Source organism: Durio zibethinus, chromosome 8 (assembly GCF_047325235.1).
Source record: "Durio zibethinus cultivar Kanyao isolate XHJ-2024 chromosome 8, ASM4732523v1, whole genome shotgun sequence".
Taxonomy (NCBI): Eukaryota; Viridiplantae; Streptophyta; class Magnoliopsida; order Malvales; family Malvaceae; genus Durio; species Durio zibethinus.
In genome coordinates this window covers 27,521,835-27,593,923 of record NC_143169.1, presented here as the reverse complement: position 1 = coordinate 27,593,923, position 72,089 = coordinate 27,521,835, and the positions used below count along the sequence as shown (strand labels likewise).

At 37.4% G+C, this 72,089-nt stretch overlaps 1 non-coding gene and 9 pseudogenes across 1 annotated transcript; 2 read left to right on the top strand and 8 right to left on the bottom strand.

The window, feature by feature from the left end:
• Positions 1-22,422: 22,422 nt before the first annotated feature.
• LOC149517795 (25S ribosomal RNA) lies at positions 22,423-25,703 on the bottom strand (annotated as a pseudogene).
• LOC149517793 (uncharacterized) lies at positions 24,857-26,153 on the top strand (annotated as a pseudogene).
• Positions 25,935-26,090, bottom strand: LOC149517794 (5.8S ribosomal RNA; annotated as a pseudogene).
• Positions 26,154-26,380: 227 nt separating the features above from the next.
• On the bottom strand, positions 26,381-27,679 carry LOC149517792 (18S ribosomal RNA; annotated as a pseudogene).
• LOC149517790 (uncharacterized) lies at positions 26,467-30,080 on the top strand (annotated as a pseudogene).
• On the bottom strand, positions 28,028-29,809 carry LOC149517791 (18S ribosomal RNA; annotated as a pseudogene).
• Positions 30,081-47,999: 17,919 nt separating the features above from the next.
• On the bottom strand, positions 48,000-51,347 carry LOC149517789 (25S ribosomal RNA; annotated as a pseudogene).
• A 232-nt stretch (positions 51,348-51,579) lies between these two features.
• Positions 51,580-51,735, bottom strand: LOC149517788 (5.8S ribosomal RNA). Its single transcript, XR_016344679.1, has one exon. It is a non-coding gene; the product is annotated as a 5.8S ribosomal RNA (ribosomal RNA).
• Positions 51,736-55,756: 4,021 nt separating this feature from the next.
• On the bottom strand, positions 55,757-56,843 carry LOC149517787 (18S ribosomal RNA; annotated as a pseudogene).
• A 15,126-nt stretch (positions 56,844-71,969) lies between these two features.
• The window catches only part of LOC149517786 (25S ribosomal RNA), a 2,797-nt pseudogene continuing 2,677 nt past the window's right edge, over positions 71,970-72,089 (bottom strand).

Sequence of the window (72,089 nt, the reverse complement as noted above, 5' to 3'; positions counted from 1 at the left end):
GCCAAACCAGTTCAAATAGTTAAGGTTATATGAACAATTCTTTATTTCAAATTGTTATGACATTTTGTTTTGCCTTAGAACAATTTTTTAGTTCTTAGTAACTTATTTATAATAAAATAAAATAAATTTATTAATATTTCAAAAATTAATAAGTAAGAGATCTAAAAAATATTTTTGTTTGCCAAGCTGGTTCAAATAATTATGTCTATTTGAACAATTATTTATTTCAAATCATTATGACATAAAACAAATGTTTTTTTTCATATAAGTTTGTTTGAAATAAAACAAGATTAATTTATTAATATTTTGAAAATTAAAAAGTAAGAGATTTAAAAAATAAATCTATTACTAAACTAGTTCAATTAATTATAACTATTTGAATAATTATTTATTTCAAATCATTATGACCATTTGTTTTGTCATAAAATAATTGTTTCTATGCATATAGTCTTATTCGAAATAAAATAATGCTAATTTATGAATATTCTAAAAGTTAATAAATAACGAATTTAAAAAACAAATCTATTGGCCTGACTAGTGCATATAGTTATGATTGTTTGAACAATTATCTATTTTAAATCATTATGACCTTTTGTTTTATCACAAAAATAATTGTTTTTGTTTGTACAAGCATATTCGAAATAATATAATTCTAATTTATTAATATTTTAAAAATTAATAAGTAAGAGATTTAAAAAATTAATCTATTTACCAAACAAGTTCAAATAGTTATGACTATTTGAACAATTATCTATTTCAAATTGCTATCACCTTTTTTTTTTTGTCACAAAACAATTTTTTTCTATTCATGCAAGCTTATTTCAAATAAAATTAAAAAGTAAAATATTTAAAAAATAAATCTTTTTACCTAATAAGTTTAAATAGTTATGACTATTTGAAAAATTATTTATTTCAAATTGTTATGACTTTTTGTTTTATCATAAAACAATTGTTTTTCTTCACACAAACTTATTTGGATTAAAATAATATGAATTTATTAATATTTTGCCAATTAATAAGTAAAATATTTTAAAATAAATTTGTTTATCGAACAAGTTCAAATAGTCATAACTATTTAAATAATTATCTATTTCAAATCGTTATGACCTTTTTTTTCATTATAAAACAATTGTATCGGTTTATATAGGCTTATTCTAAATAAAATAATACTAATTTATTAATATTCTAAAATTTAACAAGTGATTTAAGAAAATGAATCTACTTACTGAACAAGTTCAATTAGTTATGACTATTTGAACAATTATATATTTCAAATCATTATGACCTTTTATTTTGTCATAAAGCAATTGTTTGTATTCATACAAGCTTATTTCGAATAAAATAATTAAATTTATCCATATTCCAAAAATTAATAAGTCAAAATAAAAAAATAAATCTATTTTTTGAACACATTCAAATAATTATGACTATTTATCTATTTGAGCAATTATCTATTTCAAATAGTTATGACCTTTTGTTTTGTCACAAACCAATTGTTTCTATTCATACAAGCTTATTCAAAATAAAATAATACTAATTTATTAATATTCCAAAAATTAATAAGTTATATATTTAAAAAATAAATATGTTTACTGAGCAAGTTAAAATAGTTATGACTGTTTGAATAATTATTTTTTTCAAATAGTTATGCTCTTTTGTTTTATCATAAAACAATTATTTATATTCAAACAAGTTTATTCTGAATAAAATTATACTAATTTATTAATATTTTGCAAGTTAATAGGTAGGAGATTTAAAAAAATAAATTTTTTTATCGAACAAGTTCAAATAGTCACATGCACTTGAACAATTATCTATTTCAAATTGTTATGACCTTTTGTTTTGTTGTAGAAAAAGTATTTCTATGCATACATATTCTACAATTTAATAGGTAGGAGGTTTAAAAAATAAATCTGTTTACTGAGCAAGTTGACATCATCATGTCCACTTGAACAATTATCTATTTCAAATTGTTATGGCCTTTTGTTTTCTCATAAAAAAGTTGTTTCTGTTCATATAGAATTATTGAAAATAAAATAATACTAATTTATTAATATTTTGAAAATTTATAAGAGATTTAAAAAATAAATTTGTTTATCTAACCAGTTCAAATAGTTATGGTTATTTGAACAATTATCTATCTCAAATTATTATGAACTTTATTTTGTCATAGAACAATTGTTTTTTTTTTTTTTTAGACAAGCATTTAGGATTAAAATAATACTGACTTAATAATATTCCAAAAATTAATAAGTAAGAGATTTAAAAAATAAATACATTTGCTGAACTAATTCAAATAGTTAGGACTATTAGAATAATTATCTATTTCAAATCGTTTTGAACTTTTGTTTAGTCATAAAACAATTATTTCAGTTCATATAAGTTTATTCAAAATAAAACAATACTAATTTATTAACTTTTGAAAAGTTAGTAGCCAAGAAATTTTAAAAAATAAATTTGTTTATTGAATAAGTTCAAACAGATAAGACTATTTAAACAATTATCTATTTAAAATTGTTAAAACCTTTTGTTTTATAATAAAATAATTGTTTTAGTTCATAAAAACTTACTTGAAATAAAATAATACTATTTTATTAATATTTTAAACAAATATCAATCTTAAATCATTATGATAATTGTTTTGTCATAAAGTAATTGTCTCTAATCATATAAGCTGATTCGGATAAAAATAATACTAATTTAACAATATTTCAAAAATTAATAAGTAAAATATTTAAAAAATAAATGTGTTTACTGAATTAGTTTGAATAGTTAAGGCTATTAGAATAATTATCTATTTCAACTTGTTGTAATCTGTTATTTAGTTATAAAATTATTGTTTCAGTTCATACAAGCTTATTTGGAAGAAAACAATACTAATTTATTAACTTTTGAAAAATTCATAAGCAAGAAATTTGAAAAAATAAATCCGTTTGCCGAACAGGTTCAAATAGTTATGACTATTTGAACAATTATCTATCTCAAATCTTTATGATCTTTATTTTGTCATAAAACAATTGTTTCTTTTCATATAAGCATATTTGGATTAAAATAATATTAATTTAATAATATTCCAAAAATTAATAAGTAAGAGATTTAGAATTAAATATGTTTGTCGAACCAGTTTAAATAGTTAGGATTATAAGAATAATTATCTATTTCAAATCATTTTGATCTTTCATTTAATTATAAAACAATTATTTTAGTTCATACAAGCTTATTTGAAATAAAATAATACTAACTTATTAACTTTCAAAAAATTAATAAGCAAGAAATTTTAAAAAATAAATCTATTTATTGAACAAGTTCAAATAAATATAACTATTTAAATAATTATCTATTTAAAATCGCTATGACTTTTTGTTTTATCATAAAACAATTGTTTCAGTTCATAAAAACTTATCCGAAATAAAATAATAGTACTTTATTAATATTTCAAAAATTATTAAGCAAGAGATTTAAAAACTAAAGCTATTTTTTGAACCAGTGCAAATAGTTATGACTATTTAAATAAATGTCAATCTCACATGATTATGATCTTTGTTTTGTCATACAAGCTGATTCAGATAAAAATAATACTAATTTAATATTAGTTTGAAAATTAATAAGTAAGAGATTTAAAAAATAAATGTGTTTACCAAATCAGTTCAAATAGTTAACACTATTAGAATAATTATCTATTTCAAATCATTCTAACCTTTTGTTTAGTAAAAAAATAATTGTTTCAATTCAAACAAGCTTATTTGAAAAAGAATAATACTAATTTATTAACTTTTGAAAAATTAATAAGCAAGAGATTTGAAAAAATCAATCTATTTATTGAATAGGTCGAAATAGTTATGACTATTTAAATAATTATCTATTTAAAATCATTATGAACTTTTGTTTTATCATAAAACAATTGTTTCAATTCATAAAAATTTATCCAGAATAAAATAATATTACTTTATTAATATTTTAAAGATCAATAAGTAAAATATTTAAAAAATAAAATAGTTTATCGAATCACTTCAAATAATTATACTATTTGAATAATTATCTATTTCAAATCATTATTACCTTTCGTTTTGTCATAAAACAATTGTTTTTCAACATACAAGCTTATTTTAAATAAAATTGTTATTTCCTTTTGTTTTGTCATAAGACAATTGTTTTGAATATACAAGCTTATTTTATATAAAATAAAACTAATTTATTAATATTTCAAGAATTAGTATGAGATTCAAAAAATGAATCTGTTTACTAAACCAATTTAAATAATTATGACTATTTGAACAATTATCCTTTTCAAATTGTTATAATCTTTTGTTCTATCATAAAACAATTATTTTTGTTCATATAACTTTATTCAAAATAAAGTAATACAAAATTAAAAATATTCTAAAAATCAAAACTAAGAGATTTAAAAAATAAATCAATTTGCCGAACCAGTTAAAACAATTAAAACTATATGAAGAATTATCTATTTTAAATTGTTATTAGCTTTTGTTTTGTCATAAAGAAATTATTTCAGCTCATCCAAGTTTATTTGTAATAAAATAAAACTAATTTTTTAATATTTCAAAATTTTACAAGTTAGAGATTTAAAAAAAAAAAAATTTACTGAACCATTTCAAATAATTATAACTATTTGAACAATTATATATTTCAAATCATTATAACCTTTTGTTTTATCATAAAATAATTATTTTTTTTTCATACAAGCTTATTTGAAATAAAATAATACTAATCTAATAAGATTATGACAATTAATAACTAAGAGATTTAAAAAATATTTTTTTTTGCCAAACCACTTCAAATAGTTAAGGATGTATGAACAATTACCTATTGCAAATTATTATGGCCTTTTAGTTTGTTGTAAAACAATTTTTCAGTGCTTACTAACCAATTTCGAATAAAACAAAACAAACTTACTAATATTTCAAAAATTATTAAGTAAGAGGTTTAAAAAATAATTATGTTTGTCGAACCAGTTCAAATAATTATGATTATTTGAACAATTATCTATTTCAAATCATTATTACCTTTTGTTTTGTCATAAAACAAATGTTTTTGTTGATATGAGTTTGTTTGGAATCAAATAATATTATTTATAATATTTTGAAAATTAATAAGAGATTTAAAAAATAAATTTGTTTATCAAACCAGTTCAATTAGTTATAACTATTTGAACAATTATTTATTTCAAATCATTATGACCATTTGTTTTGTCATAAAACAATTGTTTCTGTTCATAAAGTCTTATTTGGAATAAAGTAATGCTAATTTATTAATATTTTGAAAATTAATAAGTAAAGGATTTAGGAAATGTATTTGTTGGCCTAACCAATGCAAATAATTATGACTGTTTGAACAATTATCTATTTAAATCATTATGACCTTTTGTTTTGTCACAAAACAATCGTTTCTGTTCGTACAAGCTTATTTAGAATAATATAATTCTAATTTATTAATATTCCAAAAATTAACGAGTAACAGATTTAAAAAATGAATCTATTTATCGAATAAGTTCAAATAGTTATAAATATTTGAACAATTATCTATTTCAAATCGTTATGACCTTTTTATGTTGTTATAAAACAATTGTTCCTATTCATATAAGCTTATTATGAATAAAATAATATAAACTGACTAATAATCCAACAATTAATAAGCAAAAATTTAAAAAATAAATCTATTTTCTGAACACGTTCAAATAGTTCTAACTATTGAACAATTATCTATTTCGAATCGTTATGACCTTTTAGTTTGTCATAAACCAATTGTTTTTTTTTCATAAAAGCTTACTCAGAATAAAATAATATTAATTTATTAAAATTCCAAAAATTAATAAGTAAAAGATTTAAAAAAGTAAATCTATTTACTGAGTGAGTCCAAATAGTTATGACTATTTAAATAATTATTTATTTCAAATTGTTATGATCTTTTGTTTTGTCATAAAACAATTATTTTTATTCATACAAGTTTATTCGAAATAAAATAATACTAATTTATTAATATTCAAAAAATTAGTTGGAAGTTTAAAAAATAAATCTGTTTACCGAACAAGTTCAAATAATCATGTCCATTTGAACTATTACGTATTTTAAATTATTATGACATTTTGTTTTGTCGTAAAACAATTGTTTCTATTCATACAAAATTATTTAGAATAAAATAATACCAATTTATTAATATTTCAAAATTAATAAGCTTAAAAACTAAATTTGTTTACTGGATCGGTTCAAATAGTTACAATTATTTGAACAATTATCTATCTCAAATTGGTATGAGCTTTGTTTTATCATGAAACAATTGTTTCTATTCATACAAACTTATTTGGAGTAAATATTGCTAAACTAATAATATTCTAAAAATTAATAAGTAAGAGATTTAAAAATAAATGTGTTTGATGAACTAGTTTAAATAGTTAAGACTATTAGAATAATTATCTATTTCAAATTGTTCTGACTTTTTTGTTTAGTTATAAAATAATTATTTTAGTTCATACATGCTTAGTTGAAATAAAATAATACTATTTTATTAACATCCAAAAAATTAATAAGCAAGGAATTTAAAAAAAAAATCTGTTGCCAAACAAGTTCAAATAGTTATGACTATTTGAACAATTATCTATTTAAAATTGTTATGGCCTTTTGCTTATCATAAAACAATTATTCAGTTCATAAAAGCTTATCCAAAATTAAATAATAATACTTTATTAATATTTCAAAAATTGAGAAGTTGGAGATTTAAAAAAATAAATTAGTTTATCAAATCAACTCAAATAGTTATGGCTGTTTGAACAATTATCTAATTCAAATCATTATGAACTTTTTTTTTTGTCATCAAACAATTTTTTTTCATCAAACAAGCCTATTTGGAATAAAATAATACTAATTCATTAATATTTCAAAAATTAATAAGTAGGAGATTATCAATTTACTGAACCATTTTAAATAGTTATAACTATTTGAACAATTATATATTTCAAATCATTATAACTTTTTGTTTTGTCATAAAATAATTATTGACATTCATACTAGCTTATTCAAAATAAAATAATACTAATGTAATAATATTACAAAAATTAATAACTAAGAGATTTAAAAAATAAATTTGTTTGTTGAACCAGTTCAAATAGTTAAGGGTATTTGAATAATTATCTATTTCAAATCGTTATGACCTTTTTTTTGTCGTAAAATAAATGCTTTTGCTTATATAAGTTTGTTCGAAATAAAATATTTTTAATTTATTAATATTTTAAAAATTAATAAGAGATTTAAAAAATAAATTTATGTACTAAACTAGTTCAATTAGTTATAACAATTTGAATAATTATTTATTTCAAATTGTTATGATAATTTGTTTTGTTGTAAAATAATTGTTTCTATTGAAACAATCTTATTTGAAATAAAGCAAAGCTAATTTATTAATATTCTAAAAATTAATAAGTAACGGATTTAAAAAATGAATCTTTTGGCTTGACCAATACAAATTGTTATGACTATTTGAAACATTATTTATTTCAAATTATTATAACCTTTTGTTTTGTCACAAAACAATTGTTTCTTTTGTATACGCTTATTCGGAATAACATAACTCTAATTTATTAATATTAAAAAAATTAATAAATAAGTGAGTTAAAAATTGAATTTGTTTATCGAACAAGTTGTAATAGTTATGACTATTTGAATAATTCCCTATTTCAAATCGCTATAACCTTTTGTTTTGTCATTAAATTATTTTTTCTATTCATACAAGCCTATTCCAATTAAAATAATACAAATTTATTAATATTCAAATGACTAATAACTAAAAGATTTAAAAAATAAATCTGTTAATCGAATGAGTTCAAATAGCTATGACTATTTGAACAATTATTTATTTCAAATTCTTATGACTTTTTGTTTTGTCATAAAACAATTGTTTTTGTTTATACAAGCTTATTTAGATTAAAATAATATTAATTTATTAATATTTTGACAATTAATAAGCAAAAGATTTTAAAAATAAATATGTTTATCAAATAAGTTCAAATAGGCATAACTATTTGAATAATTGTCCATTTCAAATCATTGTGACCTTTTGTTTCATCATAAAACAATTGTATCAGTTCATATAGGCTTATTCAAAATAAAATAATACTAATTTATTAATATTATGAAAATTAATGAGTAAAAGATTTAAAAAATGATTCTATTTTTCGATCAAGTTCAAATAGTTATGACTATTTAAACAATTATCTATTTCAAATTGTTATGACTTTTTGTTTTTATCATAAAATAATTGTTTCTATTCATAAAAGCTTAGTCTAAATAAAATAATATAAATTTATTAATATTCTAGAAATTAATAAGTAAAAATTTAAAAAATAAATCTATTTTTTGAACACATTCAAATAGTTATGATAATTTGAATAATTATCTATTTCAAATAGTTATGACCTTTTGTTTTGTCATAATCCAATTGTTTCTATTCATACAAGCGTATTTGAAATAAAATAATACTAATTTATTAATATTCCAAAATTAAATAAGTAAAAGATTTAAAAATAAATCTATTTACTGAGCAAGTTTAAATAGTTATCACTGTTTGAACAATTATTTATTTAAAATAGTTATTATCTTTTGTTTGTTATAAAAAAATTGTTTCTATTCATATAAGTTTATTCAGAATAAAATAATACTAATTTATAAATATTTTGAAAATTAATAGGTAGGAGATTTAAAAACTAAATATGTTTGCCAAACAAGTTCAAATAGTCATGTCCATTTGAAAAATTATCTAGTTCAAATCATTATTACCTCCTATTTTGTCATAAAATAATTATTTCTATTCATGCAAAATTATTTAGAATAAAATAATACCAATCTATTAAGATTTTGAAGATTCAGCTTGTACGAACAGAAATAATTATTTTCTGACAAAACAAAGGTCATTACGACTTGAAATAGATAATTGTTCAAACTATTATAACTATTTGTATGGGTCAAACCAACGGATTCATTTTTTTAAATCTGTTACTTATTAATTGTTAGAATATTAATAAATTAGCATTGCTTTATTTTGAATAAGACTGTATCAATAGAAACAATTATTTTATAACAAAACAAATGGTCATAAAGATTTGAGATAAATAATTATTCAAATTGTTATAACTAATTGAACTAGTTTGGTAAACATATTTTTTTTAAAATCTCTTATTAATTTTCAAAATATTAATAAATTAATATTATTTTATTTCAAACAAACTTAACATTTCTTTTACGACAAAACAAAAAGTCATAACGATTTGAAATAGAACATTATTCATATAGCCTTAATTATTTAAATTGGTTCGACAAACAAATTTATTTTTTAAATCTCTTAGTTATTAATTTTCATAATATTATTAGATTAGTATTATTTTATTCTGAATAAGCTTCTTTGAACAAAAATAATTGTTTTATGACAAAACAAAAATGTTATAATGATTTTATCTATTTCAAATCATTATTACCTTTTGTTTTATCATAAACTAGTTGTTTTTATTCAGAAAAGCTTATTCGAAATAAAATAATACTAATTTATTAAAATTTCAAAAATTAATAAGTAAAAAATTTTAAAAATAAATCTATTTGCCTAGAAAGTTAAAATAGTTATGACTATTTAAACAATTATTTATTTCAAATCGTTATGATCTCTTGTTTGTCATAAAGCATATGTTTCTATTCATACAAGTTTATTTGAAATAAAATAATACTAATTTATCAATATTCTAAAAATTAATAAGTTAAAAATTTAATAAATAAATCTATTTACTGAATAAGTTCAAATAATCATGACCATTTGAACTATTATCTATTTCCAATCGTTATGACATTTTGTTTACAAATTGTTTTTATTCATACAAAATTATTCAGAATAAAATAATAGTAATTTATTCATATTTCAAAACTTAATAAGAGATTTAAAAACTAAATCTGCTTATTGAACCAATTCAAATAGTTATGACTATTTAAAAATTATTTATCTTAAATCATTATGATTTTTGTATTGTCATAAAAAAATTGTTTCTATTTATACAAGCTTATTTGGAGTAAAATATTGCTAAAATAATAATATTTTAAAAATTAATAACCAAGAGATTTAAAAAATAAATATGTTTGTCAAAACAGTTTAAATAGTTAAGACTATTTGAACAATTATCTAGTTCAAATCGTTATGAGCTTTTGTGTAGTCATAAAATAATTGTTTCAATTCATATATACTTATTTGAAATAAAATAATACTATTTTATTAACATTCAAAAAATTAATAAGCAAGAAATTTTAAAAAATCATCTATTTATCGAACATTGGTTTTATCATAAAACAATTGTTTTAGCTCATAATAGCTTATCCAACATAAAATAATATTACTTTATTAATATTTCAAAAATTGAAAAGTTGGAGATTTGAAAAATAAATCAGTTTATCAAATCAGTTTAAATAATTATAGCCATTTTGTTAGCCTTGAATTGATCTTTATTTTGAAATGACAAAACATTAAAGATAAATAAACTTGATCAAAATTTTGAAAAAGATTTATTTAGTACATGTTCTTAAGTTTTATATTTTGGTACTAAATAAATAATATGATTTTCAAAGTTTAAACAAACCTTTCTTGGTTTCATATTTCTTAAACCAAATCTATCTTTAAAGATTATTTATTTGAGGTTAAATGAAAGTCCAATTGTTGTTTGTAAAATGAATTTATTTATTTTGGACTTAATACAATTTTGATAATATTGGTTTTGAGAAAAAGATTAACTTAAGAAAGCTGTTGTATAATAACAAAGTTTTCCAACATTGAACTTATTTTATTTTTCTGTATTAATTCACAAAGTTTTAATATTTGAATTTTATATGGTTGGAAAGCTCTTTGAGTCTACTTTCTAATGGATCAAACAAAATCAAAATCCAAATTTTCTAAGAAAAGATTTTGAATTTTTACTAGACACTCTGCAGTTGTCAGAAAAACTGCACAAGGGGTAGCTTTGAAAATTCACTATAATTCATACTCAATGAATTAGGTGATGAATATAGAAAGCCCTTTAAGTCTAGTTTCTAAATCTTCAAATGGTTTGTGATTTGGATTTATATAACTCAAGATATGATTAAATTAGTGAGTAGAGTGCAAAATAAGAGACAACCACCTAACCATTTACAAGATTGATTCCCTCATGGAAGGGATTGATTGGGTTATGTTTTTTAAGCATGAAATGGCATAAAACTTGAACCAATCGATCCCTTCAAGGAAGGGATCGATCGGGTCTGGGCAGAATCACACCAACAGCTATTTTTTTCATGCATTCAATGGCTACTTTCACTTCCCAAACTTTCCCAATGGCTACTTATTCAATTTCTCTATAAATTAGGCATTCCAACACACCAAGAGGATTGATAAATCAAGAGAGCAAGAGCCAACAAGCTATATTTTCATTCTATAAAAAAAATCAATAGTTTTTAGAGCTTCAAAGTCCATATCTTTGTATTTATTATATACAATTTTTATTTGTTGTTCATTCATCATTTTCTTGTACTTAAACTTAGCAAAAACTTAGCCTTAGAGAAGTTGTTCTATTGTTTGCAAAATTACCTTTGATATACAAGGGTGGAAGAGAACAAAAGGTGAGGTATCCTATTGAGAGCTTTGTAGTGAGATTGGGTAAAATACTACAAAGGGTAGAGGTTTCTATCTTAAGCCTTAGAAAGAAAAAGATAGGTTGTATTTTCAATTCAAGAATAGTGGATTGAAGCCTTAGTGTGGACAACCAAGAAGAAAGGACATAGGTGCCTTGTGAAGAAGGACCAAACCTCTATAAATTATTGTGTTTGATTTCTCTATCCTTATCTCTTTATAATTTATTGTTGCTTATATTTGATTTAGGTTCATTAATTGTTATTGTTTGCATTATATTTTCATCAAAAGTGCTTATTGTTTTAATTTCCATTCAACTATATTGAAATCATTGTTTGGGAAGAATTTGGAGAAATCCAATTCACCCTCCCTCTTGGATCACCATCTTACCTATAAAGCTAACACATTTGAACAATCATCTATTTCAAACCATTATGAACTTTTGTTTTGTCCTAAAACAATTGTTCTTCATCATACAAGCCAATTCAGAATAAAATAATACTAATTTATTAATATTTCAAAATTTTATATGTATGAGATTTAAAAATTAAATATGGTTACTGAACCAGTTCAAATAATTATTACTATTTAAACAATTATATATTTCAAATAGTTATAATCTTTTGTTTTGTCAAAATAATTATTTATGTTTATACAAGCTTATTCGGAATAAAGTAATCTAATATAATAATATTATGAAAATTAATAACTAAGAGATTTAATGGCTATGCGAACAATTCTCTATTTCAAATCGTTATGACCTTTTGTTTTGTCATAAAACAAATGTTTTTAATTCATATAAGTTTGTTTATAATAAAATAATATGAATTTATTAATATTTTGATAATTAATAAGAGATTTTAAAAAATAAATCTATATAAAACTAGTTCAATTAGTTATAACAATTTGAACAATTATTTATTTCAAACTGTTATGATCATTTGTTTTGTCATAAAACAAAATTTCTGTTGATATAATCCTATTTGGAATAAAAGTAATGCTAATTTATTAATATTCTAAAAATTAATAAATAATAGATTTAAAAAATGAATTTATTGGCATGACCAGTACAAATAGTTATAATTGTTTGAACAATTATCTATTTCAAATCATTATGACCTTTTGTTTTGTCACAAAACAATTGTTTTTGTTCATACAATTGATTATGAATAACATAATTTTAATTTATTAATATTTCAAAAATTAATAAGTAAGAGATTTAAAAACTAAATCTGTTTATCAAATAAGTTCAAATAGTTATGACTATTTAAACAGTTACTTATTTCAAATCACTATAACCTTTTATTTTATTATAAAATATTTTTTTTGTATTCATAAAACCTTGTTTCAATTAAAATAATACAAATTTATTAATATTCAGACAACTAATAAGTAAATGATTTAAAAAATGAATTTGTTTACCAAATAAGTTTAAATAGTTATGACTATTTGAACAATTATATAATTCAAATCATTATGACTTTTGTTTTGTCAAACAGTCATAAATATTTGAGCTTCTCAATAAATAAATTTATTTTTTAAAACATTTATTTATTAATTTTTAGAATATTAGTAAATTAGTATTATTTTATTTCAAATAAGTTTATATGAATAGAAACAATTGGTTTATGACAAAACAAAAGGTAATAGCTATTTGAAATAGATAATTATTCAAATAGTTAAAGTATTTGAATGTGTTCTGAAAATAGATTTATTTTTTAAATTTCTACTTAGTAATTTTTGAAATATTAATAAAATTATATTATTTTATTCGAAATAAGCTTGAATGAACAAAAACAATTATTTTATAATAAAACAAAACGTCATAATGATTTGAAATAGATAATTGTTCAATTAGTTATAACTATTTGAATTTGTATGGTAAATAGATTCATTTTTTAAATTACTCATTAATTTTGGGAATATTAATAAATTAGTATTATTTTATTTTAAATAAGTTTATATGAATTGATACAATTGTTTTATGGCAAAACAAAAGGTCATAACGATTTGAAATAAATAATTGCTCAAATAGTTGTGACTATTTGAACTTATTTGGTAAGCACATTTATTTAAAATTTTTTTCTTATTAATCGTCGAAATATTAATAAATTAATATTATTTTAATACGAATAACCTTGTATGAACAAAAAAAATTGTTATATGAAAAAACTAAAAGTAATAACGATTTAAAATAAATAATTGTTAAAATAATCATAACATTTAAACTTATTTGATAAACAGATCTATTTTTTAAATCTTTTACTTATTAATTGTTTAAATATTAATAGGCTCAAGCACTAGGGACAGTTGTAAAGGTTGGCGTAATAAGCATGGGGGAAATGTCCAGACCGCCCAGCCAGGACCAAGCCTGCAACATGCTCACACCTCACCTAGGTGGACCTAGGGGAGATTGGCAGATCCAGAATCTTCTAGAAGCATCCACGATTGGTAGCATTCAGTGGGAGGACCTAGTCAACCCTAAGAATCAGGAGGAGGTCCTTAGAATCAGGGTTTAATCTATGTATTAATGTGTAAATCCCTTAATTCTTGGAATATGTAATCTTTTGATTTTAGGAAGCGGCCATAATTAGTCTTAGGGCCTCAACTATAAATAAAGGGTCACCCCACCCTTAGTTGTACATCATTAGACATATTTTGTCTTCAGTAATATACAACATATTCCAACATTCTCTTATTCTCTCGAACTTGCATATTCTGCCCTTTTAGTTGGTCTAGTGCCCGCACGCTTGGTTCATAGGCTGACTTAGACATAATGAGCTCATTTCTAGTCTAAGGCTGCATGGATTTTGGTTTAAAGATCTAAGCCTATGCTAGTTAGTATCAGAGTAGGTTCTGCGTGGGTTCTATTCGATGAAGTTTAGATCACACTCAAGGCATTTGCAAAAATGGCATCCCAGAGTAATGTTGCTAGCCAACAACCAGAGGCTTAGGAGTAAAGTTATGGAAGGGGAAAGAAAGCTAGTTCAAGGGACATCTAGTCTACCATGGATGGGAGGCTGTTTAAGGTGGAGGTGACAGTGGGTGATGTGAAAGAAAAACTTGACGAGGTTGAGACTCACATTAAGGCATTGGACTCCATAGAGGAAAAGCTCAAAAGTGAGTTGCAAGTAGCCCTGAATGAGGCCATTAACATGATCACCCAGAGGAATAAAACCTTGGAGGCCTAGGTAGAGAGCATGCACAAGGAGATGGAGGAACTCAAGGGGGAGTTTACTACTTGCAAGATAGCTATTGGGAATGGCATGATTACTGGAGTGTCTAAGACCTGTGTGAAGATTTCCAAGCCCAAGGAGTTTGAGGGGACTAGGATAGCCAAGGAAGTAGACAACTATCTATAGGGGATGGAATAGTATTTCTAGGCCATGGGTATGCAGGACGATGCTACTAAGGTAAGCACTACTTCGATATATCTTACTAATGTTGCCTTATTAAGGTAGAGGCATAGGTGACATTGGCCCTAGAGATAGATGGTTTGTTGAAGAAAAGGTAATGGCCTAGACATGAGCATGGACACCCTACATTTGTGCACTGTACACCTAAAAAGGCGCATTGAGTGTGAGAAGAGGGTAAGGACCCCATGGTGTAGAAAAGAGGGTAATGGCACATTAGGCATAGAGGCGTTGTGTGCTTCAACAACTAGGATCACAGAAGCCTATGTGATACAAGTGTTGCATGCCCCAAAGGGCCAATTAAGCATGAAGACAAGGTAATGGCATGTCACCAACTAAGGCACTACTTAATTTGACAAGCATTGGTTTCATAGGAACCATATTGGGATTATGACCAGAACAAGGGATGACTATGATGTTATACTAAGAACCATCATGTACCAAGAACCATTGTGTGCCAAAGACCATCAAGACAAGAGTGGGACATTGATCCAACAAGTGCGAGAGAATGTCATGGTCTACGCAGAAAGTCCTAAGCCAAGTTAGTTGATAGACTCAGCTTTTTCAAGTTGGTGTAGGTGAAAGACCTAGAAGGATTGAGACTAAGGTCTTAAGGGCACATACTAGGCTCAGTGAGCAAACTAGGGCCTAGGCTAAGGTGCAAGAGAATAGTGAGGTGAGTAGCCTAGTACCAAGAATGGGGACTACTCATTAGAAAGATCTAGAATGCCCCAAAAGAGTGGCATGATAAGGTAGGCACCAAAGGCTCTAGATTAGCCTAGAGACTGGCTAGGCGCACAAGTGTAGAAAAGTCTAGAGAAGCCTAGAGGTAGGCCACATGCATGGCCATTAATGGTTCTAGAAGGGCTATGTGTAGGAATAGTAATAGGTACTGTAATGCCTAGATGAGGAAAGATTTGGAAGGCCCTAGTTTTGAGTAGAATAGTGATTAAATGGGGAATGCTTTAGAGCCTGCTAGGCATGGGTAGTCAACTAGTGTGCCTAGACTCTTCCAGACATGAGGGTCAGCATGGAGCCTGGAACTAGCTAGATTTTGCAAAGGCCTTAGCCAACCAAGGAAGTGTCTAAGGACCATGTAATGGACTAAAGGCATATAATGGCAACACACTTGGATTAATAAAGGCCATATGTGCTAGGGAGACTTAAGTATAAATAAGGGTCTTTCCTCTCATTTGTAAGAAGTTAGCAACAATAAGAGAGAAGTTAAAAGAACCAAGTCTTAAACTTAGCCATACATAGAGACTTGGGGATAGACATAGAGCATCAAATAAATAGAAATACAATTGCTTTAACTCTCATTCTTAGTTTTCTCTCAAGCTGTTAGAGAGCCAACGGAGTGCACAACACAAACATTTAGCATAGAGTTGGAAAAAAATGCTAACTTTGGCAGATGGATGGTAGTTTCCAACCTAAGGCTACACAGGTGCTAAACTTTAGCCCTCTACCTATGACACATACACGGGCTTGGCTAGGCCAAGGCATTTTTATGGTTGATGAGAAGGGACCACAAGGTTGCCAAATACCTAAAATACTTGGCCAGACCAAGCTTAGGACCACTGTTTGTACTTGCATCACCTTAAAGAGCCATTACCCAATTTAGGGACTTGGTCTAAGGTCTAGGGCAACATCAGCTGTAGGCATGGGTATAAACTTGGCATAGCTGAGCTTTTTTCTCATGCATGTGAACTGATTAGGGTGATGGATGATTACAGGTCACTAGAGCAACCAGTCACCTAACAACATAGCTAGAAGGCATGCATGGCTTGGATTTTGGTCTAAGGATGTTGCCGTGGATGTATGTAATGACAAGCTCATCACACACACCTTTTCCCTTCATAAGGAGGAGAGAGGGGCCCAAACAATCAACCCCTAAAAAGCATGAGAGATTTTATAAATATTTCAATAGAAGACATTAAAGTGTCTGAAATGGAGACACTTTTTCAAATAGGCATATCTTGCATTAAAGGTCTATAGGTGCCAATGGTGGTCGAGGCATGTGTTCATACCAAGGCCCAGCATGTGCCAATAGTGTTCGAGGTAACTGCTCGAACCAAAGGCCATCCTGTGCTAATGTTGATTGAGGTATATGTCTGTATCAAATCTAGGTTATGCCAATCCTGATCGAGGTATGTGCCTACACCAAAGGCCAGATCGAGGTATGTACCTACACCAAGGGCCAGCATGTGTCAATGGTGATCAAAGCAAGTGCCTGTACTAAGGGCCAAATTATGCTGGTGATGGTTAAGGTATATGCTTGTACCATGCAGTAGCATGTGTTATTGATGGTTGAGGCCTTGGCCAAAGTTTGATTTTGGGCGACGATGCACATGTTGGGCTCAGGCATGTGCTGGCACTACGTTCTTTTACCTATAGCACCATCACTAGAGCATTATCATAGAACCTGATCAGTGGCATTGAGGGTTCTAACAGTTAGGGGTGGTGGGCTAGAGGGTGAGTGCATGATATGCAATGGGTGCTGTCCTTAGCCCTTATATTGGCCCCTTATTCCCTAATGAACCTTGACAACTCACCCCCTTAATAAGCATAAGAGCTTTTACAAGTTCACATCTAATAACAATTCAAGTGTTTAAAATGGGGATGCTTTTTTCAAATGGCCACAAAATCTTCCATACTTTAATTTTTTAGCTAAATTTTTTCGTGGATGCCAACAAAAATACAAAGATCATGTATACCAAATTTTGGGCCAAAACTCTTAAAATAATGTTAAAAAATCCTAAACCATAAAAAATTTTAAAAATCATGAAAAATAAAAAATGGTTCATCTTGCCATGAAACTTTCCATGAAGGCTTAGGAGACCATTATATGAATTTACAAGCCCTGAAAATGGCATTGGCATGGCAAAAATATGAAGATGTACCTGAATCTACCTACTACTCGATCTTGGTTTGCATGGTGCATAGCCCAAAAAACTACCATCTATATGCCTAGCTATTGTGCGACCTTAAGTAGGAAACTATCATCCCTATGCCTAAGTTAGCCTTTAACCAACTCTTTGTGCTCTGCACTTGTGCTGAAACACGACAAATCTCCTAGGAGTTTAGGAGAAAGCTAGGAAGAAAATGGTTAAAGCAAGAGTAGTTTATTGACTTGATGAGGTATGTACACTTGCTCTTGGAACGTAATCCTTATGTATTCTCTAAAAAGGCTCTTAAGGCCTAAGTCCCTAATGTTTTATACTCTTGCTTCTCTTGTTGTCACTTGATTATGGCTTATGTACAAATTACGGGGAAACTTGCCTATTTATACTTAAGCCCCCTTGGCATTTATTGTTAGAATGAATCCAAGTGTATGTCCATTAAAGGCCTTCTAGATAGTTATAGAGTGCCCAGGCTCTAATAAGGTTGGCTAAGGCCTTTCTAGAGATATTCTAGTTTCAGTTTCCCTGTTAAGCCCCTTAGTTTGGAAAAGTTCAGGCATTTCCTTGGAGTGCTCACACCTAGCTGGTTCTAGAGCCTTTTCCATTTGGTGCCACTCTACATGCAACTAGAGCTTTCTATAGGCTTTCTCATCTAGGCTCTATAGTGCCCATCACTGTGCGTATGCGTAACCCTTCTGAAACCTTCAGTGCCCTCGCACCTCGCTTACCTCCAAGCTTCTCTAGCCCTTTGATGCCCAACCATTTAGCCTATCTCTAAGTTAATCTAAAAGTTTCCATGCCCGTAAGCCTAGCCTATCTCCAAGAGGTTCTAGGCCTTTCTGCACCTGACTGCTTATGCCATATCTTAAGGCTTTCTAGAAGTTTCCAATGAGTAGCCTTTATCCTTATCGCTGTGCAACTTACCTTGAGTGCACTCCTACGCTCTGACCTTGGCTTGACCCACACATTTGGATAAAGTAAGTGCCTTTAGGGCTTCTGTTTCAATCTTTCCTAGTTCATTACCCATATCATCATAAGCAAGTCTTGTGACATGACCCTCTTGGTCTTGAACTTGTCCGTGATCCGTGATACATGCATCGAAGGTCATTTGATGTCGATGATGGTTGAGGCATGTGCATGTGTCATGGTCTATAAGCTTTTCTAGGCCTAAGGGTTCTTTTCGAGTCAAGAAGCAATTCTAGTTCTAATAGGATAGGGTTTGACATCCAAGGGGATTGGGCCTTGAGCCTTATTAGAGGCCCAGGTCACAAGAAATTAGCACAGAACAATGGTATGGGCAGCAATTAGGACTCAAAAGGCTTAGGCATAGTGTTCAAGTTTGGTAGAATTAAGCCAAGCCCAAGTGTAGTTATTGGTGAGTGATATGCAGGCATACAGCCAAACCTAAGTAAGGGCACTGATGATTGAGGTATGGGTGCATGGTTAGACCCAAGTGTGGGCACACCTGAACACAGTCCTAAGAGGATCAAATTTGGGGGCTTCTAAAAGGCAAAGTATTACAGCATAATCTTTGACAAGCTGGAATTATACTAAGCACTTGAGTTTCATAGGTTGACTAAGGCACATAGAGTCAGTTACATATCTAAGGTCACATGGAGTTTGGCTTAAGATTAGAGCCCATGACACATGCACTGAGTGTCATTTGGTGCTGATGGCACTCAAGGGGCAAACAAGTTCCTTGAAAGGGATTGAAGATTGGTGATAGGGTCATGGTACACATGCTGCACCAAGTGCCAACATTTGGCGATGGTGTTTGAGGCAATAACCCACACCAAAGGCCAACATGTGCTGATGGTGGTTGATGTATGTATCGAGACCAAGGGCCAACATGTCCCGATGATGGTCAAGGCATATGCATGCACCACGATTCATTAGGTGTCGATGGTGGTCAAGGCATTGGCATGTGCATGTGTCATGGTTTGTAAGCTGGTCCAGGCTTAGGGGTTCTCTCTAAGTTAAGGAATAGTTCTAATTCTAGTCGGACAGGGTTCGACAGCTAGGGGAAGTAGGCCTTGAGGCATATTAGAGGCCCAGGTCATTGGAAACTAGCCCAGAACAATGGTACGGGTAGTGATCAAGACTCTAGAGGTTCATGCATGGTGCTCATATTCAACAAAGTTGAGTCAAGCCTATGTATGGGCACTGGTAAGTGCTTATATGAATTTACAAGCCATAAAAATGGCATTGGCTTAGCAAAAATATGAAAATGTACCTAAACCCACCTACTACCTGGTCATGGTATGCATGGTACATAGCCAAGGCCCAGGATACCTACATGTAGTGCTCAGCCCAGCATGTGCTGACGGTTTTCAAGGGAATTACCCACATAAAAGGCTAGCATGTACTGATGGTGGTCGAAGCATGTGTCAAGATGAAGCATGTGTCAAGACCAAGGGATAACATGTCCCGATGGTTGGTCATGGAATGTGTATGTGTCACAGTTCACAAGCTGGTCTAAGCCTAAGGGTTCTTTCCAAGTCAAGGAATAATTCTAGTTCTAGCAAGATAGGGTTCGACAATTAGGATGACCAAGCTTTAAGACCTACTGGAAGCCTAAGTCATGGGGAACTAGTTAGAATAGTGGTATGGTTAGTGATCAAGACTGTAGAGGCTCAGACATAATGTTCAAGTTAGGCACAATTGGGCTAAGCCCTGATGTGGGCATTGGTAAGCGCTTATATAAATTTACAAGCCATAAAAATGACATTGGCACTATAGAAATATAAAGATGTGCCTGAGTGCACCTATTACCTGATCGTAATGTGCATGATGCATGGCCAAAGCCCAGGATACCTGCATACGGTGTGTAACCTAGCATGTGCCAATGCTGTTTGAGGGAATTGCTCGCATAAAGGGATAACATGTGCCAAGTCCACTAGCCCACATGTCCTGAAGGTGGTCAAGGCTTATGCATGTGTTACGATCCATAAGCTGGTCTAGGCCTAGAGGTTTTCTTCGAGTCTAGAAGTAATTCCAGTTCTAGCGGGATAGGGTCTGACATCTATAGGGACTAAGCCTTGAGGCCTATTAGAGGCCCGGGTTATTAGGAACTAGCCCAAAACAGTGGTATGGGTAATGATCAAGATTCTTGAGGCTTAGGCATAGTATTCGAGTTTGACAAAATTGAGCCAAGCCAAGGTGCAAGAGCTGGTGAGTGATGCACAGACACACAATCAGACCTAGGTACAGGTGCATGGTCAGACCAAGGTACAAACACACCTAAACACAGTCTTAGGAGGATCAATATTTGTGGGCTTACAGAAAGCCCGGTACTGTAGCATAATCTTTAACAAGCTGGAATTATGCTAAGCAGTTGAGTTTAGTATGCTGACTTAGGTAGATAATAAGATGTAATCGATCGAGTTTAAACCAATATAGCATTAAGCTTGAGCTTATGCTTGACTCAAAATTCAAAGCTCAAAACTTGACTCGAGCTTGACTCAAATTTTGAAGCTCAAACTCGATTGAGTTTTATTTTTTAGCTCAATTTTGACTTAAGATAGAATTTAAGCTACTCGAGCTTGCTCGATTAGGCTTGATTTTTTTATTTGACAAGAGCTTAATTAGCTATGCTTAAGCTCGAACTTGAGTTCAAGATATTTTATTAATTAAAATAATTAAAATATATTAAAATATAAAAGATCAATTAGGCTCGTGAGCTACTCAAGTTAGGAATAAGAATGATTGAACTTGGCTAGATCGATAAGTCTAGCTACTCAAGTTCGAGCTTGACTCGATAATAACCAAGCCAAATTTGAATTTTATTTGAGTTGGACCCAAATAGCTAGTGAGTACTAATGTATCATTTACACCTTTAGCAAATGGAGTCAATTCCATATATAAGGTCACACGGGGTTTGGCTTAAGACCACTGTGACATATACTCCGAGCACTATTTGGTGCTGATGGTGATCGAAGGGCAAACAAGTGCCTTAGGTGGGAGGGTCATGATACACATTCCATACCAAGTGCCAACATCTACCAAAGATGTGTTCAAGGCAACAACCTACACCAAGGCCCTATTTGCACCGACGATGGATAAGGTAAGTGCTCACATAAAGTGCCAGCATCTGGCAATGGTGTCTGATTCAACATCCCACACCATGGTGTTAGCATCTGTATATGGTGTCTAAGGCAACAATAGGCTAGCATCTGTCGATTATGTTTGATGCGATTGCCTACACCAACCAAGGGCCAGATGTTATCAACGGTGTTTGAGGCAACAACTTGCTCTAAAGGCTAGTGTGTGCTGATGGAGTTCGAGGCAAGTGCCTGTACCAAGGGCAAGCCCTTCCCTATAACAAATACCAAAGGTATTTGGTTGTTGTTTACTTGGACCCAGCCAAATCGGTTGCAATAGAGAACACCATTCATCCCCAACCCCAAAGGTATGCAGTGTAAAAAAATGAAATGAGTGGACTTTAGTGGGTGTGAAGTGGGGGAGGGATGAATCGAAGTGATGAAAGGTTGAATCTTAGTGGATCATGGTAGCAAGGCCACTCTACCACTTACAATACCTTGTCACATATTTAAGCCATCTGTAAAGGATTTTACCCACCACTCGATGGGAATTGAGCCCTAAGGAGGCCCGTGTGGCTTGTCCACCATAAGGGCTACACCTACGACATGTGCCATTGAAGGCCATAGGCCCCTACTATAGGTTGGCAATCGAGCGATGGGTGTGTGCATTATTTCTAGCCTGGATTCTGACTTAGAGGTGTTCAGTCATAATCTAGTGCATGGTAGCTTCACATTACTAACTTTTCAACCAAACATGATGACCAATTGTGCAAATCAATGGTTCCTTTCATACTAGGTGTGACGCTACCATCAGTAGGGTAAAACTAACCTGTCTCATGGTAGTTTAAACCTAGCTCATGTTTCCTAGTGGTGGGTGAACAATCTAGCACTTAGTGAATTCTACTTCAAAATGATAGGAAGAGCCAACATCAAAGAATCAAAAAGCAATGTCTCTATGAATGCTTGGTTATCATAAGCTAATTATCCCTCCGGTAACTTTTCAAACACTTCTAGCTTCAAATTTTAAAGGTTTAAAGGATCGATAGGCCACATTTTCATAATTCGTATTCATACTGGAAAATAGAATCAAATGAGCTTTTACCCTTTTGTTCCACATAAGATTTCTATTCTTGTTGAGCTCATCTTAGGACACCTGCATTATCTTTTAACAAATGTGCTGCCTTAGCCAAACTCCCCACCTAACAAGGTTTTTTGCTTGGATTAATTGACCAAAGGCAGTTTTGGTTCCAAAAGAAGGGGTTATGCCCCACCTTTGATTCATGGAATAAGTAAAAGAATGTTAAAAGTTATGATATTCCAATTTTGCCCAAGGGCTCCCACTTATCCTATACCTTTCAAGTCATTTCACAAAGTTGGACTCTACCAAGCTCATTCCCTTGGTTGTGGTTTTGTTGGATAGTAGATAGGGATAGTGGGAATCTTGTTAATCCACTCATGCATGTCATTAATTATATGATGAGGCATTTGGTTACCCTAAGAGAGTCATAGTTACTCCCACTATTTACCTGTACTTGGTTGAATTTCTTCACTTTGACATTCAGAGCACTGGGCAAAAATCACATTGAGTGAGCATCTGTAGGGACCATTGCAATGCTTTGTTTTAATTAAATAGTTGGATTCCCCTTGTCCATAACAGTTTTGAGCCAACTATTCGTCATATAGGAAAAACCCCTAAGGGAGCCATTCCTAATCCATCCCTTAGCTGGCATGTGATGACCCATTCTCATTGTAAGAGTAGCTCGAGTAGTGCACCAGTAGCCGATGGGTTCAAGATTGGGACCCCCATGCCTAGCCTTCAAAGCCAACCCTTTTCCTAAGGTTACAAATCCATTTTACTGACATCTTTTACCTATATTGGTTCATCGACCAGAGGCCACTCACTTTAGAGACCTGATGCGGTTATGAGTATGACTAGGCATGGATGATAGTTGGTCCTTTGGATTTTCAAAGGTCACCAGGGGTACATTAGACACCATGCAACGTGTAGTACTCTTTTGGTTGTTGGACCCTACCTTTGGTTAAGCCATTTCCAGGGTGGACAGGCCATTAAATAAAAAAGATAACTCTTCCTGAGGCCCCCACCAATATCTTCAGAGTCCTTAACATTGCCATTAGTCACCGCATCTTGGTTTAAGAATTTTAGCTTGATTCCCTTTTAAAGCTTGTGCTGGACGTGCTATCGGATGAACTTTCCCCATCTTTAAGGATTGACTAACCCATGTGCAAGTGCTATTCACATAGAACCTTTCCCTTCTTTAGCCTTTAAAGTTCTTATTTGAATATTTGCTACTACCACCAAGATCTATACTAATGGTTGCTCTGCTCATGCTTTGGGTTTTGCGGTGCCCCCACACCTTGCTATTCATTAAGGCCTAGCCCTTGCCCTAATAGCCATATATAGGTTGTGTGCTTAAGCACTATCCATTTTTAGGGCTAGTTGATTTAGCAGGTGAGTTATTACACACTCCTTAGTGGATTTTGACTTTTATTACCACTCTCTTATTGTCTCAATTGACCAACACCCTTTGTGGGTTCTAGGTTAGCATGCAGTTAGGCATCGTAACCTAACTTCTAGTTCATCCTACATCACCAGTTCTACTTAACAAAATGGCTCGCTTGGAGCTCATGATTCCATGGAGCGGCTCCATGATGTAGCCTCACCCTCTTACCTATTTAAAGTTTGAGAATAGGTCAAGGGTGTTGCACCTCCGATGCCTCTAATCATTGGCTTTACTTGATACAACTTGCTAAGGGCTCTAGCTATCTTGAGAGAAACTTTAGAGGGAGCTAGCTACTAGACATTTCAATTAGTTTTTTGCCCTATACCTAAGACAGACAAATGATTTGCAAGTTAGCATTGCTGTGGGCCTCCACCAGAGTTTCCTCTGTCTCCGTCTCATTCAGGCGTAATTCAAAAGATCAGGGTTGGTTGGTAGTGCACTTGCAAGGGATCTTGCCAATTAGTTTCCTTGCACCTTATGGTTTTTCTAGCTCGTTGACTTACACATGTTAGACTCCTTGGTTTGTGTTTCAAGATGGGCCAAATGGGAAGCCTATAGGTTGACCCTAGGAGCACATATGGGCTGACACACATCTAGATGGCATGTGTTGCATTCCATGATAGTGGTGATAATGTCTCTGTAGGCATATAAAAAGCTCGAGCTTGGGCCATTGCCATGATCTGCATCGATCCATGCCCCAAGTCGATTGATGGACCAACTCTCGCCATTTCACATCTAATTGAGACGCATCCTTAGCCCTCATCTACTTCTCTACTGATAATTTCATGCACTTTTTGACTCTTTTTTTAAAGTCCTTTTCATCTTTCCCTCACGATACTTGTTCATTATTGGTCTCTTCCTTGTATTCAGCCTTGGATAGAATTTACTACCTGATTAGGGCTACATTCTTGAACAACTCGACTCGTAGATAGCGCCTCATGGTGTGATAGGGTCTAGGCATAATGGGGCTTTCACCCTCTTCAGTACCTCTTTCTAATGGATTGGGCCCAGTCCACCATTAAAGATGCTTCTCTAAACTACAATTTGGACATCAAAGGTGACCAATTATCAAGTTAGGCTTTTCCCAATTTGCTCATCGTTACTAGGGGAATCTTGGTAAGTTTCTTTTCCTCTACTTATTGATATGCTTAAACTCAAAGAGTAATCTTGCCTGACCTAGGGTCACAATGCGTGCATTGATTGAGTGATGCGAGAGGTCTGATGGGGTTTAGATGGAAAATAAATGCTCGTCACTAGAGACAATGCATGCTGGGAGCTTTACTAGTAATGGTCACAACACTATCATTACTGGGGACTCACTTTTGGGCCAATGACAACTGACAAGATCATAAGAGGCCATCTTTTGCCCCTTGCTCAAAGCCCAATGGGTAGGGGGTTGGAGGGGGTGATGATGCATGACACGCAGGCAATCAGGCCTCTAGCCTAATGGCTTAGGGTTAAACTTGCTTTCAAAGGCTTGATGGCTCATAGGATTCTATAATTCACACCAAGTATCATATTTCACTATGTTCTTCATCGAAGCGAGAGTCGAGATATCCATTGTTGAGAGTCATTTTGGTTTTTCATGATAAAAGGAGTCACGGTGCCACCCATACATGTAATGTGAACCAATGACAATGGCACACACGCTTTTTTTCATTTCGATCCCTTGGTGCAATTCATGATGGGGATTCATTATTCAACCACAAGTGATGACACTGATTGTTTCATTTACCTGACAAGCAAAAAAAAGTGACCATTGTGCACATCCACAACCGAAAGAGCCTTGGAGCATAAAGGCAACCTCGCCCCATCGATGTTTTGTTAACATATTCACGTGTCATTCATTAAACAAGTTTCAACAATGATCCTTCCATAAGTTCACCTATGAAAACCTTGTTATGACTTCTTCTTCCTCTAAATGATAAAGTTTAGTGGACTTCTTAATATGTCGCAGGTAGTAAACCATCCATGTTGCCATGATTTGAATACTTCGAGGACCATTCAATTGGTAGGAGCGACAGGTGGTGTGTACAAAGGTTAGGGATTCAGTTAATACAAGTTGATAAATCACGCTTACTAGGAATTCCTTATTGAAGACTAACAATGGTAATGATCTATCCCCATCATGTTGAAATTTCAAAGATTAACCAACACTATCAACCAAGGCTATAGATACATTGAATACATTAGTGTATTATGTGTGTGGCCTAAAATATCTAAGGGTATCATAGACTTATTATTGCCTTAAACTTTCTTAGCCTAAAAGGCCATAGTCATTCTAAGAAGCTAGCCATGGAGGTTCATCTTCACATAGCTAGTTAGTAGGCTAAGGTCTTGTTCATTAATTGAATTAACTAAACAAATCGCTCCACCAACTAAGAATGACCATGCACTACCACCTATAGAATAAAAAAAGAGCTTTGAATCTATCAATCCTTTGTATGTCCAGACTTGGTAAGTTTCCATGTGTTAAGTCAAATTAAGCCATAGGCTCCACTATTAGTGGTGCCTTTTCATCAATTCCTTTAAGTTTCAGCCTTATGACCATACTCCACCTGAAATCCAAAGACTTTGATTCTTATAAGGTGCCAGAGGAGTCTTAAAAGTAACATCCATTGATCCTTGGTTGGCATCGTTTATGGTTAAGACTAAGACAGTATGTAATTGTCTTTGAGCCTTCAACTTCCATTCTTGATTAATGAAAACATCCTTGGCAAATGCTTTCATAGTTGTTCATCTTTCATAAATCCAAGAATTTCACCTTTGACTATGAAATACAATGTCCTTGACTATCCCTATTAATCATTACTCCAATTGCCATAGCATCATCAAAGAACTGAATAATGGCAATGGGGGTTTCAATGATTAGAGGTGGAGGGCCAGGGGGTGTGCGCACACGATGTGTGGTGGGTGCTAGTCCTTGGCCCTTATATTAGCCCCCTATCCCCCAATGAACCTCAATAACTCACACCCCTTTAATGAGCATAAAAGCTTTTACGATTCAAAATCAGTAGCCATTTAAGTGTCTGAAATGGGGACACTTTTTTCAAATGGCCATAAAATCTTCTACACTGATTTTTTAGCTAAATGTTTTTGTGGATGCCAACAAAAATACAAGAATTTTTCTACACATGGGATTTTGCAATTCTCACCAAGTATAACATTTTGCTACATTTTTCATCAATGAGAGACCTGAGATATATATTGCAGAGAGTCATTTTGGTTTTCCATGCAAAAGGAGTCACGGTGCCACTTACGAACACACTGCGAAAGGGATAGCAACATCACACGCTCTCTTTTTCATTCTAGTTCGTTAGTGCGATATGCATCGAGGGCTCATTATTTGGCCACAGACGATGATACCAATCATTTTTCCCACTTGAGAGGCAAAACAAATTGATCATCGCACACGCCCAGGGCTAGAAAGGGCTCAGGGCATGAAGGCATGCTTGGCCTCTCAGTGCTTCATTAACACATTTGTGGGTCATTCATTGAGCAAGTTTCGATAATGATCCTTCCCCAAGTTCACCTATAAAAACATTGTTACAACTTTTCTTTCCTCTAAATGATAAGGTTCAGTGGACTTCCCATGATGTCATAGGTAGCAAACCATCCACGTCACCATGATCCAAACACTTTACTAGATATTCAACTAGTAGGATGGGCAGTGTGTAAAAAAGGCAAAGATGTAGTCAACATAAGTTGATGACTTGTACTTACTATCCCCAGCATGATGAAATTTCAAAAATTACTCAGACCTGTTAGCTAAGGCTATAGACTCATTGAATACATCAGTGTAGCACACGTGCAACGCAGAACATCTAAGGGCATCACAAACCTATTATTACCTTTAACTTTCTTAGCTTAAGTAACCATAGTCCCTCTAAGAAACTATCCACAAAGGATCACTTCCATGTAGCTAGTTAACATGCTGAGGTCCTGTTCGTTAATGGATTTAACTAGACAAATCAATCCACCAACTAAGAACTACCATGCACCACCTCTCATAGAATCAAGAAAGAGCTCTCAGTTTATCAATCTTTACTATGTCTAGACCTGGTAAGTTTCCCTATATTGAGTTAAATTAAGCCATAGGTTGCACTCTTGGTGGTGCCCTTCCATCAATTCCTTTAAGTTTTAGCCTTGTAACCATACTCCCTCTAGAACCCAAAGACTTTGATTTCTCATAAGGTGCCGACGAAGTCCTGAAAGTAACATCCATTGATCCTTGGTCGACACATTTATGGTTGAGACTAGGATGATATTTGATCATCTTCAAGCTTGAAACTTTCATTCTTGATTAATGAAAACATCCTTGGTATATGCTTTCACAATTGTTCATCTTTCATAAATCCAAAAATTTCACCTCTGACTATGAAATACGAATGCCCTCGACTGTCCTTGTTAATCATTACTTTGATCTCAAAGGCCACCACAATAGGATAGAAATCCTATGATGTTATCTTATGCTAATGTATACAAGCATAGGCCTACTTTGAGCACTCTAATTTTTTCAAAATAATAGCATTAGAGGAATGATCAATCGGTTAAGGCTAGGAGCACGTCTCTAGCAGAAGGATGAGTAGATCGATGCTCACCATGGGCATACCAAATGACCAAACCCTAATTTTGACCATGAGCTTTTTAACTGCAACAACTTAAATATATCCCATTAAAATTGGTATTACCATAGCAACTAGGACCAGACTTGCCCTCTAATGGATCCTTATTAAGGAATTTATATTGTAATTATTTCAATTACCAAACTCATAAAGCCCGATATTGTTATTTATTATGACTACCACCCTATGTCAAGATTGGATAATTTTAACACTTGCTACCTTCTTTGGATTTGCTAGTCATTTCTTAGGATCCCTTTTCGAAATTAAACCCTAATTCTCTGTTACCCTTCACCATCATGGTAGGCCACTATCCTACCATCAAAAGTTGGTATGGTAGAAATTTGAATGATCCGTCACCGGCATAAAGGTCGTGTGATTTGTTGAGTTACTATGAATCATTAAAGCAATGGTCAAAGCCCACGTCAACCTTTTATCTAATAAATGCATCCCTTTTAGAAGTTGGGGTTTGTTGCACGTATTAACTCTAGAATTACTATGGTCATTTGAGTCAAGCTTTTGACACTGGTAGGATCAACCACATAGCATTCTTTTAGGATGTTAACACTGCATGGGCCTCAATGCACTAACAGAGACAACATTGGCTACATGCATGGGCTTGGCCTAGCCAAGGCATTCTTATGGTCGATGAGAAAGGATCACTAGATTACCAAATACTTGAGAGACTTAGCAAGACCAAGATTGAGATAGCAACTTCTGCTTGCACCATCCTAGGGAGTTGTTGCCTAATTTAGGGACTTGGTTTGAGGTCTGGGGTAGTATCAGCCACAGATGTCACGGACTGTGTATAAGTCCCAGACCAAGAGGGTCATGGTCGAGACTTGCTAGAGATGATGCAGGTGAATCACTAGGAAGGATTGAGACCAAGGTCTTAAAGGCACATACTTTAGCCAAGTGTGCAGACCAAGGCCAAGGCTAGAGTGTAGGAGTAAACTCATGGTAAGTTGCACAATGCTAGGCATGAGGACTACTTGTTAGAAGGCTCAAGAGCACCCTAGGATGTGGCACAAGTAGTCAGACATAAAAAGGCCTAGAACCATCTAGAGATAGGCCATATACACAGGCATGAAAGTGCCTAGAAAGCCTAAAGGTAGGCCAAGTGTGTGGGCATTGAAAGTTCCAGATGGGCCAAGCATGATCATAGTGATAGGCACTGTAACACCCAAAGAAAAAGCCTCTAGAAGACCCTAACTATGAGTAGAGTGGCATTTAGATGGAGAAAACTTTAGAACCCATTAGGTGTGGGTACTTACCAAAAGTGCCCTGAATCATCCAGACCCAAAGGCTTGGTAGGTAGCCTAAAACCAGTATATCTCTAGAAAGGCCTTAGCTGACTTTGTTAAAGCTTGGAAACCTTAGAACTATCTAAAAAGCCCTTAATGGCCATACATTTGGATTCATTATAACCATAAGTACCAAAGGGGCTCAAGTATAAATAGGTGAACCTCCCCATCATTTGTACATAAGCCATAACCAAGTGAAAACATAGAGAAGCAAGAATGTAAGCATTAGCGACATAGGCCTTGAGAGCCTTTGTAGAGAACACATAAGGGGCTGTGTTCCAAGAGTAAGTGTATATATCCTATCAAGTCAATAAACTACTATTGCCTTAACCATTTCCTTTCTAGCTTTTTCCTAAACTCCTAGGAGATTAGTTGAGCTTCAGCACAAGTGAACTGAATAATCGATTAGTGCATGGCACCTAGTTGGTTTAAAGATTAACTTAGTCATACAAATGGTAGTTTCCCACCTAAGGTTGCATGGTAGCTAGGCTTAAGCTCCCAGCCCATGATAGTTGGTATTAGTGCTATTTCTAACTAGAGTTGGTATCAAAGTAAGTTTCAAACCTTGGTTACGATTAGTGTTGGTGTCAGTTCGAATGCACAGGTAGCTTGTGTGTTAATGTGTCAGTTGTGCTGTAAACTTGCAGTGGGAAGTATTGTGTGGGTGATTGCTAGTTGTCGATGCTAAGAGTGGGGCATAAATATGTGTGAGTGCTCCTAAGTAAATTGTGGGAAATCCTTAGTTTGAGCTTTGTAATTATGGTGCATATGAAAAAGCATGGCCAGTAACTTTCAAGTAGAGTGCATGAATGAAGTTCAAGAGGGTAACCCACCCACAAGCAAGGAGAAAAAGAGTGGTTCAAAGGATCTATTATTATCCATGTCCTCTCGGTTGGCAAAATGAAAGTTAGCCATGGGAGATTTGAAGGATCAATTTAAAGACATTGAGGATTACATCCAACAGTTAGACTTGGCATAGGAAAAACTTAAAAAAGAGATGCACAGTGTCTTAACTCAAGAGATAGAAGTGCTTACGCAACATAATGAAGCTCTAAAGGTTCAAGTGGTAGCCTTATGAGAAGAACTAGAGTAACTCAAGTAGGAGTTTGTTGCATTTCAAGTTGCATAGTTACAAACAAGGGTTTAGGACCTAGGGTGAAAGTCCTAACCCAAAGCCATTCATGAGAAGTCATTCAGCTAAAGAAGTTGACAACTTCATGTGGGGCATGGGGTAGTACTTCCTAGTGGTTAGTACAGTGGAGGAAGCCATGGCAAGCATGCTACCATGTACTTAATTAATGTGGCCTTATTGTGGTGGCATCAAAGGTACAATAACATGCAGCAAGGGTACACTACAATCATCACATGGGATCTATTTGTGAGGGAACTAATAAGATAGTTTAAGCTAGAGTATGCAAAAGAAAAAGCTCAGGCAAAGCTTCACCAACTCACTCAAAAGGGAAGAATGTGAGACTATTATCAAGAGTTCTTGAAACTATCACTTATGGTTCCTAGCATAGCCAAGCAAGAAGCCTTGTTCTACTTTTTTGACTGGTTAAAGTTGTGGACAAAAATTGAGCTAAAGTAGCATAAGGTCCAAAACTTGAGTTAGGCAATTATAGTTGCCAAATCGTTGGTTAAGTATCAACATAGCAAGTTCCTTAAGCCTAGAGCAGTAGCTTAAGTAGGGGAGACAAGAGTAACTGCTTTTCATTAGAGGATGAGGTTAGAAGAAGCCACAACAAAACAATGGAAGGGTCGAGGAGCCTAACAAGGACAAAGGTAAGAAGGCTATTACCTTGAGCTACTTCTTATGTTCAGGATCACATATACCTAGGGATTGCCCATAATAGAAGAAGCTTGTAGCCATTGTGGAGACTTATAAAGAGTTTAATGGCAAGAATAATGGTAGCAATTAGCACATTGAGGACTCTAATGGTGTGTTAAGGCTTGGTGCTATTCAGATGAACCAAGAGGAGCGAACTTCTTAAGCTCTCGATGAAGGCGATAATGGTGTGGCTACGGAAAGCCACCAGTCAAGCCAAATAGGATTAGTAGAGTGTGGTCATGAAGAGCCACTAGTTGAATTAAAAAGATTAGGCAAACCCTTTCATTAAAGTGTATAGGGGTGACTCAAGCAAAAATTGGTTTGGCAACAAACTATCACTATTAAGGTAAGAGAAAGGGATGATAATGATTAGGTGCCAAGGACCATCGAGATAAGAGACAAACAATGAACTAATGTGCATGTACGATGGAGGATTGACATTCCTTTAGCAACAAGGGCATTGCTAGCACAAGTGGGGAAGAATATTATAGATCGTACATGAGTTCTAGACTAAAAAGGTCATATTATAGGACTTGCTCGAGATAGTGCAAGCAAAGCACTAGGAAATATTGAGACCAAGGTCCTAAAGGCATATATTTTACCCAAGTGTGCAGGCTAAGGCTAGGGCTAGAGTGTAAGAGTACACTCATAGTGAGCTACAAGGTGTTAGGTATAAAGACTACTTACTAGAAGGTTTTAGAATACCCCAGGATGTAAGACAAGTAGTTAGGTACAAAAAACCCTAGAACCACCTAGAGATGGGCTATGCATGTAGGTATGGAAGTGTTTAGAAAAGTTTGGAGGTAGACCAAGTGCATGGGCACCAAAGGTTTCAAAAGGGCTAGGCATGGGCACATGATAGGCATTGTAGCACCTAGACAAATAAGCCTTTAGAAGACCCTAGCTATAGGTAAAGTGGCACTCAGATGGAAAAGACTTTGGAACCCATTTGGTGCAAGCACTTATTAGAAGTGCTGAACTCTTCCAAACTTAGGGGCTCTGTAGGGATCCTAAGACTAGCATATCTCTAGAAAGGCCTTAGCCGACCTTGTTAGAGCCTGGTCACCCTAGAACTCTCTAGAAGGGCCTCAATGGCCATATAGTTTGATTCATTATAACCATAAGTACCAATAGGGCTCAAGTATAAATAGTAGAGCCTTCCTTTCATTTATACAAAAGCTATAACTAAATGAAAACATATGGAAGCACGAGTGTGAACATTAGGGACTTAAGCCTTAAGAGCCTTTATAGAGAACACATAGGGACTAACATACCCTATTAAATAAATAAACTAGTCTTGCCTTAACCATTTTTTTCATAGTTTTCTCCTAAACTCTTAAGAGGTTAGTCAAGTTCGAGCACAAGTGCATAACACAGTTGGTTTGTGCATGGCACCGAGTCCTTTTAAAGGTTGACTTAGGCACATGGATGATAGTTTCCTACCTAAGGCCGCATGGTTGCTAGGCTTAAGCTCTCAGCCTATGATAATTGGTATCAAGCCAGTTCTAATTGGAATTGGTATTAAAGTAGGTTTCAAACCTTGGTTACAATCAGTGTTGGTGTTAGTTCTAGTGCATGCGCAGCTTGAGTGTTAGTGTGTCAATTATGCTATAGACTTGTAATGGGAAGTGTTTTATGGGCAATTGTTGGTTGTTGGTGCTAAGAACAGGGCACAAATACACTTGAGTGCTCTTAATGAAATTGTGGAAAATCCTTAGTCTGAGCTTTGCAATTGTGGTGCATGTGCCAAAGCATGGCTAGTAACCTTCAGGTGAAGTGCACGAGTAAAGTGCAAAAGGGTTCCCTACCCATAACAAGAGGAGAAAGGCTAGTTCGAAGGATCTATTGTCATCCATGGACTTTTAGTTAGTAAAATGTGCCATGGGAGATTTGATGGATTAGTTCAAAGACATTGAAGATTGCATCCAAGAGTTAGACTTGATATAGAAAGAGCTCAAAGAAGAGATGCATGATGCCTTGACTCTAAAGATAGAAGTGCTCACACAGTATAACGAAGCTCTAGAGGCTCAAGTGGCAGCCTTACAGGAAGAAATAGAGCAACTTAGGCTAAAGTTTGTTGCATTTCAAGCTACCAAACCTACAATGAAAGTGCATGAGCCAAAGCCATTCGAGAGAAGTCACTCAGCCAAAGAAGTCAACAACTTCATGTGGAGCATAAAGTAGTACTTTTGAGTGGCTGGTATAACAGAGGAGGCTAAGGTAAGCACTATTGCCATGAACTTAATTGATGTGGCCCTCTTATAGTGCTATCAGAGGTGTAATAGCATGCAGTAAGGGGAGACTGCAACACCATATGGGATCAATTTGTGAGGGAACTAATGAGACAGTTTAAACTAAAGTATGAGAAAAAGAAGCTTGGGTGAAGTTTCATCAGCTCATTCAAATGGAAAGACTGTAAGACTATTGTCAGAAGTTCTTAAAATTGTCACTTACGGTTCCCAACATGGTTGAGCAAGAAGCCTTGTTTTACTTCCTTGATAGGTTAAAGCCATGGGCAAGAATCAAGTTAAAGTGGCATAGGGTCCAAGACTTGAGTTAGGCAATTGTAATTTCCAAATCATTGGTTGAGTATAAATGCACCAAGTCTCCCGAGACTAGGGACAACAGCTTAAGTTGGGGAGATAAGAGTAATCATTCTTCATCAAAAGATGAGGTTGAGGAGAAGCTTTAGCATCGTAAGGAAAGGGTCGAGGAGTTTAACAAGGAAAAAAGTAAGAAAGCCATTACGTTTACATACTTTTTGTGTTTAAAATCACATAGGCCCAGAGATTGCCTATAATAGAAAAAGCTTGTAGCCATTGTAAAGACTTATAAGGAGTCTAATGGCAAGAATAATGGTAGCAATCAGCACTTTGAAGACTCCAATGGTGTGTTGAGGCTTAGTGCTATTTGATTGAGCAAAAAGGAGCAAATATCTCGAGTTCTTGATAAAGGTGATAATGGTGTGGCTACAAAGAGCCACCAATCAAGCTAATAGGATTAGTAGAGTGTGGACATAAAGAGCCACCAGTCAAACCAAAGAGATCAACTAGACCCCTTTTATCAAAGTGCATAGTGGGTGACTCTAAGGAAAAAGTTAGTTTAATAATAGACACATTAGTGTCAAGGCAATAGAAAAGGATGATCACGATTAGGTGCCAAAAGCCATTGGGATAAGAGGCAAACATCGATCTAACATGCAAGTGTGGTGAAAGATTGGCATTCCTTTAGAAACAAGGGCATTGCTAGAACAAATGGGGGAGAATGTCACAGATCGTGAATAAGTCATCAACCAAGAAAGTCACATGACAGGACTTGCTCAAGATGGTGAGGTGAAGCTTTAGGTAGGTTCAAGACGAAGTTCTTAAAGGCACATACTTTACCCAAATGTGTGGGCCAAGGCCAAGGCTAAAGTGTAAGAGTACCTTCATGGTGAGCTACATGGTGTCAGGCATAAGGATTGTCTATTAAAAGGTTTTAGAATAGCCTAGGATATGGTGCAGGTAGTTAGACATAGAAAAGCCTAGAACATGGAAGGGTTAGACAAGCCTATAGGTAGGCTAGGTGCGCTAGTACCAAAGGTTTCAGAAGGACCAAGCATAGGCATAGTGACGGGCATTGTAGCATATAGATGAAGAAGCCTTTAGAAGGCCTTAACCATAGGTAGAGTGACACCTAAATAGAGAAGACTCTGGAACACACTAGGTATTGGCATTGAGTGAAAATGCTTGGGCTTTTCCAAACCCAAGTGCTTAATGGGGAGCTTGAAATCAGCATATCTCTAAAAAGGCCTTAGCTTACCGTGTTGAAGTGTAGGCACCATAAAACTATGTAAAAAGCTCTTAAAGGCCATACACTTGGATTCATTATAACCATAAGTACCAAGGGGGCTCAAGTATAAATAGGAGAGCCTTTTTCTCATTTGTACATAAACCATAGCCAAGTGACAACATAACAAAGCAAAAGTGTGAGCATTAGGGACATAGGCCTTAAAAGCCTTTGTAGAGAACACATAGGGACTGTGTTCAAATAGTAAGTGTACATACCTAATCAAGTAAATAAACTACTCTTGCCTTGACCATTTCCTTCCTAGCTTTCTCCTAAACTCCTAGGAGGTTAGTCGAGTTCTAACATAAGTGCATGACATAGTCGATTAGTGCACGACACCAAGTTGGTTTAAAGGCTAACTTAGGCATACAGATGGTAGTTTCCCACCTAAGGCTGCATGACAGCTAAGCTTAAGCTCCTAGCTTGTGTCACAGGCACGGGCTTGAGCTTAGCACAACTGAGCCCTCTTTTCGCATGCATGTCAACTGGTCAAGGCCATAGGTGCCTATAGGTCACTAAACTAACTAGTCACCAAACAATATGACAAGAAGGCAAGCATGGCCTAGATTTTACCCCAGGGACATTATCATGGATATATGCAATGACAAGCCCATCATGTACACCTACTCCCCTCATAGAGGGGAAAAGAGGGCTCGGACAACCAACTCTTAAAGAGTATGAGAGATTTTATAGATATGCTTATAGTAGACATTAGAGCATTTGAAATGGGGACATTTTTTTCAAACAAGCATATCTCACACCAAGATTTCGTAGGTTTTGATGGTGGTCAAGGCATGTGCTGACACCAAAGCTTAGTATGTGCTGATAGTGTTTAAGGTAATTACCTGCATTGAAGGCCATTTACTGCCAATGCTGATTGAGGTATGTGCCCACACCAAAGGCCAAAATATGCAAATGATGGTCAAGGCAAGTGCCCATACCTATTGCTAGCTTGTGTCGATGGTGGTTGAGGCAAGTGCCCATACCGAAGGCTAACTTATGCTAATGATGTTCGAGGCATGTACCCACACCATGCACCAGCATGTGCCATTGATGGTTAAGGCCTTGGTCAAAGTTTGATTCTAGGCCACAGTGCATATATTAGACTCAGGCATGTGCTGGTTCAGCTTTTTTTTACCAAGGGCACCATCGTTAGAGAACTTGATCAGTGGCATTAGAGGTTCTAGCGATTAGGGGTAGGGGTCAGGGAGGTGTACACACATTATATACGATGGGTGTTGGTACTTGGCCCTTATATTGGCCCTATATCCCTAAGAAACCTTGACAACTCACACCCTCTTAAAGAGCATAAGAGCTTTTACAAGTTTGTAGCTAGTAGCCATTCAAGAGTCTAAAATATGGGGCACTTCTTTCAAATGGCCAAAAAATCTTCTACACTTCAAGTTTTTAGCTAAATTTTTTGTGTGGAAGCCAATAAAAATACAAGGATCATGTATACCAAAATTAGGGCCAAAAGTCCTTTAAAAAAAATTTCAAAAAATCTAAATCGAGAAAAATTTAAAAATTTGTGAAAAATAGAAAATGAGTCATCTTGCCACGAAACTTCACATAAAGGCTTAAGGGACCATTATATGAATTTGCAAGCCATAAAAATGTCATTGGCACAATAAAAATATGATGATGTGCTTGAACCCACCTATTGCCTAATCATGGTGCACATGGTGCGTGGCCTAGGCCTAGGATACTTACGCATGGTGTGAGGCCAGCATGTGTTGATTGTATTTGAGGGAATTGCATGCACAAAGGCTAGCATGTGTCAATAGGGGTGAAAGCATGTGTTGAGATAAAGGGCCAACAAGTCCCGATGGTGGTTAAGGCATGTGCATTCAGCAAAGGTCCTTCGATGTCGATGAAGGTCAAGGCATATGATGTGTCATAGTCCATAAGCTGGTCCAAGCCTAGGGGTTCTTTTTGAGTTAAGGAATAGTTTTAGTTCTAGTAGGATAAGGTTTGATAGCCATAAGGACCATGCCTTGAGGCCTACTAGAGGCCCAAGTTATGGGGAACTACCCTAAAATAGTGGTATAGATAGTGATAAAGACTCTAAAGGCTCAGGTATGGTGTTTAGGTTTAGTAGAATTGAGCCAAGCCTAGATATAGGCATTGGTGAGTGCTTATATGAATTTACAAGCTATAAAAATGGCATTGGCATGGTAGAAATATAAAGATGTGCCTTAACCCACCTACTGCCTGATCGTGGCATATATGTGCATAGCTCGAGCCTAGGATACCTACGTGTGGTAAGTGGCCTAATATGTGCCAATGTGTTCAAGGGAACTGCTCACATAAAGGGCCAGCATGTTTTAATGGTGGTCAAAGCATGACCTAAGGCTAAAGGTCAACATATCTTGATGGTGGTTGAGGCATGTGCATGTATCATAGTCCACAAGCTAGTCTAATCCCATAGGTTTTCTATAAGTCAAGGAGCAATTCTAGTTCTAGCAAGACAAGGTTTGATGGCTAGATGGATAGGCCTTGAGGCTTTTTGGAGGCCCAGGTTACGAAAAGCTAGCCTAGAACAAAGGTATAGGTAGTGATCAAGATTTTAGAGGCTTAAGCATGATGTTCATGTTTGACAAAATTAAGTTAGGCCCATGTATGGGTGCTAGTGAGCGCTTATATGAATTTACAAGCTATAAAAATGGCATTGGCATGGTAGAAATATGAAGATATGGTTGGACCCACCTACTGCTCAATTATGGTGTGCATGGTGCATGTGTCATGCCTTGGGCGAGAGCGCTAGGAGCACAGGCTCAAGCACTTGAGGTTAAGGTTGGTGCACTAGGAGCATTGGCGGGGGTTTGCACACTAGGCCTTGGTGAGGAGTCCAGATCACCCGCACAGCATACAGGCCAGCTTGCATGCCCAAGGCTAGGCTTACATGATGCCTGCACCACATCCAAGAAGGCCCAAAAGAGGAAGCGCGTAGCAAGATCTTCTAAAAGTGCATAGGATCAATAGAAGCCTTCTAGAGGATTTGGTTGACCCTAAAAATTAGAAAATAGAATCCTGTATTAATGTAATATGTGTAATCCTTGATTGATTGTAATTCTTTGATTCTAGTGATTTAGACATAAGTGTAGCTAGGGGCCTCAACTATAAATAGAGGGTCACCTCACCTTCTTTTATACATCATCTTACACTTTTACACATCATCTTACACTTTTGCTTTAGAAAAATACAAAGCATATTCTAGCAATTCTCTTGCTTTTTTGTTTTTCTCAAACTTGTGTGTTCTGTCCTTCCCATTGTTCTAGTGCTCGCACACTTTAGTTCTAGGCTGACTTAGGCTAGAAAGAGGTGATTCCAAGCCTAAGGCTACACGAATTTTGAGTCTTAGGTTAGAGCCTGTGACAGTTGGTATCAGAGTAGTTTTGGTTTTGCTTTTTTGTATGTGTAGGGTAGATCGCAGTCAATGAGATGGCTTCCCAGAGTGATGTGGCTAGTTAACAACCAGAGGCCCAGGAGCAAGGGCGCGGAAGAGGCAAGAAGGCTAGTTCAAGAGACCTTTGGTCTACCATGGATGAGAGGTTGTCCAAGGGAGAGGTGACTATGGGTGACATGAAGGAGAAGCTTGATGATGTGGAGACTCATATTAAAGCGCTAGACTCCATGGAAGAGGAGCTCAAGGGTAAGTTACAAGCTGCTCTCAATCAAGGCCTGGATGTGATCACCTAAAGGAACAAGACCTTGAAAGCCTAAGTGGAGACCATGTATGATGGCATAAAGGCCCTGTGTAAAGAGATAAAGGAGCTTAGGAGTGAGTTCGCTGCGTGTAAGACTGCCATAGGGAATGGCATGTTTGTTAGAGCATTTAAGACCCGTGTGTAGATCCCCAAGCCTAAAGGGTTCAAGGGGACTAGGGCTACCAAAGAAGTAGACAACTACTTATGGGGCATGAAGCAGTACTTCTAGGCTATCAGCATGTACGATGAGGCTACCGAGGTAAGCACTGCATCAATGTATCTTACTAATGTTGCCTTGTGATGAAGGTGCAGGTGTGATGATGTGAGGCATGGCATGCCATGATTGGAACCTGGGCAAAGTTTAGAAAAGAGTTCAGAGAGTAGTTCTACTTAAAGTATGCCAATGATGAAGCCCAAGCGAAGTTGTGCAAGCTTACCCAGTAAGGGGAGATAAAGGACTATGTCTCAAAATTCTCTGAACTAATGCTTTAGATTTTGGATCTGAGTGAGATAGAAGGCCTATTTGCTTTCATGGATAGGTTGAAGCTGTGGGTGAAGTGCCATGGATTGAAACTTAATCTCTAACCCTACGTGGCTTTAGGACCCGGGCATGCACTCATCTGATGTCCTAGATTAGCCTACCTACTATGATTCATACCCTTGTGAGGTATTGTTTGCTTTGGCCCTTCTGGCCTCATAGTTTTATCCCATAAAAGGTGCCTCACAAGAAGGAAGAGGTGTGAACCCTTATATCCCAAGACCAACTCTAGTATTTAACTGATGTGAGATTCTTGACTTCACTTTAGGATCATGACATCTTTCCCTACTCTAATAAGGTCCCACTGTCCTCCGTGGTACATCTCTAGTACCCTATAAAGTTGGCTTTGATTTCACTTGTCACAGATCAAGACTTAATCTCCAGGCCCATGTGGCTCCAAGATCTAATTATGCACTCATCTAACGTCTTAGATCAACCTATTTACTATGGTTCACACCCTTGTAAGGTATTATCTACTCTGGCCCTTCTGGCCTTATAGTTTTGTCCCACAAAAGGCCCCTCACAAGAAGGAAGAGGTGTGAACCCTTATATCCCAAGACCAACTCTAGTACTTAACTGATGTAGGATTCTTGACTTCACTTTAGGACCATGATAGAAGCACGAGCTACAAAGGTAGGGAGTTCATGACTTGGCTAAAGCCATGACTACTACTGAGTCCTTGGAGGAGTTCAAACCATTGAACAAGTTGAGTCTTTCAAGCTGAAGGGAAAGTGCAAGGACAAGAGGGGCCAAGAGAAGTAATCCAAGGGAAGGGATTGTGACTGGCAGTCCAAGGATGGGGATCGAGACCATTTGGACAAAGATGGCAAAATGAAGCCATTAGCAGGGAAGTGAATGGCAAAAGGGGATTGAGAGCCGCTCATATGCTATCGATGTGGAAGGAGCTACATAGCTTGTAACTGCCCATAAAAGGGTAAGCTGGCTATTGTAGACAAAGAGTTTGATGAGGAGCCAATGGTAAGGGTAGCAAATCTTGGGTCTTTGGTGCTTAATACTATCCAAAATAAGGGGAGCTACAAACCAAAGGGCTTGATGTTTGTTGATATGATGGTTACAAGTCAAAAGGTGAGTGCACTGGTGGACACAAGTGCCTCACACTTGTTTATTTTATGGGTTTAAACCTAAAAGCTCTGATTGAAGGGGTAGAAAAGGACTAGTACCATCAAGATAGTGAACTCCATGGAAGTTCTAGCCATTGGAGTAGCACGAGGAGTGGAGTTATAGCTTAGAGACTACAAGGGCAAGGAAACCAATGAGGTAATACCCTTAGATGACTATGAGTTTATGATTAGGTTGGATTTCCTTGTTCGGATTAATACCTTTCTTGTGCCTTTTGCCAATTGTATTTACATTCTAGATGCATAGTGCCAATGCCTTTTACCATTGAGCTAAAGGTTCGAGATTAAGTCTAAGGTGGTGTCAGCCATTCAATTTACCAAGGCAGTGAATAGGGAAGAAAACACCTTCTTGGTAGCCCTGAAGTATAAAAAGCCGAGGGAGGAAAAGTCCAATACTCCCTTGAAGGTGGTAAAAGTGCTGGAGTCCTTTACCAATGTGATGCCCACAAAGCTGCCTAGCAAGCTACCACATAAGAAAGAAGTAGACTACAAGATCAAGCTGGTGCCCAAGGCCAAGCCACCAACTAGAGCCCCTTACTGGATGTCCCCACTAGAGTTGGAGGAGTTAAGAAAGTAGCTTAAAGAGTTGATTGGTGCTGGCTTTATCAGGCCATCTAAGACACTATATGGTGCACTCGTTCTATTCTAATGCAAGCATGATGGGTCATTTTGGTTGTGTATAGATTACCAGGCTTTGAACAAGCTGACCATCAAGAACAAGAATCCTATCCCACTAATTCTGAAATTGTTTGACCAACTTGGGAGCGTAAGGTGGTTCACCAAGCTGGATTTGAGGTTGGGCTGCTATTAGGTCAGAATCATGGAGGGAGATAAGCCTAAGACAATGTATGTCACTTGGTATGGCTCATATGAGTTCTTAGCCATGCCATTTGGACTCACCAATGCCCCAGCAACCTTCTATACACTCATGAATAAGGTACTTCAGTTGTTATTTGATCAATTTGTTATGGTTTATCTAGATGACATTGTGATCTACAACCAGATGTTGGGAGAGCATGTAGACCACTTGAGACAGGTATTCGAGGTGTTGTAGGTGCACAAGCTATATGTCAAGAAGGAGAAGTGCTCATTTGCCCAGGAGGAGATCCTGTTCTTAGGCCATAAAGTGAGAGGTGGCAGGATTCGCATGGATGAAGGCAATGTGCATGCCATCTTGGAGTGGGAACCACCAACCAAGGTCATTGAGTTGAGGTCATTCCTTAGGCTAGTCAAATACTATAGGCCCTTCATCAAAGGCCACTCAGCCATAACCATGCCATTGATTGACTTGCCCAAGAAAGAAAAAGCATGGGAGTGGAGTGCAGGGTGCTAGGAAGCCTTTGATCGGTTGAAGCATGCTATGATCGAGAAACCAATCTTGGCCTTGCCAGACCATGCCAAGCCGTATGAGGTGCATATAGACGCATCAAAATATACAATAAGGGACTATGCAATAGGGGTGTGTTGATGTAAGAAGGACATTCGGTTGCATTTGAGAGCCAAAAGCTCAATAAGACTAAGCATAGGTACATAGCCCAGGAGAAAGAGATGACTGCAATGGTGCACTACTTACGCACTTGGCACCATTACCTATTGGGGTCAAGGTTCGTGGTCAAAATGGACAATATGGTGACCAATTACTTCCAGTCATAGAAAAAGCTATCTTCAAAATAAGTGAAATGGCTAGATTTTCTTATGAAGTTTGATTTCCAAATAGAGTATAAGAAGGGCGGGCAAACCTGGTGGTTGACCCTCTGAGCAAAAAGGTGAACTTTGCTACCATTAGCCAACCAGAGGGGTCTTTGGTGCCGTGCATCAAAGAAGGGCTTGTGCATGATCCTACAGCCAAGGCTTTCATAGAGTACGCCTAGTAAGGTAAGACTAGGTGATTTTGGTTGTAGGATGGTTTATTGTACACTAGAGGCAGTAGGCTATTTATGCCGTAGCATGGGATGCTTCGTAGGGAAGTCATGCATAAGTGCCATGATTCGAGGTTGGCTGGACACCCAGGGATAAGCCATACCTTGGCTTTGATAGATGACTGATACTACTAGCTGTACATGAGGGAAGATGTGGAAGCCTATGTGAAAATTTATCTTATGTGCCAACATGACAAGGTAGAGCTCAAGAAACCAAGTGATCTTTTGAAGCCATTGTTAGTGCTAGAACGACCATGGGAAAGCATCACTTTGGACTTTATAGTCAATCTACCCAAAGCAGAGGGGTTTGGAAGCATCATGGTAGTGGTGGATAGGTTTTCCAAGTATGGGATTTTCATTCTAGCAACCAAAGAGTGCCCAGTTGAGGAAGCAGCCTGATTGTTCTTGAAAAATGTGGTGAAGTACTGGGGAGTGTCGAGGACCATTGTTAGTGATCGGGATAGGCATTTCATGGGTAGGTTCTAGATCGAGTTATTCAAGTTATTGGGTTCAGACTTGAACTTTTCCACTAGCATACATCTGTAGACCGATGAGCAGACTGAGTATGTGATGGGCTATTAGAGGTCTACCTCAGGCACTATGTGAGTGCCATACAAAAGGACTGGCCAAAGCTATTAGATGTCACCTAGTTTTCTTACAACTTGCAAAGGAGCGAGGTAATGAACTAGATTCCATTTGAGATCATGATAGGTCAACAACCGCTAACACTCAGTTCAATTGCTGTAGGTTATGCAGGGCCAAATCCAATAGCATACAAGTTTGCCAAGGCTTGGCAAAAGCAAGCTGACTTGGCCAAAGTCTGTCTACACAAAGTGGCAAAGAGGTCGAAGAAGTGGGTAAACTAGAATAGGTGGGACATGCAATTCCAAGTAAGAGACTTGGTGTTGGTGAAGCTGCATCCCATTGTACACCATAAGGGGCTACACAAAGGCCTTGTCCAGAGGTATGAAAGACCTTTCTGAGTAGTCAAGAGAGTAGGCAAGGTTGCCTACAAGTTAGATATGCCACCCAAGTTGAAGGTACACTCGATGTTCCAAGTTAGCATGCTTAAACAATTTCTTAAGGATGAAGAAGATCCAGGATGGGTAGAATCAAAGCATACGCCATTGAGAGCTTGGGCCTTATATGAGAAAGAGGTCCACAACATCATAGTTGATCAAGAAATAAGGCAGAAGAGCTACCAATCAAGATAAGAGTATAGGCTCAAGCAGCCAAGGTTGAGGCTCGCACACCAGGAGCATTGGCAAGGGTTTGCACACTAGCCCTTAGAGAGAAGTCTAAATTGCTTGCATAGCATACAGGCTAGCTCACACGACCAAGGCCAGGCTTACAAGATGCCTGTACCACATCTAAGAAGGCCCAAGAGAGGAAGTGTGTAGCAAGATCTTCTCAGTAGGAGCCTTTTGAAAGATTTGGTTGACCTTAAAAATCAGGAAGTAGAAATCGTGTATTAATGTAATCTGTGTGATCTTTGATTGATTGTAATTCCTTGATTCTAGAGATTTAGCCATAAGTGTAGCTGGGGACTTCAACTATAAATAGAGGGTTACGTCACCCTCTTTTGTACATCATCTTACACTTTTTCTTTGGTAAAATATAGAGTATATTCTAGCAATTCCTTTGTTGTTCTATTTTTCTCAAACTTATGCATTCTGTCCTTCCCATTGTTCTAGTGCCTGCATACTTATGATCTAGGTTGACTTAGGCTAGAAGAAGGTGATGCCAAGCCTAAGGCCATACTGATTCTGAGTCTTAGGTTAGAGCCCATGACACACATCTCGAGCTTAGGATACCCACGGATGGTGTATGACATAACATGTGTTGATGGTAGTCGAAGCATATGTCGAAACTAAGGGCCAAGATGTATTAATGGTGGTTAAGGCATATGCATGTGTCATAGTTTGCAAGCTGGTCCAAGCCTATGGGTTTTTTTTGAGTCAAGGAGCAGTTTCAGTTCTAGTGAGATAGGGACAGCCAGAGGGACCAAGCATTGTGGCCTACTAGCGACCCAAGTTATGAGGAACTAGCCTAAAGTAGTGGTATCAGTAGTGATCAAGACTCCTGAGGCTCAAGTATGATGTTCATGTTTGGCAAAATTGAACCAGGCCTAGGTGTGGGCACTAGTGAGCACTTATACAAATTTACAAGCAATAAAAATGACATTAGCATGGCAGAAATATGAATATGTGCTTGAGCCCACCTACTGTCTATCGTGGTGTGCATGGTGCATAGCCTAGCATATGTTGATGGTGTCTGAGGGAACTACCTGCACAAAGGCTAGCATGTGTTGATGGTGGTTAAAACATATGCTAAAACCACGGGCCTACATGTCCTGATAGTGCTTAAGCCATGTGCATGTGTCATAGGCCTAGGACTTAAACCAAATGATCCATGTGGCCTTAGGCTAGACTCCTTCCTAGTATGCCTAAGTTAGCATGCAAACACTTTCAAGCAATGAGCACTCAAAAGAACACTGAAAGGTAATATAAAGCTAGAAAAAGCTAGAAAGCAAGAGATGTTTGGAAATGCTATAACATGTATTCACTCAAGTGTTTTTGTATACCGAATGAGGGTGGGGCAGCCCTCTATTTATAGTTGAAGCCCTCATGAATCAATGGCTAGGATTGACTCAATCCAATGGCTATTATAGTGTCCAAGATTATAAAGAGATTACATGAGATATACATCAAGAGTTTGAATTATGTGGGGAACTATACTATCATGGGAGTCTCCAGATCCTTCTAGAAAGTTCTATCTATTAAGTCTACTTGGGCCTAATGATAGTTGGGTCTACTATGGCCTGGTGTGCCCATACCAAGGCCTAGTGCACCTGTACCGGGGCTTAGTTTGCACATGCATTCTACTCTCGAAGGGTTCTTACTAAGATAGGAAGTGGTTCTAAGACAACATGGACCAAGTCAAAATGTAAGGGAAACTAGCCCCAAAGGTGCAATGGAGGCCCTATATGTAGGACCATGACCTAGAATGTGTTTGTTGGCACTGAAACAAGCTTAGGCAGCTCAGGCCAAGGGATCCAGTTTGGCAACTTTTAGACAAAACTAGGCACGAGTGTGGGAGTAAGCCTATGTGCAAGCAAAACCAAAATAGGTGTAGACAACGAAATTTAGAACTATTCATTGTGATCCAATTGTATGTCCTATACATATTGTACTCTTTGTGAGCATTAGAATAGGAACAATGTCAACCATTGATTTAAGGGGGTTTTAGCTATAAATAGGAGGTGTGCCACCCTCATTATACATACCATAACTTGAGTAATACAAGTTTACTCTTGCCTATCTTTGTTGTTCTCTTTAGCTTTCCATTAAACACCCTATATGCTGGCTTGTCTAGTAGTAGCTTGGGTGGTTAGCCCTGAAGTCTTAAGCGTCTATGAACCAATTCAGTTGAAGGCTAATGTGGGAAGTTGGATGAGTCCATTCCTAGGTCCTGGAGCCTTATGAGTCAAAGCTTAAGTCTCAACTAGTGACACGTGTCATGGTTTATAAGCTGGCCTTGGCCTAAGGGTTCTCTCTGAGTCGATGAACAATTCCAATTCTAGCGAGATAGGTTTAATAGCTAGAGAGCTAGGCCTTAAGGCCTACTAGAGGCCTAGGTCATGAGGAACTAGCCTTTTTTAGTGGTATAGGTAGTGATCAAGACTTTAGAGGCTTAGGCACAATGTTCAAGTTCAGTAGAATTAAGCCAAGCCTAGGTGTAGGTGCTGGTGAGTGATGCATGAGCACACAATCAGACCTAGCTATGGGCACTGATGATCAAGGTATGGGTGCATAGTTAGACATAGGTATGGGCACACTTCAACATAGTCCTAGGAGGATTAGATTTGTGGGCTTTTAAAAGGCCCAATACTGTAGCACAATTTTTGACAAGTTGGAATTATGTTAAGCACTTGACTTTTGTAGGCTAACTTAGGCAAACAGAGTCAATTCCCTATCCAAGGTTACATGGAGTTTGGCTTAAGATTAGAGCATGTGACGTATGCATCGAGCATCATTTAGTGCTGATGGTGATCAAAGGGTAGGCAAGCGCTATGGGTGAGAGGTTCACAGTATACATGCCTACCAAGTGCCAGCATCTACTAAGAAGAGTTTAAGGCAACAACCTACACCAAGAACCCGCTTGCACTATCGGTGGTTGAGGCAAGTGCCCAAATCAAGTGCCAGTATTTGGCAATGGTGTTTGAGGCAACATCCCATAGTAAGGGCCAACATCTACTAATGGTGTTTGGGGGAACAATAGGCCAGCATCAGTCGATGGTATTGGATACAATTGCCTACACCAACCAAGGGCCACATGCTATCGATAGTGTTCAAGGCAACAACCTACACCAGGGGCTGGTGTACACTGATGGAGTTTGAGGCATGTGCCCACACCAAAGGTGAGGCTATCATTGTAGCAACTACCAAAGGCATTCAATTGTAGTTTACATGGTGGCTATAACAAATACCTGATCGAATCTATTGCAAAGGAGAACACCATTCATCCCTAACCCTAGAAGGGTATGGTGTAAAGAAATGAAGTGAGAGGACTTTAGTGGGTGTGGTGAGGGGAGGGACAAATTGAAGCAATAAAGGGTTGAATCTTAATGAATGTGGTAGCAGGGTTACTCTACCATATACAATATCCCATCACATATTGAAGTCATCTATAAAGGATTCTACCTACCACTTGATGGGAATTGAGCTCTAAGGAGGCCTATGTGGTTGTTCGCTATGAGGGCTACACCTAGGACACAAGCCCTTGAGGGCATTGGCCCCTACTGTGGGTCAACATTTGGGTGACAAGCACATGCATCATTGCAAGCCTAGATTTTTCCTGGAAGGCATTTGGTTATAATCTAGCACACGGTAGCTTTGTTCCTTTGGCTTTTCAACCAAGTGCGATGACTTATTGTACAAATCAATGATTGTTTTCATACTAGGTTAAATTACTATTGCAACACTGCAATCAGTAAGATAAATCTAGCCTATCTTATGATAGTCTAAACCTAGTTTACATTCCCAGTGGTTGGTGAACAATCCAACACTTGGTGAATTTTGCTTCATAATGATCAAAAAAGCTGACATTGAAGGATCAAGAAGCAAAGTCACTATGAATGCTTGGCTACCACAAGCCAATTATCCATGTGGTTTCTAACACCTCTAGCTTCAAATTCTAATGGTCTAAAGGATCGATAGGCCATGCTTTCATAGTTTGTATTTATACTAGAAATTAAAATCAAATGAGCTTTTACCCTTTTGTTTTACATGAGATTTCTATTCTCATTGAGCTTATCTTAGGACACTTGCATTATCTTTTAATAGATGTGTCACCCCAGCCAATCTCCCTACTTGATAATGTCTTTCACCTAGATTGACTGATCGAGGTTGGTTTTGGGTTTAAAAGAAGGGGTCATGCCCTACCTTTGATTTACAGAATAAGTAAAGTAGCATTAAAAGTAGTGGTATTTCAATTTCACCCGAAGGCTCCCACTTATCCTACACCTCTCAAGTCATTTCACAAAGTCAGACTAGAGTCAAACTCAGTTGGGTCTTTTTTCCTCACTAATTCTACCAAACCCATTCCCTTGGGTGTAGTTTCACTAGATAGTAAATAGAGATAGTGGGAATCTCATTAATCCGTTCATGTGCATTAATAATTAGATGACAAGGCATTTGGCTACCTTAAGAGAGTCATAGTTACTCTCGCCGTTTACCTATGCTTGGTTGAATTTTTTCACTTAGACATTCAAAGCACTGGGCAAAAATCATATTATGTAAGCATTTGTAGGGACTATCGTAATGTTTTGTTTTAATTAAATAGTCAGATTCCCTTAGTTTATACTAGTTCAAAGTTGACTATTCATTGTTTGGGGAAGGCTCTCGACCGACATATGGTGACTTGCTCTTGCCATAGGAGTAGCTCAATAGTGCATTGATAGTCGAAGGGTTTAGGAATAGGACCCCCATGCACAGTCCTTAGAGCTAATCCTTTTCTTGAGGTTATGAATCCATTTTGCTGACTTCCTGTGCATACATTGTTCCATTGACCAATGGTTGTTTACCTTGGAGACTTGATGTGGTTATGAGTATGATCGGACATGGATGGCACTCGATGCTCCAAATTTTGAAAGGTTGTCAGGGGTGTACTAGACACTAAGCAACATATGTTGCTCACTTGGCTACCAAACCCTACCTACAATTGAGTCATTTCCAAGGTGGGGAAGCCATGAAATAAAAAAGATAACTCTTTTTGAAGACCCAACCAATGTTTTTAGATTCTCTAACGTTGCCATCAATCGCTGCATCTTGGTTCAAGAATTTTAACCTTATTCCTTTCAAAGCTTATGCTAGATGCACTATTAGACTATTTTTCCCCATCTCTTAGGATCAACTAACCTATATGCAAGTGGCATTCACATGGAACCATTCCTCTCTTTGGCCTTCAAAGTCTTCATTTGAATATTTACTACTAATGCCAAGATCTACACTGATGGCTACTCGACCCAAGCTCGTGCCTTAGGTTTTGTAATGACCATGTGCCTTCTTACTCATTGGGGCTTGGCCCTTGCCCTAATAGTCGAGTATAGGTTGTGTGCTTAAGCGTCATTCATTTTCAGGGCCAGTTGACTCGGTAGGTGAGTTGTTACACACTCTTTAGCAAATTTCAACTTCCATGACCACTGTTCTACTATCTTAATCAACCAACACACTTTATGGGTTCTAGGTTAGTGCAAAGTTGGGCACTATAACTTGGCTTCTAGTTCATCCTGCATCAACAATTTTGCTTGCCAAAAATGGCCCACTTGGAGCTCTCAATTTCATGGCATGGCTTAATAAAGTCGCACCGTCCTACCTATTTAAAGTTTAAGAATAGGTCGAGGGTGTTACGACCTTGATGCCTGTAATCATTAGCTTTACCTGATGGAATTCACTAAAGGCTCTAACTATCCTAAGGAAAACTTTAAAGGGAACCAACTATTAAATAGTTTGATTAGTCTTTCCCCCTTATACCCAAATTAGATGAACAATTTACATGCTAGTATCATTGTGGGCCTCCACCATAGTTTCCTTTGGCTTTGTCGCACTCAAGCATAGTTCCTTATCTTTTAGGTCTTTACATGCATGCTTACACTCAAACCTTTCTCAAAAGATCAAGGTCGATCAGTAGCTCACTTGTGAGGGATCCCACCAATTAGCTTCCTTGTGTCTTATAGGTTTTCTACCCCATTGACTCACAAACATGTTAGACTCTTTGGTCCATGTTTCAAGATGGGCCAGATGAGGTACCTACAGGCCTATGTTAAGAGCACGTGAGCGTCAAGGCATGTTGAGATGGCATGTGCTACATTTTATAATCATGGTAACGATGTTTCCATAGGCATATTGAAAGCTTGGGTTCGGGCCACCGCCATGACCCATAATGGTCCAGCCCTAGCTAATCGATGGATCAACTATTGCTGGTCCACATTTAACCAAGATGCATCATCGGCCCTCATTTCACTTATTTTTTGATAATTTCAAGAACTCTTTGACTCTCATTTTAAAGTCTTTTTCATCTTTCCCTCATGATACTTGTTCTCTATCAGTTTTTCACCCATATTCAACCTTTAATGGAATTTACTACCCTATCAGGGCTACATACCCAAACAACCCGACTTGCAAATAGTGCCTCATAGTGTGATAGGGTCTAGGCACAATAGGGCTCTCAGTCTCTCTGGCTCCCTTTTCATGGGGACTTAGGCCTGGTCCACCACTGAGGACACTTCTGTAAACTACAATTTAGACATCGTGGGCACCCGATTCTCATGTTGGGCTCTTTTTGGTTTGCTTGTTGTTACTAAGGGGAATCTTGGTAAGTTTATTTTTCTCTGCATATTGATATGCTTAAATTCATCAGGTAATCCTACTTGACTTGGGATCATGATGCTAGCATCAATCAAGTGATGTGAAGGGTCCAATGGGGTCTAAATGGACAATGAGCATGTGTCACCAGAGTTAAGGAATGCCAAAAGCTTTACTACTAATGATCACGATGCTATCATTGCTGGCAACTAGCTTTTAGCCCCACCAAGATTGATCAGATCATGAGGGGCAATTTTTAGCCATTTACTGTAGAGTTTAATGGGTAGGGGTTTAGAGGGGGAAATAGTGCATGACACCCAAGCAGGCATGCCCTCAGCCTAATAGCTTATAGCACAACTTGCATTCAAAGACTCAATGGTTCACGGGATTCTACAAGTCACACCATGTATCGCATTTTAGTACATTCTTCATCGATACGAGAGTTGAGATATCCATTGCTGAGAGTTGTTTTGGTTTTTCACAAAAAAAAGAGTCATATGCCGCCCATGTATGCATCATGAATAGGATGGAGAAGGCACACATGCTCTTTTTCATTATGGTTCCCTAGGGTGATTAGCACCAAGGGTTCATTATTCAACTGTAAGTGATGATATTAATAGTTTCACCTACTTAGAAAGTGAAATGAATCGACTGTCATGCACAGCTAAGGCAAGAAAGGGCTTGAGGTATGAAGGTACCTTTACCCCCTTAGTGTTTTGTTAATGCATTGTCATTCATTAAGCAAGTTTCAACAATGATCTTTTCACAAGTTCACATATGAAAACCTTGTTATGACTTTTCCTTTCTCCAAATGTAAGGTTCGATGGACTTCTTGAGACATCGTGGGCAATGAACTATCATGTTGCCATGATCCAAACACTTTATCAGACCATTCAATTAGTAGGAGTGATGGGTAGTGTGTACAAAAGGCAATGATGTAGTCAATGTGAGCTGATGACTCATGCCTACTAGGAATTCCTCGTTGAAGACCAACAATTGAAATGATCTATCACCATGACGATGAAATTTCAAATATTACTTGGGCCTATTAGCTAAGGCTATATGTCACAAGTTGAGACTTAGGCTCTGACTTATGTAGCTCTAGGTCCTAGGAATTGACTCATTCGGTATCCTAGAGCAGCTTTTAACCAGATCAATGTATGGACACTTGAAACTCCAAGGCCAACCATTCTAATCTATTACTAGACAAGGCTGCACATAAATTGCTTGATGGAAAGCTAAAGAGAACAACAGAGATAGGAAGGAGTAAACTTGTATTATTCAAGTTATGGTATGTATAGTAAGGGTGGAGGGCTTCTCCTATTTATAGCTAAGGGCCTCTTGAACCAATGGCTGACATAGTTCCTATCCTAGGGCTTACAAAGAGTCTAATATATACAAGACATTATAATATGATTACATTAGAGAGTTCTAATTTTACATGAACTCTATCAGAAAAGAGTTTGAATTAACTTGGACTCCTTCTTCAACAGTATCCATGTCGGGCCCTTTTTCAGACCTATGCTTGGTTTAGTTTTGCTATGCTTGGGCCTGCTCACGTGCTTATGCCTAGGTCTATTTGAAAGCTATTGAACTAGATCCCCTAGCTTGAGCTCCCTAAGCTTGTTTCGATGCCTATGCACCTATTATGGGTCATGGTCTTACCCCTAAGACCTCTATTACGCCTCTGGGCCTAGTTTCCCTTGCATTTTAACTTAATCCTTATTACTTTAAAACCACTCCTTATCTTAGTGAGAATTGTTCCCTTTCTCAGTGAGAACCTCTGGGCTTGGTCCTTCCTATGGACTGTGACATTCTTCCACACTCATTCTAGCAACACCTTTATTACTAGAGGGATATTGCATCTAAACTGCATGCCTTTATGCAAATCAACTTTGTCTTGTCTCCTTGAACTAGATTTCCCATGTGTCTGTCCCATACCTAAATAAGTACTCTACTAGTTGTTCTCTTGAGTATCATCAACCCTATGCTGCACTAGTCCTTTTCGCCTGCACGTCTAGTGTCTCATCTACTTTTTTTGACTTGCCTGCTACAAACTTTTTTTTGGAGGGATCTGGCTGCACCTTGGGACTAATGCTATGGCACTCCATTACCACTTCACTGTCATATCCTAGAGAGGTTCTACCTTTTCAACAAAATCAAAAAGCACCGAGCCGCATCACCTTGGGCTCTTCTTAGTGCTCATCACCACTACTACTCTTGCCTACAAACAACTTCTCTATGTAGTTGATAGTTGAAGGCCTTGTACACTTCGAGCACTCTTTCACCCTATGCTGATTATTACATAAAACGTAACTCAAGGGCTTATTCTCTTTATCCCTACTAGTAGCAGTAGTTGCCATACAAAATCTGGGATTTCTCATAGCCCTTTCCTCACATAAGGAACAAACACTGGTGTCTCCCCCACTTGGTTGTTTCCCTTGGGCTTTGGAGACTTGGTCTAATAAACCTAAGACTTTGATTCCACAACAACACTGGCCTAACTTGACTCCTACATACCTCTTTGTTGCAACATGGTCTTGACTCTTAGCTTTTAAGCATCTAAAAACTGCTTAGCCACCACCACCTTAGGTTCTAAGCCCACACCAACAACTATGGCAATTTGAAATGTAGTATGATCAACCCTAAGCCTTGCTAGCTTTTCTTGCAAGGTTGACACCATGGCCTCTAATGCCTCATTCCATTGCATGACCACCTCTAATACCTCATTCAAGGAACCTTCCCTATCTTTGAACCTATACCTCAATTCAACAATAGTCACCTCAAACTTTTACAATTTGGTATCTAGGGACTTCACCATGTCTTTCAATCTAGCCTTCTTTACTTTGTCTATAGGTGGGCACTTATTAAGGCCTTTACCCTAGCCTTTGGTTTAGTTTTCCATAGTGATGCCACAACCTTAAATAATTTACAAAACCAAAGAGAGTACCTCAACCTTTTGCACATTCTGATGATCTAGTCTTGGTCTCAATGAACCAGTACACCTATCTATTGGCACAACACACCAACATACACACATTGTCAAGCACCAATTTGCACATTGACTTAACAAGCCTTGCATTCTCAGTCAAGCACCAGTCTATACACCTACACACCATGCCTAGCACTTCTATAGTACCACAATAGTAATCAATTGAACACCTAGTCTACATTCTTGTACACCTGTATCTTGTGCACTAGGGGGCATATCACTACCACACAAGCACAAAAATGACCTACGATGCCCACACCATAAAATTGAATGCCTACACCAACATGTTCAAAACTTCCTTCCAAGGTTAACTTTAGTACTGTGGCACATAGTGTTGATCACTATGGACTAGCTTTTGCTAACTTTGAACCAATTTTGAACCTGTTCTAATACCACTTATCATGGGCTGAGACTTAAGCATTGACTTGTATGGCTTTAGGACCCAAGAATTGACTCATCTAGTATCCTAGGTAAGCCTTTAATTGGATAGATGAATGGGCTCTCAAAACTTCAAGGCTAGTTGCCCCAATTTGCTGCTAGATAAGGCTATATATAAACTGTTTAATAGAAAGCTAAAGTGAATGATAGAGATAGGCAAGAGTAAACTTGTATTACTCAAGTTGTGAAGTGTATAATAAGGTTGGGGGCACCTCTTATTTATAGCTAAGGCTGACATAGTTCCTATCCTAAGCTTACAAAGAGTCCAATATATATAGGACATTACAATAGGATTACATTTAAGAGTTCTAATTTTACATGGACTCTATTAAAAAAGAGTTTGAATTATCTTGGACTCCTTCTTTAGCAGTGCCTATGTGGGGCCTTTTTCTAGGCTTGTGCTTGGTTTGGTTCTACCAATGCTTGGGCATACACCTGCACCTGCACCTGGGTCTGTCTGAAAGCTACTAAACCAAATCCACTAGCTTAAGCTTCCTGAGCTCATTTCAATGCCTACGCATCCATTCTGGGTCATGGTCCTACTCCTGGGACCTATCTTGCACCTTTATGCTTGGTCTACCTTACATATTGACTTAGTCTCAATAGCTTTAAAACTGCTCCTTGTCTCAATGAGAACCCTTGGCTTGGTCTTTTCTATAGACAGTGCCATATAAACTCATTGAATACATTAGTGTAGCGCATGTGCAGCCTAGAATATCTAAGGGCATCACAAACTTGTTATTGCCTCAAACTTCCTTAGCCTAAGCGACCGTAGTCCCTCTAAGAGGCTAGCCATGAAGGATGACCTCCTCGTAGCTAGTTAGTAGGCTAAAGTCTCATTCATTAATGAAATTAACTAGACCAATTGCTTTACCAATCAAGAATAGCCATGCACCACCACCTATAGAATCAAGAAAGAGCTCTCATTCTATCAATCCTCACTATGTCTGGACCTGGTAAGTTTCCCCATGTTGAGTTAAATTAAGCCACAGGCTCTACTCTTGGTGGTGCCCTTATGTCAATCCCTTTAAGTTTTAGCCTTACAACCATACTCCCTTCAAAACCCAAAGACTTTGATTTCTCATAATGTGTTGATGGATTCCTAAAAGTAACACTGTCGATCCTTGGTCAACATTGTTTATGGTTGAGACTAGGATGATATCTGATTGTCTTTGAGCCCCCAACTTTCATTCTTGATTAATGAAAACATCCTTGGCAAATGCTTTTGTAATTGTTCATCTTTCATAAATTCAAGAATTTCACCTCTGACTATGAAATATGAATGCCCTTGACTATCCCTGTTAATCATTATTCCGATCCCAAAGGCTAACACAATAGGACTAAAATCCTATGATGTTATCCCATGCTAATGTATACAATCTTAGGCTTACTTTGAGCACTTTAATTTATTCAAAGTAACAGCTTTAGAGGAATGACTCGACTAGTTAAGGCTAGGAGTACATCACTGGCAGTAGGGATGAGTAGACCAACGTTCACCATGAGGTAGACCGGATAACCCAACCTTAGTTTCAACTACAAGTTTTTTAATTGCAGCAACATAAACATACATTATTAGAGCTGGAATTATTGCAACTACTAGCACTAGACTTGAACTCTAATGGATCCTTATTAAGGGTTTTAGACTGCACTCTTTCAAATTACCAGACTCATAGAGCTTAGTATTATTATTTATTGTTACTACCTCGTCAAGTCAGGATTTGGTAATTTGCACACTTGCTACCATTTCTCAAGATTCCTCCCTGGAATCAAACCCTAATTCTTTGTTACTTGTTGCCACCATAGTAAGCCACCATCCTACCATCAAAAGTTGATAGGGCAAAAATTTGAATGATGCATCACCAATACAAAGGCCATGTGATCTGTCAAGTTATCATGAATCATTAGAGCAACAGGCAAAGCCTGCATTGACCTATTATCTAATAAATGCATCCCTTTCAGAAGTCAAGAGTTGTTGCACGTATTAGCTCTAGAATTACTATGGTTATCTGAGTAATAGATACCATCAAACGAACTATAACTAATTTGTTGAGCCATTCGCAGTTTCATAGTCTGAATTAGTTTGAACTGACACATGCATGGCTTAATCTTTTAGACAAGCATATGACTATTGGCAAGATCAACTAGGTAGCATTCCTTCAAGATGTTGGCACTACATGAGCCTTAATGCACCGACTAAATGACAGAGAGAGCTAACACAGAGCAGAAGCATCATGCATGTCGAGCACATAAAATGTATTGCGTTGGATGAACAAGGGTTGAGAGCCCGTGTTTACAAAATGTTCTGCATCTAGAAGCACTATCAAACACCAATGCACCAATGTGGCCACAGAGGTTTGGGTGGCATACTTGGGACATGGGCCTTGATTGAGGTTCGACCTATAGCCCCAAAAAACATAAGACCAATAAAGGATAGCAAGACATCTAGTTTTCATCAATTTAGGTATGCAGCACAGGATCTTGATTACACCCTTAGGGTACTATGACCTCATGGAGGGAGATTGAAGAGGATGATGGGTCAATAGTTCAATGCAGTGATCATAGAGTCTGCCAACATGTACAACCTTAACACCACTCATATACCCATTGTGTACAAGTGGTAGGATCCACACACATCAGTCCATAACCCACCCATTCAATTACACAACAAGCAAGTGGAGGAAATGACATATGAGGCTACGCCACAACAGCTTCGCATAAGAAAAACATAAGCAAAGGCTATGAGACTATACCTACCATCCAATAAACAACAATGACACGACACCATCGATGCTTGGTCTGGTTAGGATCGGACATATAAACTTTATTATCAGCAGCCCAAGAAGACATTGCCTAACTTATTCTTAGGTTCTTGGGCTGCATCGACTGCATATGTCATGGTTCATGTGCAAGTCATAAGCCAAGTGGGTTAAGAGATGTGGCTTGTTTGAGTTGGTGTGGGCAAAGGATTTGGAAGGATAAAGAATAAGGTCCTAAAGGCATATACGAGGCCTAAGTGTGTAGATCAGGGCTTAGGCTAAGGTGCAAGAGCACAGCAGGGTGAGTAGCCTAGTGACGAGAATGAGGACTGCTCATTGGAAGGATCTAGAATGCCTCAAAAGAGTGGCACAGGCAAGCAAGTAGATAAAGCTCTAGATTAGCCTAGAGACAAGCTAGGTGCACGAGCACAAAAAAGTCTAGATAAGCCTAAAGGCTAGCCATGTACATGGGTACTAAAGGTTTCAAAAAGGATCAGGCAGGAAAAATAGTAGGCAACCTAAATAAGAAAGGCTTTAAAAGGACCTAGCTGCATGTGGAGCAGTGAATAGATGGGGAAGGTTTTAGAACCTACTAGGTGCGGGCACTAAGTGAGAGTACCTGGACACTTCTAGACCTGAGGCTTAGTAGGGAGCATAGAACAAGCTAGATTTTTCAAAGCCCTTAGTTGACCTAGGAAGTGTTTAGGGACCATGAAAGGGTCTAGAAGGCCTATAAGGGCCACACATTTGGATCAATAAGGGTCATATGTGTTAGAAAGGCTCAAATATAAATAAAAGCCATTCCTCTCATTTGTCAACAAGTTAGAAGCTACATAAATAAGAAGAACCATATCATAGACTTAGGCATTAAGCAATTGCATTTAGTATCATGTAAACAAAAGTTACAATTGCTTTAACCCTCATTCCTAGCTTTCTCCTAAGCTCTTAGGGAGCTAATGGAAGGCATGGCAAAAGTGATTGGCAAAGAGTCAGGAAAAAAGCTGATTTAGGCCTATGGATGGTAGTTTCCCACCTAAGGCTACATGGTAGCTAGGCTTAAGCTCCCAACATATGACATATACAGGGGCTTAGCGAGGCCAAGGTATTTTTGTGGTCTATGAGAAGGGATTACAAAACATCCAAATACTTAAAAGACTTGGCTAGACCTAGCCCACGACCTTAGCTTCCACTTGCACCACCTTGAAGAGTAGTTACCTAATTCAGAGACTTAGTTTATAGTTTGGGGTAGCATTAATCGTAGGCATAGACTTAAGATTAGCATCAACCATAGGCATAAACTTGAAATCAACATAGTCAGGCCCTTTTTCCAAATGCATGCCAACTGGTTGAGGTGATGGGTGCTTGTGGTTCACCATAGAAACCAGTCACCAAACAACATGGCTAGAAGGCATACACAACCTAGATTTGCTCTAGGGATGTTGCCATGGATGTATACAATGATAGGCCCATTGCACACACCTAGTCCCCTTATGGGGAAAAGAGTGGGGCCTAAACAACCACCCTCTAAAGAGTACGAGATATTTTACAAATATGGTAGCAATAGACATTAAAGTGTTTGAAATGGGGATACTTTTTGCAAACAAGCAAATCTTGCACCAAAAGTCTATAGGTGTCGATGGTGGTCAAGTATGTGTTTGCACCATGGCCTGGTATCTACCAATGGTGTTCGAGGCAACTAATTGCACCAAGGGCCAGTATGTGCCAATAATGTTCAAGGTAACTACCCACATCAAGGGCCATTTTTTACTGATGCTGATCAAGGCATCTACCATACCAAGGGCCAGCATATGCCAATGGTGGTTGAAACAAGTGCCTATACCAAAGGCTAGCTTGTGTTGATGATGATCAAGGTATGTGCCTACACCATGTGCCAACATGTGCCATTAATGGTTAAAACCTTGGCTGAAGATTGATTCTAAGCCATAATCCACATGCTAGGCTCGGGCATGTGATGGTGCTACATTTTTTTGTCTAAGGCACCATCATCAAAGCATAACCAAAGAGCCTAATCAATAGCATTAGAGATCTAGTGATTAGGGGTAAGGGCTAAGGGGTGTACACACATGATGTGTGATGGGTGCTAGTCCTTGGCCTTTGTATTGGCCCCCTATCCCCCAAGGAACCTTAAAAACTCTCACCCCTTTAATGAGCATAAGTGCTTTTATAGGTTCGTAGACAGCAGCAATTCAAGTGTCCAAAATGGGTATGCTTTTTTCAAATGGCCACAAAATCTTCTACACTTTGATTTTTTAGCTAAATATTTTTTGGATGCTAAAAAAATACAAGGATCTCGTACACCAAATTCGGGGCTAAAACTTCTTCTAAAAAAATTTCAAAAAATCTTGAATCATGACAAATTCAAAAAATTGTGAAAAATAAAAAATGTGTCATCTTGCCATGAAACTTCACATGAAGGCTTAGGGGACCATTATATGAATTTACAAGCCATAAAAATGGCATTGGCATGGCAAAAATATTAAGACATGCCTAAACCCACCTACTACTAAGTCATGATATGCATGGTGCGTAGCCTAAGCCTGGGATACACACGCATGATGCGTGATCTAGCATGTGCTGATGGTGTTCGAGGGAACTACCTACACAAAGGGCTAGCATGTAATGATGGTGGTTGAAGTATGTGCCAAGACAAAAGGCTAACAAGTCTCGATGGTGGTTGAGGTATGTGCATGCACCAGGGTCATTCAGTGCCAATGCTGGTTAAGGCATGTGTATGTGTCACATCCTGCAAGTTGGTTTAGGCCTAAGAGTTCTCTATTAGTTAAGGAGTAGTTTCAGTTCTACCATGATAGGATATGACAATTAGAGAGACCAAGCATTAAGGCCTTTGAAGGCTAATGTCATGGGGAATTAGCACAAAACAATGGTATAGGTAGTGATCAAGACTCCAGAGGCTCAGGCACAGTGTTTAGGTTTAGTAGAATTAAGCAAGGCCCTAGTGTAAGTGCTTGTGAACAATGCACAGGCACATAGTCAAACCTAATCAATGGCCTTGATGATCAAGGTATGGGCACATGGTCAGACCTAAGTATAAGTATACCTAAACATAGTCCTAGGAGGATAAGATTTTGAGGCTTCTAGAAGGCCTAGTACTATAGCAAAATCTTTGACAAGCTAGAATTATGCTAAGCATTTAAGTTTCGTAGGCTAACATAGGCACATAAAGTCAATTCCCTATCTAAGGCCACATGGATTTTAGCTTAAGACCAGAGCCTATAACGTATATGACGAGCATCATTTACTGTTGATGGTGCTTGAAGGGCAGATAAATGCCTTGGGAGGGATAAAAGAGTGGTGAAAAGGTCATGGTACACATGTTGTACTAAATGTCAGCATCTGGTGATGGTGTTTGAGGTAACAACCTACACTAAAGGCTAGCATTTATCGATAGTTGTCAAGGCATGTGCATACGTCAAGGGTTATTAGGTACCGATGGTGGTTAAGGCATGTGGATGTGTCACAGTATGTAAGTTGGTCTAGGCCTAGAGGTTCTCTCTTAGTCAATTAGCAATACTAGTTCTAGCAGGATAAGGTTCCATAGCCAGGGGAACCAAACCCAGGTGCATGTGCTAGTGACTGCTTATATAAATTTACAAGCCATAAAAATGGCATTGGGATAGCATAACTATAATGTGCAAGAACCCATCTATTGCCCAATCATGGTGCAAATGGTGTAAGGTATGAGCCCAGGATACTTATGCATGAAACGTGGCCTAGCATATGCCAATGGTTTGAGTAAACTGCCCACACAAAGGGCAAGCGTATGCCGATGATGGATAAAGCATGTGTCGAGACCAAGGGCCAATGCATCCTAATGGTGGTCAAGGCATGTGCATATGTCATAGTCCATAAACTATTCCAGACCCAAGGGTTCTCTTCGAGTCAAGAAGCAGTTCTAGTTCTAGCAAGATAGGGTTTGATAGCTAGGGGAAAAGGTCTTGAGGCCTACTAGAGGCCCAGGTCACGGGGAACTAGCCAAAATAGTGGTAAGGGCATGGTGTTCATGTTCAGTAAAATTGAGCAAAGCCTAAATGTGAGCAATGGTGAGCACTTATTTGAATTTAAAGCCATAAAAATGGCATTGGCTTGGTAAAAATATAAAGATATGCCTAAGCCCACCTATTGCCATGTTGTGTTGAGTATGGTGTGTGGCCTAGGCCTAGGATACCCACACATGGTGCATAGCCTAGCATATGCTAATAGTTTTAAAGACAACTACCCACACTAGGGCTAGTATGTGCCAATGGTGGTCAAAGTATATTCTGTAAAAAATGGCTGAGTACCCCTTTATGAAGCGTTAATAGTAGTTTGCTAGACGTAGGAATAACCTTAACTCTGTGACCTTGGTTGGCGGTTCCCACTTTTGGATTGTATAGACCTTATTACTATTCATCTAGATTTGGCCATTCCCTATAACATGGCCTAGGAATGAGACCTCTTACTGGGCAAATGAATATTTCTCCTTTTTTACGTATAGTTCCTTTTTGCTTAGTACTTAAAACACTTACCGCAAGTGATCCACATGTTTCTTAAATGATTGACTATAGATAACAATATCATCATGGTACATGACAACAAATTGGTTAAGGAACAATTGTAGTATGTTGTTCATCAGTGCATATAATATCATGGTGCGTTGGTCAAATCTAAAGGCATTACTAGGAACTAGTACACCCCATAACTAGTCATACATGCTATATTTGGTTCATCACCTTCAACTATCCTCACTTAATAGTATCCTAATCTTAGATCCAGCTTGATGAAACATCATATTCCTCCCAGCTGGTTGAACAAGTCGATAATATGGGGAATAGGATACTTGTTCTTCACTATAAGCTTGTTTAGCACCTAATAGTTGATGCACATCTGTAAAGACCCATTGTGGTTCCATTAAAACAAGACTAGTGCACCATATGGAGCTTTAGAAGGCTTAATGAACCTTGCATCTAGAAGCTCCTTGAGCTATCTCCTTGGCTCCTCCAACTTTAGGGGTGACATCTTATATGAGGCTCAGGCTAGTGGCTTGGCATCAGGCACCAATTCAATCTTGTGGTCTACCTCCCTTTTGAGAGGTAGTCTCTTGGATAATTCTATAAGCATGACAACCTTGAAGGACTCCAACACCTCTAAAGGGGTGTTGTCTTTTAGTTCTTAAAGCTCATCCTCCTTTGAGGCCACCAAAAAGGTGGCTCCTCCTTTTGCATGCCCTTGGCGAGCTAGATTATGAATAGTGCCTTGGTTTTGGTCCCTTGCTCTTGTTTCATTGAAACACTGAATTGGCACTAATGGTCTAAGATGCAAATCATCTAAGATGCAAATGCAATTGGTGAATGGAACAAGGAGTTTATTGATCCTTTAGAGGAAATCTAAATCGATAACAAAGTCATAGTCATTGAGAGGGATTACCTTAATGGATTCCTTACTTTTCGATGCTTCAAGTTATAGCTCGACTCCTTGTGCCATGCCCATGATCGAAACCTCTTTAAAGTTCATGATCTTAATCCATCCCACCCTTTCTTGACCTTAAGCCCCAATCTCTTAGCCACTCCTTTGAACATGAAAAGATTAAATGTACTTGTGTTCACCAAGGCATTCAAGCACTTACCTATAATTGAGATTTTATCGAACATGAGCCCATTTTTCTTATGCCCTTCTCTGCTAATATAGAACTTAGCATGATCAAACTAAGCTTTAGTCCCTCATTGTTGGGTTGCTCTTCATACCTCTTGATGATGGCCATGAGCTTGGCTCTATTAGGATAATCCTTGGCTCAATGTTGATTGTCACATAGAAAATAGGTCATAGGTCCATCTTTGGTCACTGATTGTTTGTCCTTCTTCTTGTGTCCCTTTTTGGAGGACTTCTATTTGTGCATTAGTGTCTTACCATTACTACTTTTGTCTTTGTCTCCCCTACCTTTGCCCTTGCCTTTGGGCTTGAAAGACTTAAAATTGTACCTTTTCTTGAATTCCACTAAGGATTGAGTGATGGTCATAGCTTAAGTGAGGTCCTGGAGACCCATCCTCTTTAGCTCTTGCTTTACCCATGGCTTGAGCCCATCCATAAATGCAAAAAGGGCTAATCCTCCACATGGTTGGGAATTTGGAGCATAAGTTCTTAGAACTCCAAAACATAATCTTGCACCTTTCAATGTTGGGTGAAGTATCGTAGCTAGGTATATGCCTCATCTATAGCGTATCTTGGGTAAAGCTACTACCTAAACTCCTTTTGGAACTCTTCTAATGTTCCAATGGCATCACCCCTATGCCTAACCTCTTTGGACCTGTAATGCCACCATAGAAGTGCAATGTCTGTAAGATACATAGAGGCAATACTTACCTTAACACCATCCTTCTCGATGCCCAATGCTTGAAAATACTACTCCATGTCCCATAAGAAGTTGTCTATGTCTTTTGTAGATCATGTCCCCCTTAACTCCTTTGACTTGGAAACCTCTACCTAGTTATTGTGAGTATGCCTCCCCCTATGGTTGCCTTGTATGTAGAAAGCCTCCTCTTGAGTTGCTTCATCTCCTCTCTCATGGCCTCTACTAAGGCCGTTAGGGTAGAGTTCTTATAGGTAAGGCTTTTAATTTCTTCATAAAGAGTTTGCCTTAACTTATCCATGATCTCTTTTCCAGCCAAGACCAATTCCTCCATTTGGTCTTCGTACTTGTCTTGTATTTTAGCCATGGCTAATTCCACCTTGGCCAATTGAGCACCTAAGGTTGAGATCATGCCCTTATTGGTGTCTTTCTACCCATTCCAATAGTGTGTGTCTCATGAGTCTCTTACCTTTCAATGTGCTAGGGGCTCTTTTAGAAGTATACATGTCTTAGATTGGGGTCGCACACTAAACTGTGCCTTGATGCCAACTATCATAGACTTCAATCTTAAGCTTTGCAGTCATGCAGCCTTAGGTAGGAAACTGCCATTCACATATGCCTAAGTCATCTTTTAATCGAGTTGAGTGAGTGTGCCACTCACCAATGACTTATTGGACCCTACAGATAATTAAACACTATAGCACACTAAAAAGGCAATGGTAAAAGAATACAAGATCCTTTTTATTATTGGAACAATGTGGCTTATGTACAAATGTGCTTGAGTAGCTTTGTGGGTTCACAAATTCACTAGCTTATAAGTTGCTTATGGGAGAGGGGGCACTCTTATTTATATTTAAGCCTCCACGGCTAAAGTGGTCACCAGTGAGCCAAGTGTATGGCTCTTATATACATTCTAAAGGGTTCCAAGGCCCTTAACACATACAAGGTTAGTGAATCTCTAGAAAAAAGTTGGTTCTAGACACTTTGTGGTGCACCAAGTCTAGAAAGTTCCAAGCTCTCTCTTAAAGTGTCTACACCTCTGGCCTTTTGAAAGCATCCCTACCTAGTGCTACAGTAACCATACCCATTTTTGTATCTCACCCTTTTAGAAGGTTCTATGCCTATGCACTTGGCTTGTAACTAGGCTTATCTAGAGCCTTCGCACCTACAGTGCCCGCAATACCTTTCTAGGGCTTTTGAGAAGCTTCTCTCAAATGGTCCTCAGGTTCAACATCAAGTAACTCTTGTAGGGACTCGTTCATGTGATCTACTGCTTGAGTGAGGGTCTAGCCTCCATGTGCTGGCACTCGAGCCTTGGCCTCAATGGTGCTCATGTGGGTGTGACATATGCATAAGCTTGGCTAGGCCAAGGCATTTTTGTAGCCAACAAGAAAGGACCATGGAACTACCAAATACCCAAAAGACTTGGTTAGACCTAGCCCATGGTCATACATTTTGCTTGCCTACCCCAAGGTGCCGTTACTTAATTTAGGGACTTAGTCTGGTGTCTAGGCCAACATCAGTTGTAGGCATGGGATTAAGCTTGGCATAGCTGAGCCTTTTTTTCACATGTATACCAATCTAACGAAGCCATGGGCATCTATGGGTTACTAAAGCAACTAGCCACCAGATAACATAGCTAAAAGGCATTCATGGTTGGAATTTGCTTTAGGGACATTGCCATGCATGTACGTAATGATAGGCCCATCACACACACCTACTCCCCCCCATGAGTGGAGAAGAGGCCCAAGATAACCACCCTTTAGAGAGCATGTAAGATTTTACAGATATGCTAGCAATAGACATTAAAATGTCTAAAATGGGGACACTTTCTTCAAATAGGCATATCCTGTACCAAGGGTCCGCAAGTGCCAGTGGTGGTCAAGGAATGTACTTGCCCCAAGGCCTAGCATGTGCCAAAGATGTTCAAGGTAATTGCCTGCTGCAAGGGCCAGCAAGTGCCAATGGTGTTTAAGGCAACTACCCATACCAAGGGCCATCTTCAGCCAATGCTGATCGAGGCATGTGCCTACACCAAGGGCTAGCATGTGCTAATGGTGGTTGAGGCAAGTGCCTATACCAAAGGCTAGCATGTGCCAATGGTGGTTAAGGTAAGTGACCTTGATGATGGTTAAGGCATGTGCTTACACCATGTGCCAACATGTGCCATTGATGGTCGAGGCCTTAATTGAAGTTTGATTCTAGGCTATGGTGCACATGCTGAGCTCAGGCATGTGTTGGTGCCACTTTTTTTTGCCTAGGGAACCATTGTTGGAGCATCACTATAGAATCTAATTGATGGCATTAGGGGTTTCGATGATTTGGGGTGGGGTGTCAGAGGGTGTTTACACATGATATGCGATGGGTGCTAGTCTTTGTCCCTTATGTTGGCGCCCTATACCTCAATGAACCTTGACAACTCACACCCCCTTAAAGAGCATAAAAGCTTTTATAGGTTCTCAGCCAGTAACCATTTAAGTGTTTAAAATGGGGATGTTTTTTTCAAATGACCATAAAATCTTCTACAGTTTGATTTTTTAATTGAATTTTTTTATAGATTCCAACAAAAATAAAAGGATCATGTATACCAAATTTGAGGCCAAAACTCCTAAAAAAATTTCAAAAAATCCTAAATAGCGAAAAGTTTTAAAGATTGTGACAAATAGAAAACAAGTCATCTTGCCATGAAACTTCACATGAAGGTTAGCGGACTATTATATGAATTTACAAGCCATTAAAAAGCCATTGGCATGGCAAAAGTATGAACATATGCCTGAACCCATTTATTACCTAGTCGTGGTGCACATGATGTATCACTCAAGCCTAGGACACTGACATGTGGTGCACAACCTAGCATGTGCTGACAGTGTTCAAGGGAATTGCCTACAAAAAGGCCAGCATGTGTCGATGGTGGTCGAGGCATGTGTCGAGACAAAGGGCCAACAAGTCTCACTAGTGGTCGATGCATGTGCACATGTCATAGGCCAAGACTCAAGCTCTAAGCTCGAGTAGGTCCAAGATATAAAAATGGACTCCTTCATGTCCTAGATCAACCTAATGCAAGAAATGGTACATAGACACTCTAGACTACAAGCTTGGTTACCTAGCATGTTGTAAAGCAAAAGGGCATATCAAGTGTCAGAAGAAAAGCTGACAAAAAAAGAATAGAAACGTTTAAGTTAAGAGTAAAGATGTTATTACTCAATGGTTCTATTATGTGTACAATAGGGGTGGAGGCTCTCTATTTATAGCTGAGTCCTCCTTACATTTAGTGCCTAAGATACATTCCTAAACTCTAAAGATTACAATCCCTTAATTCTAGGAGCTAAGATACAATCCTTGATTTTAGGTGATTTGGTGTTGCTGCACAATCCTTGACTTGCTAAAATCATGTTAAGCACCAGGCCTTTTATAAGCCTCCAAGTCTAATCCTCCTAAGATTGTGTTCAGGCATGCCCACACTTGGGTCTGACCATGCACCTACATCTTGATCATCAGACTACTCACCTAGATCCAACTAAGAGCCCGCACATTGTTCACTAGTGCTTGCCATTGGGCTTGGCTCAATCCTATCGAACTTGAACACCGTCCCTAAGCCTCTAGAGTCTTGATCACTACCTTCCTATTGTTTTGGGCTAGTTTCGCATGACCTAGACTTCTAGTGCACCTCAGGGCATAATTGTCTTGGCTTTTAGACTCTATCCTATAGAACTGAAATTATCACTCACCTCAGAAAAAACCCCACTTGTCATGGGCCGACACTCAAGCTCTAAACTAGTGTGGCTCTAAGACATGGGAATGAACTCTTTTGCATCCTAGATTAGCGTAACATAAGAAACAGTGCTTGGACACTCTAGACTATGGGCTTGGTTGCCCAATACGGTAAAAAACAAAAAGGCACAATAAATGCTGGAAAAAAGGCTAACAAAAAAATAACAAAAAGGTTTAAGGTGAGAGTAAGAATGTTGTTACTCAATGGTTATAGTGTGTGTACAATGAGGGTGGGGGACTCTATATATAGCCAAGTCTGCCTTACATTTAGTGTGTGAGATATATTCCTAAACTCTAGAGATTATAATCTTTTGATTTTAGGAGCTAAGTTATAATCCTCGATTCTAGGGGATTTGGTGCTACAGCATAATATTTGACTTGCTAAAATCAACTTGAGCGATAAGCCTTCTTGAAGCCCTTAAATCTGATCTTCCCAAGTCTTTGTTTAAGCATATGGGCCTGACCGTGCACCCATACCTTGATCATTAGTGCTACTTGCTAGGTCTATCTAAGTGCTCGTGCATCACTCACTAGCACCCACGTTTGGGCCTGATTCAATCCTGCTAAAGCTAAACACCTTTCTTGAGCCTTTAGAGTCTCGATCACTACTTACCCCATTATTTTGGGGTAGTTCCCTATGACCTAGACCTCGAATGCACCTCAAGGTGTGGTGCCCTTGGCTATCAGACTTTGTCTTGCCAGAACTACAACTGTCACTTGACTTGGAGATAACCCTTGGACTTGGACTAGCTTGCGGGCCATGACATTCTTCCTCACTCATTCTAGCAATGCCTTCATTGCTAAGTAATGCCTTCATTGCTAAGCAATGCCTTCATTGCTAGGCAATGATGCACCCACCTTGCACACTGGTATTGACTCCTACCCTATAAGCCAATTTTCCAACATTTTGGTCCTATTCCTAAACATGTACTTTATTGGCTTTTACTATTCTCGATCCTATGTTCTTTAGCATTTTGCTACAATCCTATATTCCTCAGTACTCTACTACAATGGACCTTTCCATCTATGCTACTGATGCTTCTTATGCTTCCTTTGAGTTGCTTATGGCACACTCTCTTATGAGGAATTTGGCTGTACTATGGGACTTATGTTGTGGCACTCCACTACCATTGGTTTTCCCTTATCAACTCCTCAAGAGGTCCTAACCCCTTGGTGGTCTTGACCAGCACCTGGCCACTCTTCTTTGGTCTCATTCTGGTGCTATTTACCACTTCCACTCTGGTTTTTAGATAGCCCCTTTACTTGCTTGAGGCCCAAAAGATTCGATCACTCCCTGACTTGATGTTGACCGGCATAAAAATAGTAACTAAAGGCCCTTTGCCCCTATTGGTGGCTCTACTGATTTTACAAAATCTAGGTTTCCCTGTAACCCTTTCTTCATTTGAGGAACAAACATCGGTGTCTCCCCCACTTTGGCTTTTTCATTTTGGCTTTGGAGACTTGGTGTACTCAACTTGACTCAATGATTACATAGTAATTTTGGCCTAACTTGACTCCTAAACCCCTTTTCATTGCAGCTTTGCCTTTACCCATGACTTTGGTCCATTAATAAAATGCTTAGGCACCTCTACTCTCGGTCTCAACCCGTAATAGCAACCACAATAGCTTACAATGCAGCATGGTGAACCTTGAGCCTAGCCAATTCCTCTTATAAGGTTGTCACTGTGGACTCTAATGTTTCATTACCCTGTATGAGCTTTTCCATTGCCTTATTTAAGGATCCCTTAATGTCTTGAACTGAGCTATTATCTAAAACATGGCCTTCACACATTTCACTAACCAAGTGCTTGTTAGCACATATCTTGCTAAAGCCTTCCCCTACCTGTTTGTAGATGGGTGTTCCTCAAACACCTCACTTAGGCCCCTTATTTGGTTTTCCCTAGCTATGCCATAGCCCAAAGCACACAAACTATTAGTTCATGAATGCAAAAATTGAAGGATTACATCAACTCTAGTAGGCACTCAAGCAATCCGATTTCAGTTCTTGCAAGCCAGCACACTAGTCTATTAATACAACACACCAACATAGTACACACTATCAAGCACTAGTCTGTATAATGGCTCAACACACAAGCCTCTCTTAGTTGGGCTCCAATATGCACATTTGCTTACCTGTACAGTGTCATAGGCCAGGAGCTTAATCCTAGCTACTATGTGGCCTTAGGTAGGAAACTATTGTTCGTATTCCTAAGTTAGCCTTTTTTTTTTACTCTATGCCAAACACTTTTGCTATGCACTCCATTGGCTCCCTAGGAGCTTGGGAGAATGCTATGAAGGAGAGTTAAAGCAATTGTAACTTTTACTACTTGCACTCTTTGCAGCATTACCTGTTGGGGTCGAGGTTCATGGTCAGAATGGATAATGTGGCAACCAGCTACTTCTAGATGCAAAAAAAGTTATCCCTCAAGTAGGCCCATTGGTAGGATTTTCTAGCAAAATTTGATTACAGGTTAGAGTATAAGCCTGGGTAGGCAAACACAATGGCTGATGCCCTGAGTAGGAATGCAAACCTTGCTGCCATTAGCCAACCAAAAGGGTTTTTGGTGCCACGCATCAAGGAAAGGCTCACGCATGATCCTATAGCCAAGGCTCTCATCGAGTATGCCAAGCAAGGTAAGACTAGGCAGTTTTGGTTGCAAGTTGACTTGTTGTACACCAAGGATAATAGGTTATTTATGCCATAGCATGGAAAGCTCTGTAGGGAAGTTTTGTAAGAGTGCCATGATTCGAGGTGGGCTGGTCACCTGGGAGTGAGTCGCACCTTAGGCTTTTTAGAGGAATGGTATTACTGGCTACACATAAGGTAGGATGTGGAGGCCTATGTGAAGACTTGTCTTATGTCTCAATTAGACAAGGTAGAGCTCAAGAAACTGGTGGTTTCTTAGAGCCATTACCGATACCAGGCGACCACGGGAGAACATCATCCTAGATTTCATAGTCAATTTACCAAAAATAGAGGGGTTTGGGAACATCATGGTAGTGGTGGATAGGTTTTCCAAGTATAGGATTTTCATTCTAGTAACCAAATAGTGCTTAGCCAAATAGGCAACCCCGTTTCTTCCTGAAGAATATGGTGAAGTACTAGGGAGTATCGAAGACCATTGTTAGTGATTAGGATGGGTGTTTCATAGGGCGGCTCTAGATTGAGTTGTTCAAGCTATTAGGGTTAGACTTGAACTTTTCCACCAGCATGCATCTATAGAATGACAAGTAGACTAAGTGAGTGAATGGGCTGTTTGAGGTACTATGTGAGTGCCACGTAAATTGACTGGCCAAAGTAGTTAGATGTCACCCAGTTTTCATACAACTTGCAGAGGAGTGAAGTAACGAACCAGAGTCTTTTTAAGATTATGATAGGTTAGCAACTGTTAACCCCTAGTTTCTACAGGTTATACAGGGCCTAATCTAGCAACGTACAAGTTTGCCAAGGCTTGGTAGGAGTAAGCCAACTTGGCCAGAGTCTCTCTACACAAAGTCATAAAGAGGTCAAAGAAGTGGGTAGACCAGAATAGGAGGGACATATAGTTCCAAGTAAGGGACTTGGTTTCAATGAAGTTGCACCCCATTGTGCACCAAAAAGTGCTACACAAAGGCTTAGTCCAAAGGTACAAGGGACCTTTTAGAGTTCTTAAGAGGGTAGGCAAGGTTGCCTACAAGCTAGATATGCCATGCAAGCCAAGGGTACACCTAGTGTTCCATGTTAGCATGCTTATGCTATTCCATGAGGATGAGGGAGATCTAGTACGAGAAGAGTTGAAGTGTGCACCATTGGGAGTCAAGGCCTTATAGAAAATGGAGGTCCGTAGCATCATTGCTGATCGAGAGGTGTGACAAAAGAACTACCAGCAAAGATAGGAGTACTTGGTGCACTGGAAAGGACTTCGAGACAGTGAGATGAGTTGGAAGCCAATAGAAGACTTATGGTAGTTCCACAGCCAGATTATGTAGTTCCACATAGAGGATGCAACAAGGGCATTGTGCAATTAGGTGAGGGAGAATATGATTCCCTGGATGGGTGCACCAAGCGCTTAGGCCCGAGCAACAGGGACCAAGGTTCAAGCATCGGGGATAGTTATAGGGGTTGGCACAATAAGCATGAGAGATAAGTCCCAATTGCCCGCACAACATACAGGCCTACTCACACATCTAGGACTAGCCCTGTAACATGCCCACACTGTACCTAGGTGGACCGAAGGAGCCTAGCCAATCTAGAATCTTCTAGAGGCATCTAAGATTGGTAGCATTCAGTAGGAGGATCTAATTGACCCTGAAAATCAGGAGGAGCCTTATGTAATCTGTGTAATAATGTGTAATCCTTGATTTTTCAAAAACTTGTAAATCCTTTAATTTTAGGAGTTAGCCATAAGTAAAACTAGGAGCCTCAACTATAAATAGAGGGTCACCCCACCCTCAGTTGTACATTATCACATCTTTAGACACAATCTATCTTTAGTAATATACTGCATATTCTATTGTGTT